This window comes from Arachis stenosperma, chromosome 6, assembly GCF_014773155.1.
Source record: "Arachis stenosperma cultivar V10309 chromosome 6, arast.V10309.gnm1.PFL2, whole genome shotgun sequence".
Lineage (NCBI taxonomy): Eukaryota > Viridiplantae > Streptophyta > Magnoliopsida > Fabales > Fabaceae > Arachis > Arachis stenosperma.
In genome coordinates, this window is record NC_080382.1 from 96,551,226 (window position 1) to 96,623,314 (window position 72,089).

General features: G+C 35.5%; 1 protein-coding gene, 2 non-coding genes and 1 pseudogene across 3 annotated transcripts; 2 read left to right on the forward strand and 2 right to left on the reverse strand.

Annotated features, from left to right (window-relative positions):
* Positions 1–13,794: 13,794 nt before the first annotated feature.
* LOC130938417 (small nucleolar RNA R71) lies at positions 13,795–13,902 on the forward strand. The gene has a single exon (XR_009069584.1). It is a non-coding gene; the product is annotated as a small nucleolar RNA R71 (small nucleolar RNA).
* Positions 13,903–22,528: 8,626 nt separating this feature from the next.
* Positions 22,529–22,724, forward strand: LOC130938704 (small nucleolar RNA U3; annotated as a pseudogene).
* A 4,461-nt stretch (positions 22,725–27,185) lies between these two features.
* Positions 27,186–30,312, reverse strand: LOC130934312 (B3 domain-containing protein At2g36080-like). Its single transcript, XM_057863896.1, has 2 exons — positions 29,774–30,312; positions 27,186–27,288 (listed from the first exon to the last, which is right to left on the reverse strand). Exons 1-2 carry the CDS (start codon positions 30,310–30,312, stop codon positions 27,186–27,188), a joined length of 642 nt encoding a protein of 213 aa, XP_057719879.1.
* A 22,336-nt stretch (positions 30,313–52,648) lies between these two features.
* Positions 52,649–52,752, reverse strand: LOC130938170 (small nucleolar RNA R71). The gene has a single exon (XR_009069345.1). It is a non-coding gene; the product is annotated as a small nucleolar RNA R71 (small nucleolar RNA).
* Positions 52,753–72,089: the final 19,337 nt, after the last annotated feature.

Sequence of the window (72,089 nt, forward strand, 5' to 3'; positions counted from 1 at the left end):
AAATTTTTAAGTTTAGTGTCTTTTTGTTGTTTTTCTCTTTCCTCATTAAAATTTAAAAATAAAAAAAATATCCTTTCCTTATTTCCTTTTAGTTTTCAAAATTTTGCTTTAATTTAGTCAAAGTTTTTCAAAATCATATCTTTTTTTTATCAAGTCAAAATTCTAATCTCAAAAATTGATCTTTTCAAATCTTTTTCAAAAATCAAATTTTTTTAATTGCAATCATATTTTCAATCATATCTTTTTAATTAACTAATTGATTTAGTTTTCAATTTTCTTTGATCTTATTTTCTTTAAGTTTTTGAAATTTTATTTATTTTCCATTTATTTTATTTTATTTTTTTTCTTTCGGTCACTTTTAATAAAAAAATAATAATAATAATAATAATATCCACATCATCTCCATTTCTCCATCATGGATCTAAGTGGAATTGAGCAGTCCAGAAGGACTCTAGGGTCATATGCTAACCCCATTACAGCTGCATATGGTAGTAGCATCTGTATACCTCCCATTAAAGCAAGCAGCTTTGAGCTAAATCCTCAACTCATTATCATGGTGCAGCAAAATTGCCAGTATTCCGGTCTTCCACAGGAAGAACCAACTGAGTTTCTGGCACAATTCTTACAAATTGCTGACACAGTACGTGATAAAGAGGTGGATCAGGATGTCTACAGACTATTACTGTTTCCATTTGCTGTAAAAGATCAAGCTAAGAGGTGGTTGAATAACCAACCTACAGCAAGCATAAAGACATGAAAACAGTTATCAGACAAATTCCTGAATCAATTTTACCCTCCAAAAAGGATGACACAGCTAAGGCTGGACATCCAAAGCTTTAAACAAGAGGATAATGAATCCCTTTATAATGCCTGGGAGAGGTATAGAGGTATGCTAAGAAAATGCCCCTCTGAAATATTTTCAGAGTGGGTACAGTTAGACATCTTCTACTATGGGCTTACAGAAAAAGCTCAGATGTCTCTAGACCACTCAGCTGGTGGATCTATACATATGAGGAAGACGATTGAAGAGGCTCAAGAGCTTATAGATACTGTTGCTATAAATCAACATTTGTACTCTAGCAATGAGTTCTCTACAAAAGAAGAAGTTATGGCAGTAGCCACTGATCCTAATCCTGAAGAACAGATGGTTGAGCTTAATTAGCAATTACTCCTTATGACAAAACAATTAGCAGAATTTAAACAGATGCTCCAAGACACTAAAAATGCTAACAAAAATATGGAAGCACAATTGAATCAGACAAGACAGCAACTATCTAAACAGATAACAGAAGAATGCCAAGCTGTTAAATTAAGGAGTGGGAAGACATTGAATGTATCAACTCAAAGCAGCAGAAAGCTAAGAAAGGAACAACTGACAGAGGATGACCAACCAACTACCCAAAATCCCTCTGAGGACAGTAAGAGCCCAGAGAGGAATGATTCTGGCGTTCAAACGCCAGAAAAGGGTAAGAAAGTGGCGTTAAACGCCCAATGGGTAGCCACTTCTGGCGTTCAAACGCCAGAAAAGGGTTGCAATCTGGCGTTAAACGCCCAAAAAGCACCCAATCCTGGCGTTCAAACGCCACAAAGGGGTCAGACACTTGCAAGTACTGATAACAACCCCCTTAAGCAGGCTTCTCCAACCACTTCTGTAGGAAATAAACCTACAGCAACTAAGGTTGAAGAATATAAAGCCAAGATGCCTTATCCTCAGAAACTCCGCCAAGCGGAACAGGATAAGCAATTTGCCCGCTTTGCAGACTATCTAAGGACTCTTGAAATAAAGATTCCGTTTGCAGAGGCACTTGAGCAAATACCTTCTTATGCTAAGTTCATGAAAGAGATCTTAAGTCATAAGAAGGATTGGAGAGAAACTGAAAAAGTTTTTCTCACTGAAGAATGCAGTGCAGTCATATTAAAGAGCTTACCAGAGAAGCTTAAAGATCCTGGAAGCTTTATGATACCATGCACATTAGAGGGTACTTGTACCAAGAAAGCTCTATGTGATCTTGGGGCAAGTATCAACCTAATACCTGCATCCACTATCAGAAAGCTTGGCTTGACTGAAGAAGTCAAACCAACCAGGATATGTCTCCAACTTGCTGATGGCTCCATTAAATATCCATCAGGCATAATTGAGGACATGATTGTCAAGGTTGGGCCATTTGCCTTTCCCACTGACTTTGTAGTGCTGGAAATGGAGGAGCACAAGAGTGCAACTCTCATTCTAGGAAGACCTTTCCTAGCAACTGGACGGACCCTCATTGACGTCCAAAAAGGGGAATTAACCCTGAGAGTCAATGAGGATGAGTTCAAATTGAATGTTGTCAAAGCTATGCAGCATCCAGACACATCAAATGACTGCATGAGCACTGATATTATTGACTCTTTGGTGGAGGAGGTCAATATAACTGAAAGTCTTGAATCAGAGCTAGATGACATCTTTAAAGATGTTCAGCCTGATCTGGAGGAACTAAAGGAAATAAAAAAAATTCTGAAAATTCCTCAGGAAGAAGATAAACCTCCTAAACCAGAGCTCAAGCCACTACCACCATCCCTGAAATATGCATTTCTGGGAGAAGGTGACACTTTTCCAGTGATCATAAGCTCTACTTTGAATCCACAGGAAGAGGAAGCACTAATTCAAGTGCTAAGGACACACAAGACAGCTCTTGGATGGTCCATAAGTGATCTTAAGGGCATTAGCCCAGCAAGATGCATGCACAAGATCCTATTGGAGGATGATGCTAAGCCAGTGGTTCAACCACAAAGGCGGCTAAATCCAGCCATGAAGGAGGTGGTGCAGAAAGAGGTCACTAAGTTACTAGAGGCTGGGATTATTTATCCTATTTCTGATAGCCCCTGGGTGAGCCCTGTCCACGTTGTCCCCAAGAAGGGAGGCATAACAGTGGTTCATAATGAAAAGAATGAACTAGTTACTACAAGAACAGTTACAGGGTGGCGCATGTGTATTGACTATAGAAGGCTCAATACAGTCACCAGAAAGGATCATTTTCCTTTACCATTCATAGACCAGATGCTAGAGAGACTAGCAGGTCATGAATACTACTGCTTTTTGGACGGCTACTTAGGTTACAACCAAATTGCAGTAGATCCTCAAGACCAAGAGAAAACAGCGTTTACATGTCCTTCTGGAGTATTTGCCTACAGAAGGATGCCTTTTGGTCTGTGCAATGCACCTGCAACCTTTCAGAGGTGCATGCTCTCTATCTTCTCAGATATGGTAGAGAAATTTCTGGAAGTCTTCATGGATGACTTTTCAGTATTTGGAGACTCATTCAGCTCCTGCCTTAACCATCTAGCACTTGTTCTGAAAAGATGCCAAGAGACCAACCTAGTTTTAAACTGGGAAAAATGTCACTTTATGGTGACTGAAGGAATTGTCCTTGGGCATAAAATTTCAAACAAGGGAATAGAGGTGGATCAAGCTAAAGTTGAAGTAATTGAAAAATTACCACCACCTATAAATGTTAAGGCAATCAGAAGCTTTCTGGGGCATGCAGGATTCTACAGAAGGTTTATAAGGGATTTTTCAAAAATTGCCAAACCTCTGAGTAATCTACTAGCTGCTGACACTCCATTTATTTTTGATAATGAGTGTTTGCAGGCGTTTGAGACTCTGAAAGCTAAGCTGGTCACAGCACCAGTCATCTCTGCACCAGACTGGACATTACCATTTGAACTAATGTGTGATGCTAGTGACCATGCCATTGGTGCAGTATTGGGACAAAGGCATGGTAAGCTTCTGCACGTCATTTATTATGGCAGCCGTATTCTAAATGATGCACAGAAGAACTACACAACCACAGAAAAGGAGTTACTTGCAGTGGTTTATGCCATTGACAAGTTCAGATCTTATTTAGTAGGATCAAAAGTGATTGTGTACACTGACCATGCTGCTCTTAAATATCTACTCACAAAGCAGGATTCAAAACCTAGGCTCATAAGATGGGTGTTGCTTCTGCAAGAGTTTGATATAGAAATAAGAGACAGAAAAGGGACAGAGAATCAAGTAGCTGATCACCTGTCCCGGATAGAACCAGTAGCAGGAGCATCCCTCCCTCCTGCTGAGATCTCTGAAACCTTTCCGGATGAGCAATTGTTTGCTATTCAAGAAGCTCCGTGGCTTGCAGACAGTGCAAACTATAAGACCCAAGGTTCTCCTTCTGTAACCATGGAGAGGAAGCATGAAGAGCTTCTCTCAAAACAGAGTCAAACAGAGCCCCCACAGTCAAACTCTAAGTTTGGTGTTGGGAGGCCACCACCAACTTCTAAGTTTGGTGTTGAACCCCCACATTCAAACTCTAAGTTTGGTGTTGGGAGGTTCCAACATTGCTCTGAGTATCTGTGAGGCTCCATGTGAGCCCACTGTCAAGCTACTGACATTAAAGAAGCGCTTGTTGGGAGGCAACCCAATGTTATATTTATTATTTTCCTTTGTTATTTTATGTTTTCTATAGGTTGATGATCATGGAAAGTCACAAAATCAATTGAAAAAGCAAAAATAGAATGAAAAACAGAAAGAAAAATAGCACACCCTGGAGGAAAACTTGCTGGCGTTTAAACGCCAGTAAAGGCAGCAAATGGGCGTTTAACGCCCAGTCTGGCACCATTCTGGGCGTTTAACGCCAGAAAGGGGCACCAGACTGGCTTTAAACGCCAGGATTGGGCACCAAGCCGGCGTTAAACACCAGAAATGGGCACCAACCCGGCGTTTAACGCCAGAATTGGCAGAAGGAGCATTTTTGCTTGCCACTTGGTGCAGGGATAAATTATCCTTGACACCTCAGGATCTGTGGACTCCACAGGATCTCCACCTACCCCACCACTCTCTCTCTTCTTTCTACTTTTACTCGAGGACGAGCAAACCTTCTAAGTTTGGTGTGGTAAAAAGCGTTGCTTTTTGTTTCTCCATAACCATTTATGGCACCTAAGGCCGAAAAAACCTCTAGAAAGAGGAAAGGGAAGGCAAGGAAGAGACATTGAGGAGCTCAAGCACTCCATAAGATCTTCAAGAGGAAGAACAAGCCGCCATCACTAAGGTGGACCCGTTCTTTAATCTCCTTGTTCTTTATTTTCTGTTTTTCGAATTTTTATGCTTATGTTTATCTATGTTTGTGTCTTATTACATGATCATTAGTATCTTAGTGTCTATGCCTTAAAGCTATGAATGTCCTATGAATCCATCACCTTTCTTAAATGAAAAATGTTTTTATTACAAAAGAACAAGAAGTACAGGATTTCAAATTTATCTCTGAAACTAGTTGAATTAGTTTGATGTGGTCACAATACTTTTTGTTTTCTGAATGAATGCTTGAACAGTGCATATGTCTTTTGAATTTGTTGTTTAAAGAATGTTAAATTTGTTGGCTCTTGAAAGAATGATGGAAAAGGAGAAATGTTATTGAGGATCTAAAAATTCATCAAATTGATTCTTGAAGCAAGAAAAAGCAAAAAAAAAAGAGAAGAAGAAAAAGCAAGCAGAAAAAGCCAATAGCCCTTTAAACCAAAAGGCAAGGGTAGAAATAAAAAGTGAAGGCAAAAAGAGTGTGCTTAAGAACCCTGGACACCTCTAATTGGGGACTCTAGCAAAGCTGAGTCACAATCTAAAAAGGTTCACCCAGTTATGTATCTGTGGCATGTATGTATCCGGTGGTAATACTGGAAGACAGAGTGCTTTGGGCCACAGCCAAGACTCATAAAGTAGCTATGTTCAAGAATCACCATACTTAACTAGGAGAATCAATAACACTATCTGAGTTCTGAGTTCCTATAGATGCCAATCATTCTAAACTTCAAAGGATAAAGTGAGATGCCAAAACTGTTCAGAAGCAAAAAGCTACTAGTCCCACTCATCTAATTGGAGCTAAGTTTCTTTGATATTTTGGAGTCTATAGTATATTCTCTTCTTTTTATTCTATTTATATTTTCAGTTGCTTGGGGACAAGCAATAATTTAAGTTTGGTGTTGTGATGAGCGGATAATTTATACGCTTTTTGGCATTGTTTTTAGTATGTTTTTAGTATATTTTAGTTAGTTTTTATTATATTTTTATTAGTTTTAGTTAAAATTCACTTTTCTGGACTTTACTATGAGTTTGTGTGTTTTTCTGTGATTTCAGGTATTTTCTGGCTGAAATTGAGGGTCCTGAGCAAAAATCTGATTCAGAGGCTGAAAAGGACTGCAGATGCTGTTGGATTCTGACCTCCCTGCACTCGAAGTGGGCTTTCCAGCAATGTATAATAGTCCATACTTTGCCCGAGATTTGATGGCCCAAACCGGCGTTGCAAATCAGCTTCAGAATTCCCAGCGTTTAACGCCAGAACTGGCATAAAAATTGGAGTTAAACGCCCAAACTGGCATAAAAGCTGGCGTTTAACTCCAGAAAGAGCCTCTATACGAAAATGCTTCAATGCTCAGCCCAAGCACACACCAAGTGGGCCCGGAAGTGGATTTTTCTGTCATTTACTCATTTCTATAAACCCTAGGTTACTAGTTCACTATTAATAGGATCTTTTGACATTGTATCTGTACCTCATGACACTTTACACGTTTCTCATTGTATCTTCTACGGCATGAGTCTCTGAACCCCATGGTTGGGGGTGAGGAGCTCTGCTGTGTCTTGATGGATTAATGCAATTACCACTATTTTTCATTTAATCATGCTTGCTTCTATTCTAAGATATCACTTGTTCCTAAACCTGATGAATGTGATGATCCGTGACACTCATCATCATTCTCAACTATGAACGTGTGCCTGACAACCACCTCCGTTCTACCTTAGATTGAGTAGATATCTCTTGGATTCTTTAATCAGAATCTTCGTGGTATAAGCTAGAATTGATGGCGGCATTCAAGAGAATCCGGAAGGTCTAAACCTTGTCTGTGGTATTCTGAGTAGGATTCAATGATTGAATGACTGTGACAAGCTTCAAACTCGCGATTGTGGGGCGTTAGTGACAGACGCAAAAGAATCACTGGATTCTATTCCGACATGATCGAGAACCGACAGCTGGATAGTCGTGCCGTGATAGGGTGCGTTGAACATTTCCACTGAGAGGATGGGAGGTAGCCATTGACAACAGTGAAACCCTACATATAGCTTGCCATGGAAGGAGCCTTGCGTGTTTGAGGAAGAAGACAGTAGGAAAGCAGAGGTTCAGAAGACAGAGCATCTCCAAAACCTCAACCTATTCTCCATTACTGCAATTCAAGTAGTTATTTCATGTTCTTTTGCTTTTCACAATCAATCATGATAATTTTTGATATCCTGACTAAGAGTTACAAGATAACCATAGTTTGCTTCAAGCCGACAATCTCCGTGGGATCGACCCTTACTCACGTAAGGTATTACTTGGACGACCCAGTGCACTTGCTGGTTAGTTGTGCGAGATTGCAAAAGTGTGTTTGCAATTTCGTGCACCAGCCATCTATGGCGTTTTATTTTGGTGAACCACTATGGTGCGCGAAATTGTGAACAATACTTTTTCACAACTCTCATAATCCCCGGTAATGGCTCCAGAAACTGGGTGGCTCAATACCATGGCATTACACAACTTCGCACAACTAACCAGCAAGTGCACTGGGTCGTCCAAGTAATACCTTACGTGAGTAAGGGTCGATCCCACGGAGATTGTTAGCATTGAAGCAAGCTATGGTCATCTTGTAAATCTTAGTCAGGCAAACTCAAATGTATATGATGATGAACGAAAATAACATAGAAGATAAAGATAGTGATACTTATGTATATCATTGGTGTAAGAGCTTCAGACAAGTGTATGAAGGTGCCTTCCCTTCCGTCTCTATGCTTTCCTACTGCCTTCATCCAATCCTTCTTACTCCTTTCCATGGCAAGCTTGTGTAGGGTTTCACTGTTGTCAGCAGCTACCTCCCATCCTCTCAGTGAAAGCGATTGCATATGTCCTGTCACGGCATAGCGGAATTCAGCTGTCGGTTCTCGGTCAGGCCGGAATAATATCCATTGATACTTTTGCGTCTGTCACTAACGCCCTAGCCTGCTAGGAGTTTGAAGCACGTCACAGTCATTCAGTCATTGAATCCTACTCAGAATACCACAGACAAGGTTAGACCTTCCGGATTCTCTTGAATGCTGCCATCAGTTCTTGCCTATACCACGAAGACTCTGATCTCACGGAATGGTTGGCTCGTTTGTCAGGCGAGCACTCGGTTGTCAGGCGATCAACCATGCATCGTGCAATCAGGAATCCAAGAGATATTCACTAAGCCTCAGATGCTTGTAGAACAAGAATGGTTGTCAGTCACCTTGTTCATGGGTGAGAATGGTGATGGGCGTCAATCATCACCTTCATCATGTTGAAGAACAAGTGATATCTTGGACAAAGAACAAGCGGAATTGAATGGAAGAACAATAGTAATTGCATTAATACTCGAGGTACAGCAGAGCTCCACACCTTAATCTATGGTGTGTAGAAACTCCACCGTTGAAAATACATAAGCATAAGGTCTAGGCATGGCCGAATGGCCAGCCTCCCAAAGAGGGTTCAATCATCAAAACATGATCAAAAGCTCTCCCTCTATATTTCTATACAATAGTAAAAGGTCCTACTTATAGAAAACTAGTACATAGATGAGTAAATGACATAAAAATCCACTTCCGGGCCCACTTGGTGTGTGCTTGGGCTGAGCAATGAAGCTTTTTCGTGTAGAGACTCTTCTTGGAGTTAAACGCCAGCTTTAGTGCCAGTTTGGGCGTTTAACTCCCAATTAGGTGCCAGTTCCGGCGTTTAACGCTGGAATTTCTTGAGGTGACTTTGAACGCCGGTTTGGGCCATCAAATCTTGGGCAAAGTATGGACTATTATATATTGCTGGAAAGCCCAGGATGTCTACTTTCCAACGCCGTTGAGAGCGCGCCAATTGGGCTTCTGTAGCTCCAGAAAATCCACTTCGAGTGCAGGGAGGTCAGAATCCAACAGCATCTGCAGTCCTTTTCAGTCTCTGGATCAGATTTTTGCTCAGGTCCCTCAATTTCAGCCAGAAAATACCTGAAATCACAGAAAAACACACAAACTCATAGTAAAGTCCAGAAAAGTGAATTTTAACTAAAAACTAATAAAAATATACTAAAAACTAACTAGATCATAACAAAAACATACTAAAAACAATGCCAAAAAGTATACAAATTATCCGCTCATCACAACACCAAACTTAAATTGTTGCTTGTCCCCTAGCAACTGAAAATCAAATAAGATAAAAAGAAGAGAATATGCAATGAACTCCAAAAACATCTATGAAGATCAGTATTAATTAGATGAGCGGGGCTTTTATCTTTTTGCCTCTGAATAGTTTTGGCATCTCACTCCATCCCTTGTAATTCAGAATGATTGGCTTCTTTAGGAACTTAGAATCCAGATAGTGTTATTGATTCTCCTAGTTAAGTATGATGATTCTTGAACACAGCTACTTATTGAGTCTTGGCTGTGGCCCAAAGCACTCTGTCTTCCAGTATTACCACCGGATACATACATGCCACAGACACATAATTGGGTGAACCTTTTCAGATTGTGACTCAGCTTTGCTAAAGTCCCCAATTAGAGGTGTCCAGGGTTCTTAAGCACACTCTTATTTGCCTTGGATCACAACTCTTATTCTTTCTTTTTTTTTTCTCTTTTTCGGTTTTTTTTTTTTCGCTTGCTTTCTTTCTCTTTTTTTTTTTTGTATTCACTGCTTTTTCTTGCTTCAAGAATCATTTTTATGATTTTTCAGATCCTCAGTAACATGTCTCCTTTTTCATCATTCTTTCAAGAGCCAACATTCATGAACCACAAGTTCAAAAGACATATGCACTGTTCAAGCATACATTCAAAGAACAAAAGTGTTGCCACCACATCAAAATAATTAAACTATTATAAAATTCAGAATTCATGCAATTCTTTCCTTTTCAATTAAGCACGTTTTTATTCAAGAAAGGTGATGGATTCATAGGACATTCATAACTTTAAGGCATAGACACTAAGATACTAATGATCACAAGACACAAACATGGACAAACATAAAGCATAAAAATCGAAAAAACAGAAGAATAAAGAACAAGGAAATCAAGGAACGGGTCCACCTTAGTGATGGCGGCTCTTTCTTGCTCTTGAAGATCCTATGGAGTGCTTGAGCTCCTCAATGTCTCTTCCTTGTCTTTGTTGCTCCTCCCTCATGATTCTTTGGTCTTCTCTAATTTCATGGAGGAGAATGGAGTGTTCTTGATGCTCCACCCTTAGTTGTCCCATGTTGGAACTCAATTCTCCTAGGGAGGTGTTTAATTGCTCCCAATAATTTTGTGGAGGAAAGTGCATCCCTTGAGGCATCTCAAGGATCTCATGGTGAGAGGGGTCTCTTGTGTACTCCATCCTTTTCTTGGTGATGGGCTTGTCCTCATCAATGGGGGTATCTCCTTCTATGTCAACTCCAACTGAATAACAGAGGTGACAAATGAGATGAGGAAAGGCTAATCTTGCTAAAGTGGAGGTCTTGTCCGCCACCTTGTAGAGTTCTTGAGCTATAACCTCATGAACTTCTACTTCTTCTCCAATCATGATGCTATGAATCATGATGGCCCGGTCTATGGTAACTTCGGACCGGTTGCTAGTGGGAATGATTGAGCGTTGTATGAACTCTAACCATCCTCTAGCCACAGGCTTGAGGTCATGCCTTCTCAATTGAACCGGCTTTCCTCTTGAATCTTGCCTCCATTGTGCGCCCTCTTCACATATAGTTGTGAGGACTTGGTCCAACCTTTGATCAAAGTTGACCCTTCTAGTGTAAGGATGCTCATCTCCTTGCATCATAGGCAAGTTGAACGCCACCCTCACACTCTCCGGACTAAAATCCAAGTATTTCCCCCGAACCATAGTGAGATAATTCTTTGGATTCGGGTTCACACTTTGGTCATGGTTCTTGGTGATCCATGCATTGGCATAGAACTCTTGAACCATCAAGATTCTGACTTGTTGAATGGGGTTGGTGAGTACTTCCCAACCTCTTCTTCGGATCTCATGGCGGATCTCCGGATATTCACCCTTTTTGAGTGAAAAGGGGACCTCGGGGATCACCTTCTTCAAGGCCACAACTTCATAGAAGTGGACTTGATGCACCCTTGAGAGGAATCTATCCATCTCCCATGACTCGGAGGTGGAAGCTTTTGCCTTCCCTTTCCTCTTTTTAGAGGTTTCTCCGGCCTTGGATGCCATAATGGTTATGAAAAAGCAACGCTTTTTCCACACCAAACTTAAAATGTTTGCTCGTCCTCGAGCAAAAGAAGAAAGAAGAGAGTAGAAGAAGAAGAAATGAGGAAGAGGGGGAAGGTGATGTGTTCGGCCAAGAAGGGTAAGAAAGGGTGTTTAGGTTGTGTGAAAATGAAGGGTTGAAGAAGGGTATATATAGGAGAGAGGGGGGTAATGGTTCGGCCATGGAGGGTGGGTTTGGGAGGGAAAGTGGTTTGAATTTGAAGGGTGAGGTTGGTGGGGATTTATGAAGGATGGATGTGAGTGGTGAAGAGAAAGATGGGATTTGATAGGTGAAGGGTTTTTGGGGAAGAGGTATTGAGGTGATTGGTGAGTGGGGGAAGAAGAGAGAGAGTGATGGTGGGGTCCTGTGGGGTCCACAGATCCTGTGGTGTCAAGGAAAAGTCATCCCTGCACCAAGTGGCATCAAAATTCACGTTTTGAGCCATTTCTGGCGTTAAACGCCGGGCTGGTGCCCATTCCTGGCGTTTAACGCCAGGTTGTTGCCCTTTACTGGCGTTTAACGCCAGTCTGGTGCCCCTTTCTGGCGTTAAACGCCCAGAATGGTGCCAGACTGGGCGTTAAACGCCCAACAGCTTACATTACTGGCGTTTGAACGCCAGCTTCTTCTCCTCCAGGGTGTGCTGCTTTTCTTCCTGTTTTTCATTCTGTTTTTGCTTTTTTCATTGTTTTTGTGACTTCTTATGATCATCAACCTACAAAAAAAAAAGATAAAATAAAAGAAAATAGTTAACTATAAAACATTGGGTTGCCTCCCAACAAGCGCTTCTTTAATGTCATTAGCTTGACAGAGGACTCTCATGGAGCCTCAGAGATACTCAGAACCGTGTTGGAACCTCCCAATCACCAAACTTAGAGTTTGAATGTGGGGGTTCAACACCAAACTTAGAGTTTGGTTGTGGCCTCCCAACACCAAACTTAGAGTTTGACTGTGGGGGTTCTGCTTGGCTCTGTTTTGAGAGAAGCTCTTCATGCTTCCTCTCCATGATGATAGAGGGATGTCCTTGGGCCTTAAACACCAAGGATTCTTCATTCACTTGAATGATCAACTCTCCTCTATCAACATCAATCACAGCCCTTGCTGTGGCTAGGAAGGGTCTGCCAAGGATGATGGATTCATCCATGCACTTCCCAGTCTCTAGGACTATGAAGTCAGTAGGGATGTAATGGTCTTCAATCTTCACCAAAACATTCTCTACAAGTCCATGAGCTTGTTTTCTTGAATTGTCTGCCATCTCTAATGAGATTCTTGCAGCTTGCACCTCAAAGATCCCTAATTTCTCCATTACAGGGAGGGGCATGAGGTTTACACTTGACCCTAAGTCACATAAGGCCTTTTTGAAGGTCATGGTGCCTATGGTACAAGGTATAGAAAACTTCCCAGGATCTTGCCTCTTTTGAGGCAGTTTCTGCCTAGACAAGTCATCCAGTTCTTTGGTGAGCAAGGGAGGTTCATCCTCCCAAGTCTCATTTCCAAATAACTTGTCATTTAGCTTCATGATTGCTCCAAGGTATTTAGCAACTTGCTCTTCAGTGATATACTCATCCTCTTCAGAGGAAGAATACTCATCAGAGCTCATGAATGGCAGAAGTAAGTCCAATGGAATCTCTATGGTCTCATTTTGAGCCTCAGATTCCCCTTGTTCCTCATTGAGGAACTCAGAGGAGATTGGTACACGCCCACTGAGGTCTTCCCCAGTGGCGTCCTCCTCCTCTCTTTCCTCTCCATATTCGGCCATGTCTATGGCTTTGCACTCTCCTTTTGGATTTTTTTCTGTATTACTTGGGAGAGTGCTAGGAGGGAGTTCAGTAACTTTCTTGCTCAGCTGACCCACTTGCCCTTCCAAATTTCTGATGGAGGACCTTGTTTCATTCATGAAACTTTGAGTGGTCTTTATTAGATCAGAGACCATTGTTGCTAAGTCAGAAGTATTCTGCTTAGAACTCTCTGTCTGTTGCTGAGAAGATGATGGAAAAGGCTTGTTATTGCCAAGCCGGTTTCTTCCACCATTATTGTTATTGAAACCTTGTTGAGGTCTCTCTTGATTCTTCCATGAGAAATTTGGGTGATTTCTCCATGAAGAATTGTAGGTGTTTCCATAGGGTTCTCCTAGGTAATTCACCTCTTCCATTGAAGGGTTCTCAGGATCATAGGCTTCTTCCTCAGATGAAGCCTCCTTAGTACTGCTTGGTGCATTATGCATTCCAGACAGACTTTGAGAAATCAAATTGACTTGTTGAGTCAATATCTTGTTCTGAGCCAAAATGGCATTCAGAGTATCAATCTCAAGAACTCCTTTCTTCTGACTAGTCCCATTGTTCACAGGATTCCTTTCAGAAGTGTACATGAATTGGTTATTTGCAACCATTTCAATCAATTCTTGAGCTTCTGCAGGCGTCTTCTTCAGATGAAGAGATCCTCCAGCAGAGCTATCCAGAGACATCTTGGATAGTTCAGAGAGACCATCATAGAAAATACCTATGATGCTCCATTCAGAAAGCATGTCTGAGGGACATCTTCTGATTAATTGTTTGTATCTTTCCCAAGCTTCATAGAGGGATTCTCCATCCTTCTGTCTGAAGGTTTGGACTTCCACTCTAAGCTTACTCCATCTTTGTGGTGGGAAGAACTTTGCCAAGAAGGCATTGACTAGCTTTTCCCAAGAGTCCAGGCTTTCCTTAGGTTGAGAATCCAACCATATTCTAGCTCTGTCTCTTACAGCAAAAGGGAATAGCATCAGTCTATAGACCTCAGGGTTAACCCCATTAGTCTTGACTGTGTCACAGATTTGCAAGAATTCAGCTAAAAACTGATGAGGATCTTCCATTGGAAGTCCATGGAACTTGCAATTCTGTTGCATTAGAGAAACTAATTGAGGCTTAAGCTCAAAGTTGTTTGCTCCAATGGCAGGGATAGAGATGCTTCTCCCATAGAAATCAGGAGTAGGTGCAGTAAAGTCACCCAGCACCTTCCTTGCATTGTTGGCATTATTGTTGTTTTCGGCTGCCATGTGTTCTTCTTCTTTGAAGAATTCGGTCAGGTCCTCTAAAGAGAGTTGTGCTTTGGCTTCTCTTAGCTTTCTCTTCAGGGTCCTCTCAGGTTCAGGATCAGCTTCAACAAGAATGCCTTTGTCTCTGCTCCTGCTCATATGAAAGAGAAGAGAACAAGAAAATATGGAATCCTCTATGTTACAGTATAGAGATTCCTTGAAGTGTCAGAGGAAAAGAGAAATAGAAAGAAGAAGGAGAAGAAGAATTCGAACTTTAATAGTTAGAGTTCGAATTTGTGCATTTAGAAGGAGTAGTACTCCATAAATAGAAGGATGTGGGAAGGAGGGAAGAGAATTTTCGAAAATTCAATCAAAGGATTTTGAAAACATTTTGAAAATTTGATTGGTAATTTTCGAAAATTCAAAGTGAAAAGAAATCAATTGATTTTTGAAAAAGATTTTGAAATTAGAAATCAAAAAGATTTGATTGAAAAATATTTTGAAAAAGATGAGGTTAAAAAGATTTGATTGAAAAGTTATGGTTTTAAAAAGATGTGATTGAGAAGATATGATTTGAAAACAATTTTAGAAGATATGATTTGAAAACAATTTGAAAAGATATGATTTAGAGAATTAATGACTTGCCTAACAAGAAAAGATATGATTCAAACATAAAACCTTTCTTAATAGAAAAGGCAAAAAATGTTCAGTCAAATCATTAATTGTTAGTAAGTATCTTTTAAAAAGGAAAGAAATTGATTTTGAAAACATTTGATTGAAAAGATATGATTTGAAAAAGATTTAATTTTGAAAAACTTTGAAAACTTGAAAAAAAAAATTGATTTGAAAACAAAATCTTCCCCCTAGCACCATCCTGGCGTTAAACGCCCAGAATGGTATCCATTCTGGCGTTTAACGCCCAAAATGCACCCTTTTTGGGCGTTAAACGCCCAACCAGGTACCCTGGCTGGCGTTTAAACGCCAGTCTGTCTTCTTCACTGGGCATTTTTGAATGCTCAGCTTTTTCTGTATAATTCCTCTGCAGTATGTTCTGAATCTTCAATTCTTTGTATCATTGACTTGAAAAGACACAAATTAAAAATATTTTTGGATTTTTAATAATCAAAATGCAACAAGAATCAAATAACAATGCATGCAAGACACCAAACTTAGCAGTTTGTGTACTACTGACACTATATGAGACACATGAACACTCAAGTCAATAGAAGTTAAAGATCAAAACAAGAAATATATGCATGGATTCGAAAAATATAACAAAAACATGCATTTGACACCAAACTTAAGATGAGACTCTAGACTCAAGCAAGAAATATTTTTGGATTTTATGGTTTTGCAAATTTTTTTTTTGTATTTTTCGAAAATTAAGCAGGAAAAAGTATCAAAATCCTTAATGAGAATTCCAGGAATCAGTGCAATGCTAGTCTAAGACTCCGGTCCAGGAATTAGACATGGCTTCACAGCCAGCCAAGCTTTCAAAGAAAGCTTCGGTCCAAAACACTAGACATGACCAAAGGTCAGCCAAATCTTAGCAGATCACTGCTCCAAAAGCAAAATTGATGAAAATCAACAAGCTCTTGTGGTGATAAGTTGAAACCTCGGTCCAATCAGATTAGACATGGCTTTTCAGCCAGCCAGATTTCAACAAATCATCATGAAACTCTAGAATTCATCTTCAAGAATTTCGAAAAAAAATACCTAATCTAAGCAACAAGATGAACCGTCAGTTGTCCAAACTAGAACAATCCCAGGCATTGTTACCAAAAGCTTGCTCAAAACTTGAACAATCCCCGGCAACGGCGCCAAAAACTTGGTGCGCGAAATTGTGAACAATACTTTTTCACAACTCTCATAATCCCCGGTAATGGCTCCAGAAACTGGGTGGCTCAATACCATGGCATTACACAACTTCGCACAACTAACCAGCAAGTGCACTGGGTCGTCCAAGTAATACCTTACGTGAGTAAGGGTCGATCCCACGGAGATTGTTAGCATTGAAGCAAGCTATGGTCATCTTGTAAATCTTAGTCAGGCAAACTCAAATGTATATGATGATGAACGAAAATAACATAGAAGATAAAGATAGTGATACTTATGTATATCATTGGTGTAAGAGCTTCAGACAAGTGTATGAAGGTGCCTTCCCTTCCGTCTCTATGCTTTCCTACTGCCTTCATCCAATCCTTCTTACTCCTTTCCATGGCAAGCTTGTGTAGGGTTTCACTGTTGTCAGCAGCTACCTCCCATCCTCTCAGTGAAAGCGATTGCATATGTCCTGTCACGGCATAGCGGAATTCAGCTGTCGGTTCTCGGTCAGGCCGGAATAATATCCATTGATACTTTTGCGTCTGTCACTAACGCCCTAGCCTGCTAGGAGTTTGAAGCACGTCACAGTCATTCAGTCATTGAATCCTACTCAGAATACCACAGACAAGGTTAGACCTTCCGGATTCTCTTGAATGCTGCCATCAGTTCTTGCCTATACCACGAAGACTCTGATCTCACGGAATGGTTGGCTCGTTTGTCAGGCGAGCACTCGGTTGTCAGGCGATCAACCATGCATCGTGCAATCAGGAATCCAAGAGATATTCACTAAGCCTCAAATGCTTGTAGAACAAGAATGGTTGTCAGTCACCTTGTTCATGGGTGAGAATGGTGATGGGCGTCAATCATCACCTTCATCATGTTGAAGAACAAGTGATATCTTGGACAAAGAACAAGCGGAATTGAATGGAAGAACAATAGTAATTGCATTAATACTCGAGGTACAGCAGAGCTCCACACCTTAATCTATGGTGTGTAGAAACTCCACCGTTGAAAATACATAAGCATAAGGTCTAGGCATGGCCGAATGGCCAGCCTCCCAAAGAGGGTTCAATCATCAAAACATGATCAAAAGCTCTCCCTCTATATTTCTATACAATAGTAAAAGGTCCTACTTATAGAAAACTAGTACATAGATGAGTAAATGACATAAAAATCCACTTCCGGGCCCACTTGGTGTGTGCTTGGGCTGAGCAATGAAGCTTTTTCGTGTAGAGACTATTCTTGGAGTTAAACGCCAGATTTAGTGCCAGTTTGGGCGTTTAACTCCCAATTAGGTGCCAGTTCCGGCGTTTAACGCTGGAATTTCTTGAGGTGACTTTGAACGCCGGTTTGGGCCATCAAATCTTGGGCAAAGTATGGACTATTATATATTGCTAGAAAGCCCAGGATGTCTACTTTCCAACGCCGTTGAGAGCGCGCCAATTGGACTTCTGTAGCTCCAGAAAATCCACTTCGAGTGCAGGGAGGTCAGAATCCAACAGCATCTGCAGTCCTTTTCAGTCTCTGGATCAGATTTTTGCTCAGGTCCCTCAATTTCAGCCAGAAAATACCTGAAATCACAGAAAAACACACAAACTCATAGTAAAGTCCAGAAAAGTGAATTTTAACTAAAAACTAATAAAAATATACTAAAAACTAACTAGATCATAACAAAAACATACTAAAAACAATGCCAAAAAGTATACAAATTATCCGCTCATCACACTACATCTCTTTTTCTTTTATTCTGGATATTTTTCTGTATTTTTCTTTTTATTGTTATTTTTTGAGTACTTATACATTGCTACTTTTATGTATTTCTACTCTATTTTCGCATTTTGCATTTTTAGTTCATATTTTAGCTATTTAGTTTATTTTAGCTATTTAGTTTAGTTTGCAATTCTGACTTATTAGTGGATTAATTAGTATAGTTTACCCTTTTTAGCATAAGATAGCATAGTTTTAATTGAAAAATATAAAAAGGAAGTAAGCTAGGAAATTGAACATAACAGATTTAAATCCATAAACCTTGTATATATAGCATTACATCATATAGTTAAGTTAACAACATTTCATCAAGGAGAAACATTAAAACTTTAAAGGCTACCCTACATAATTTTTTTATGAGAATAATGGAAATTTTTAACTAAACCTGCATAACACATATGAATGATATATGATGCTTGAGTTAGAGAACACACAGCTTGTGAGTCTTGAGCTTAAATGTATGGTGACGTTCAAACCATAATTTCATTCCTGTGTGTTTCGCTTCTTTTTTTTATTCTGATGTTCTTTACTTTGTTTTAATCTATATGTCCAATTATAGAATATAGAATATAGAATATAGGTACATACCAAAAGAATGATTGAGGCCATTATTTGATTTTAACCCACTGGCCCCAAAAATAGCCTACCTTTTACATCACCTTTATTAGCCTCCTTGAGCCTTTAAAATCCCTTTTATTCTATTTAGCCACACCACTAGCCTTAAGTAGGAAAACAAAATAAAATCCCAAGTTGAATCCTTGGTTAGCTTAAGATAGAAAATTATGAATAAATTAAAGTGTGGGAAACCTATTGGGAACATGGATGATAGAAACAAAAGGTAGAAAAAGTTGAAAGAAATAAAATGACTCAGAAACTTTGGGAAGCATGCTCATAAAAAATCAAAGTTAAATTACCATGTGCATTAAAAAAAAAGAGAGTTATTTTTCAGTATTTAATAAAGGGAATCAAAAGAATTCCCCAATGCAAAATAAAAGCAATGCACATGGGATAAAAATAAAAATTGAAGTATGAGCATGTAACAACAAGTGGGAAAATATGGGAAAATAGATAAACAAGTTTTGTTTTACTAAATATGTATGTTAGGTGAGATCTTAGTCTAATTAAGGATTCACTTATTAGCTCACTTAGCCTTATACATATATCCTTACCTTTACCTTAGCCCCATTACAACCTTAATTAAAGACCTCATGATTTTTGGTGTGACTATATTCTATAATTGTTGATTGGTTAGATGAAGAACAAAGTTATAGAAAGTAAGAATAAAAAGAAAAGTAGAGTGAATAAACCCAATAAACACTGAGTGACTAGAGAGTAAATACAAATCCAGTGAGGGTTCAATAACTCATCAACATATATCTGTGCTTAAATTACTAATTGTTTTGCAAGTTTGTACAATATTTTTCTTTCCCATCTCATTTGCTAAAATGCTTTATTATTTGAGGGTTGGCTATATATATATATATATATGACTCCTTGAGAATGTGAATTAATTTGGTTACATGTAAGCTTTATATATGAGTGGATAAATTGGAATTGCATGACTCATTTAGGTAGATGCATTTAGAATAGGTTGCATTGCATAACATTCCACCACTTTAACTTAACCTTAATCTTCATCTTGGATTTAGCATAAGGACATGCTATTGTTTAAGTGTGGGGAGGTTGATAAATCCATATTTCATGAGTTCTTTTGTGCTTAGTTTGAGTGATTTATTCAATCCTTCACCCACTTATTCATATTAATTGCATGGTTTTACTTTTCCTTCCTTATTATGTGATGTATGTGAAAAACATGTTTTCTAAGTTTTAAAATTAATTATTTTAATTACCTTTATTTCTATTCGATGCAGTGATTAGTGTGTTGAGTAGTTTCAGATTTTCTAAGGCAGAATGACTTAAAGGATGGAAAAGGAAACATACAAAAATGGAAGGAAAGTGCGAAACGGAGTTTTGAAGAAACTGGCACCCACGCGATCGCATGGATGACGCAATCGCGTGCCAGAAGCAAAGAAGCAGCGACGCGGCTGCATGACTGACGCGACCGCGCGCCTTAAGCAGAACGCATACGACGTGAACGCGTGACTGACGCGACCGCGTGGCAAGGAAAAGCTCCTAATGATGCGACCGCGTGACCTACGCGGATGCGTGATAGAGGCCATGAATCAGAATTTACAAAATACGCCCCCAGCGATTTCTGAAGCCCTTTTTGGCCCAGATTCAAGTACAAACAGCATAGACTAGACGTTATAAAGTGTGGGAATGCATCCATTCAGAGGGGGCTCGCATTTTTGTTACTTCCGATGATTTAGATTTAGTTTTGAGAGAGGTTCTCTCCTCTCTCTCTTAGGATTAGGATTTAGGACTTCTCTTAGCTTGTAAGAGTGACTCTCGATCCAGGTTTTTATGTTCCTTTGTTTTTAAGCTTCCCTTTCACTTTATTTATTTATTCCAGCATTTGAGTTAATTATTTACTTTTATAATTTAATTTATGAATTATTCCATGTCACAGATTATTGTTTGAATTAATGATAATTGAGGTATTTTCAGTTTATGATTGCTTGCTTTTATTTACGTTACTATTGCTTCCGATCTGAAGATATTTTATTCCAGCAATTTACTTTTTCCCCCTTTTGGTCTTGGTTAAGAAATCAGTAACTCAACAGTTATCAAACTCAGCGTAAGTGATAATCGTTATCTTGCTAATTGAACTGAACTTCAATAATCCCAACTTTCTCTTAGGAAATAAATAGGATTCGAAGGTCAAACTAATTAGTCCCTTTACTTACCTTTGCTTCAAAGGTTAACTAAGTGGAATTAAGATACAACTTTCATTATTGTTGAGAGAGATAACTAAGTTGGACTTCTAATTTCTCTCACATTGCCAAAAGTTTTTTTACAGTATTTATTTATTTTAATTGCCATTTATTTTACTTGCCATTTATATTACTTATTCCTCATTCTTGAAACCCCGAATTCACAATCTCCATAGCCAATAATAAGAACATACCTCCTTGCAGTTCCTTGAGAAGACGACCCGAGGTTTGAATACTCGGTTAACAATTTTTAAAGGGTTTGTTACTTGTGACACCCAAAATGTTTGTACGAAGGAATTTCTGTTAGTTTAGAAGCTATATCTACAACGTGAATATTTTTATAAATTCTTTACTAGCAAAAATCCTAACGTCAATATTTTAAAAAATAAAAAATAAAAATAAAAAATGAATATTGATCGAGATTATATATTTCATGTTTCATTTTTTGTTCGTCAAACTTTCTAATCGTATTGGTTTGTATCAATTAGTTACCGTACCAAAATTAATACCGTTTAAATAGTAGTCTCTTTTTTGTTGTTATTCTTGTTTTAAATGGTTTTCGTTATCAATAGGTTGAGAGATATGCGATAAAAGAGTTCTGAAATAGTACTAACTAGTGAGGGGATTCAAGTGGGTACGGGTGTTCATAGATCTGATAATATTTGCAGATCTACGGTATTTATCTGCATCCAATTCTCAATTTATGGATATTATCCGATCTACAAGATGATTGGATCGAATGTACTATAGTAAAATTAAATCGTGAATATTGCACCTGTATTCGTAGATGTAATTCGCAGATCTTCATATCTGCACCTAATATATATATATATATATATATATATATATATATATATATTACTTTAATCTCACAAACTCTGGTTTCTCTACTTCTTCTATGTAAAAACAACGACACCTCTCACTGACTCAGTCTCACCCAAAACATGAAATCCAGTCACCCCACTCCTATCCACTTTTCATATCTGACCTTACCCATGCCAAAGACTGCTCGTTGCTGTCGCCTTTAGCTCACCGTGGTTCTTTTTTGTCAACATCCTTCCTGTCTTCGACGACACTTCTTCATCCCTTTCTCACGTTCCTCACCTTTTCCACTGTCTCATCCATCGTTGTGGTTCAAAGTTCATTGGGGTTCCTCTCTCTTACACTGCAGTGCCTTTCCTTGTTAAATCGTGCCTGTGATTTCGTCATATTGCGCATCTGGAATCGCCACATTGCTGTTGCTACTACTGTTGGATCTCCAGAGCTGCTTGGTGTCTTTCGTTCTTCTCCTCTGACTCTACATGATGACTCTATTCTGGTCCTGTACTCTTGCCTTCAGTATTTTATATATATATATATATATATATATATATATATATATATATATATATATATATATATATATGGTAAATTCTAGCCTACCCTTTCTATAATAACATGTAATTTACCCTCTGTGATATATCATCTTTTAATTGGTTGTTATGTTAACTATGGTTAAATTATTGGTAATTAAATTATAGCCCAAAGTGGGTGATTATGTAATTAAATACCTCCAAATTTAATTTCAATGCCATCCAGAAATCACATTATCATCATCACCATCACCACCATCATCATCATCATCATCATTATTTTCATTTTCTTTTTTGTCTTCCCCTTCTACACTATCATCATAAAAAGCTATCATAATCGATTTCACGTTCTTAAATTTTAAGATTTTCTGAATTTCGCAAACGTAAACTTAATCTCACCTGGGCTAGGTTCACAAAACAAAAGCAGTTTTTATAACTAAACACAAAGAACACAAAACACAGAACACGACCTTACTTGAACAGGATCTATTCTATAGGCTCGTACATCTGTATCCTTGAGTTCTAAGAAGACTTTGGTTGAACTATGACCGTGAGGTCAGAGCGTGATTAATTGTTCCAAAGCGCATGCCATCTGAACGGTGGAGGATCGTTCGCGCTACAACCTTGTGGTCGAGATGGTCTCACGGTGTTCTGACAGACTCAATTTTTTTCCCTGGCCATTTAATTAGTTATTTTCTCTAAATATTTAGTGTGTGTTTGGATTACAGTTTGCAAACGGGAGTTTGAATAAAATTAATTTTGCAAACTTGATTTTGATGAAAAGTAAGTTTGTATTAAGTGATTTATGTTTGGCAATATTTATATCAAAATGAATTATAGTAAAATAAATGTTGTTTGGATTACACTATTCAAAATCACTTTTAGATACAAAATTACTAAAATAGACATCAACTTAAATAATTTTTGTATATTATTTTAATTTAGATATTTGAATAGATGTTATTAATTAATTCTACAATAAAATTAATATTTATACACTAAGATAAAAATAATATATAAAAATTGGCAAAATATACTTTTAATTAAAACTAACAAAATATAAATTTTAGAGAGTACTAAAAATAATAAAAAAATTAAATATTTATTTTGGTAGTAATTGAAATAAATCAAAAAAAATTTATGATATTTTTTTATACAGTATATTTTTAGTACTCTTAGTACTCTTTTTTAGTATGTTATAATTTTTTATTATTATTATTTACAATTAATTTTTTGTTTAATTTACTTTTTTAATAGGATCAATATATTATATTAAAAAAAATAAAAATAATACAAAAAAATTATAATTATAAAAGTGTATAATATCAAATAAATAATTAATAAAAAAATAGTAAATAATAGAAAAAGACAGTTCATATAAACAAAAATAATATAAATAATACAATAGTATGCATAAAGGATAAAATTGGTAAAAAATAAATAAAGATTGAGTATTGATGGCTAAAAACCCGTTGGTGAAACGCAGAAGCTTAAAATTGTTGCTTCTTGAAAACGTGGTTTTGAATGCAAAATCACTTCTGCGTTCATGAATAAAAAATTTGCCAAACCAAAAATTACAGCTTTCAAGATATCTAAACGACTAAACGTACTTCTTCTCTTTGAACGTAGTTGCCAAACACACCCTTATTTCCTGGTTCATCAAAATATAGAACACCCAATGAATTGATTTTTTCTTTCAATTTCAGAGAGAAATGGAATCGGGGTAAATTGAATTTCTACACGATGATAAAAATATAACTTTATTTTTTAATGTTTATAGAAATTATATATTTATCCCTCTTATAAAAATATTTAATTACAAAATTACCCAACTTTAGTTAATATATTAACTCTTATTGAGTTAAATTAACTCAAACTAAAACTAAGCATCCAATTAAAGCATGTCACGTCACGAGGGATAATTTACATGTTGAAATAGAGGGGGGTTGGATAGAACTCACCTATATATATATATATATATATATATTCTTTAAATTTAGATATAAAAATTGTTATAATAGAAAAATTAATTATTGGTTCATTTTGCTTAGATATACAAAATGTTAATTCTAAATATTATTTGTTCTTCGATTCTTGCTTGCAGGGATTTAATTTTTTTAAATTAAATTTTTAATTATTTTACATGTTCCGTTTCTGAGGTGCTGTTGCATGAGAAATGAATAGTTGTTAAATAGGTTATAAAAAGAAAAAGATGTTTTAATGAAATTTTTTATAAAAATAAGATTTTTAATATATTTTTAAATTTTATGGATATATCTAATATCCGATCCGATTTTATATGCAAATGTGCAGATTGGTTTAGATCCAAGTTTTAAAAATTTAGATATCGTATTTAATCTAATTCAAAGATTTTTGTGATCGAATTGAGATTTTGGCCATATTCAATTTGATACGTGTACAAGTCTATGGGTAAGTGGGGATATGGGTTAGATTGAGATTAAGGTGATTTTGGTGGATAAATTTATTTAAAAATTAATATTTTTAATAGAAAGACGACTTTAAATTTTTTTAATGTTAAAGTCAATTTTTAAAATAAAAAATACCAAAAACTATTATATTTTCTATAAAAACTTTAAACACAAAGATAATAATTTATGGACTAAATTGTCAAAGCAATTCTTGAAATTCACATTGTATACCGATTTGGTCCCTAAAATTTTATTTTACTATTGTTGTTTTTAAGATTAAACTACTCCTGATACTATAATAATCTTTCGATCTTTTTTTAGCAGTAACTTAAGAATAAGATTAATGAGTTGGCACTCTTTTGCCACATTGCATAATGATAAAATGATGTCATTTACTTTTAGCATTCAATCAGCGTAAAATGACATCGTTTGATAAAATAATTTATATATATATTTTGATTGGGTGTTTCTACTTTAATTGGGATATCAATAAAAATAAATGACATTATTTCGCTAATGAAATATCTAGTGTAGTAAAAAAATGCTAGTTCATCACTCCATTTATTAAGTCATTACTACTAAAAAGAGTTGAGAAACTATTAGAACAACTCCAATGGCCAAAATATGAGGTTCTATTTCTGACAAAAGTATAGGTCAACCATTGAAAAAGAAGAAAAGAGAATTCCTGCGTGCTTTCCAAAAAAAAGTGTCTCTAAGTAGAGACTTTTATTGTCCAATAATAATTTGCCACATAACAAGTTATTATAAAAACAAATAATTATATTAAATAATTATATATCTATTTAATTAATAATTTATATTAATGACCTCAGTTAGGAGAAAAAGATTTTGCACTGTATCATCAATTTTCTAAAAAAATGTCCAACTTCAGAATATGCAGCAGTATTGACAGTTGAAAGAAGACTTAATTCAACACATATGATAATTTTATAATACTTGTTGTTAATTATAGAGTTCCACTATACCTTTTTTTAATATTGTGTATTTTACAAATTAGTTTAATCTCGAATTATATATTGTGCACTATTATTATATATGAAGTTATTAATTTTTTTTTAATATTAATATTTTTAATAGTAAATTATTTTTGAATTTATAAACTTTAATAATATTATTAAAAAAATAATAACTATATTAATTTTAATTATTTTAATTAATTAATTAATTAAGTAGAGTCACAATAGAGACTAAAGTTAGTTCCTCTATTAGGAAAAAAAGAGACGCTTTAAGTTTCTATTTATTATTTATGACGCGAAAATTAATGTGGAGTTATTTTTTATAACAAATGGATCATAAATAGAGAATAAAATAAGTTCCCTGCTGGAGATGATTTTATTATATCCGAAATTCAATTTTAAAAACAACAATAATTTAATTAAAATCTTAAAAACTAAATCGATGGACGTTCTGAATTTTAGAGACTCCTATAGATATTTAGTCCTATGCCTTAAGTTTAACACCAAGAAATTAATTTCATATGACAATTCTCATAGTCTTATAAGTTTCCGTACAATTTTGCTGTGCTTCTTAGTTCTTAGATCTCAGATATATGAAGAATCGGACTTCGTTGGGAACATGTCCCCATCGCCTGGCATATTGACACCTTAATTAGTTTACTATATATGATAGTTGATAGGAATTGTCTAAGGTGGGGGAACTTGAAACTGGTTCTTAAAAGACTAGAGAAGAATATTTTAATTTAATGACCTATATTAGTACAGTATAAAAAATGTGTAAATTTACAAAATTCTATTTTAAAATTGTTATGATATTAATGTAGTACATTAATTGATATTATTATAATTATTATTATTACTGTTATTATTGTTACTTTTTATGACTAACACATTTTTAACAAAAATATTTTAGATCTTTATTTTAATGAAATTATTTTTAGAAATGAGTAAGTAATTTAAATTTGCAGTGTTTCTCTTATTAGTGATGTTTACATGTGTAGAGAGTGGTATGGACTCTTCAAGAATATAAATTTTGAATTCTCTTTGAGCACTCGTGATGGTCATATGAGTATGATAATCATGTAAAGATTAATTACTTATTTATCATATTTCAAAGTGACCCCTATATTTTTTACATATTTTTAATTTATCCTGGATCTTAAAATACTTTCTTCACGCTAGAAGCTTCCTAGTTGATATGCATAACTAAGAGGGAACAAGAATCCAATTGAAAAAGGATAATTAAGCATTTCCATTTGCATTCATATTCCAAAGTTAACACAAGAAAGATCCTTTACAATCTACAACTAGGTCTAGCTAGCCTCCAAACTAGATACGCTTATAAAATAATTAACAATTCCTTTGATCGGTTGATGTTAATACTGACATCACCATACCCATACTATTTATATTATATTGTAATATAATTGACCGAAGGAATACCGTAGCTTACCCCCCAATGGGGGAAAACAAAAGGAAAAGAAGAGAAGAGAATCTAAACAAGACAGTGACATATATATATATATATATATATAGCAAGAAGCCACCACTTGCATGTTTAGCATGTGACGATGATGAACGAGGATTCGAATTAATTAATTAGGAGAGATTATATTTATTTATTATATCACTAATATTAATTAATTGGGGAGGTGGGTCCTTGTTGATGAGATGTTTTAGGGTGCGAAGGTTTCATTATTATTATTATTATTATTATTATTCAATTCCATGTTCACCCCGAACAGCCTCAGCATCCTCGAACCTGAACTCAAAGGGTTTCCCACCATTGTCGTTTCGTTCGCACCTTGGCACTCTCCACCTGTTACATTACCAGACGTGCATAAGCCTGTGCCTCAGTTAAGATCTATGCTATTTAAATTTAAATATAAAAAGTTATTCTAACTATTCAAAAGGAATATTAAAATAGAAGATTAGTAAAATTATAAATATAAAAATTTCATTATTATTGAATTTATAATTTTTATCCTATATAAGTTATATTATCTTGATTACAAAAATATTAAGCTTTCACTTTTTATTTTACTAATTTTTTATTTTAGAAAAACTTGATACTAATACATTATTTGAGACGGTGAATGTGACATCAAATTGCATTCAAATCTCTACCAAGAAAGCAATCCCTACCAAAAAAAATTGCATTCAAATTGTGTTGTTCGGAAAAAAGCATAAAGAAAGAAGGAACGTATTAGAATTACAACAGGATTATAAATCAGTATAATTTATTATTTTTAGTTAGTAATTAATTAATAATATTTAAAAATATTGAATAAAAATATAAAACAAAATTATTAAATAAAATTAGACTATTAACTAACATAATAACTAATATAAATTAAAATTCCTTATCTTATTTTTTTTTTAAAATTATATATGCCAACAATAGTGTATGTTTTAGAATGGGAATGACGTTGATAACATATTTTTCTTCAGTAATAAATGATGTTTGTTGATTTCTCATTCAAAAATCTTCAACCGGATAAAATTTAAAATTCCTGCTGACGAAATAGAAGGCAGCAACCAGCAAGCTAAACAAGTTGCAGAGTGCTTTAGTTTGTTTGTAATAGAAACAAAAAGTGACCTTTAATTTGTCTTTATCTGTTTTTTCCTACTTCGTTAAATTTCGGTCACATGGTTCACGCACCTAGCGCACGAGACCTGCAGATTTTAAGGTACAATCTGAATTCTGATATCTGAGCAGATAAGGACCCAAATTACACATGACCCAAATTTCTCCCAATTACTTCCTTGAAACTACAATAGTAATTCTCAACCAAAAAGAACCGTCATAATTACCATTATTGCATTTTAAGCTATGTTCTTTGAATCCAATTTTTTATTTTTATTTTTTAATCTGGCAAGGCAGCAAACACACTTTACTCGCAAAAGTCATGTATATGTGGATTTTGTAATTATCATTCTTTCTGTTTTTCACACTCCATATTACGTTTTTTTTCTCAGTTAGTGTCTACTGTGCCACCGAAAGTGGATAAGAAAATTTTCTACTACACTTTTTTTTTCAGACAAACGTAGCATTACAAAGTGCACTACAACCGAAGAAAAGCAACACGATAAATTTTAAAAAAAAAATTTGAAGGGGTTGAGTTATAAATTATGATAGAATCATTAATCGAAATGTCAAAATAATTTAGATAAGATACTCTTTATTTTTGTCTTTCTGAACTTGTTAAAATAAAAAAATAATTTTTATGCTATTTTTTATTTATTTTTTATACATTTCTTTTTTTTTATGGTATAACTTTTAATAAAAAGGATAAAATATATACAAAAGAAGTATATACAAAATGGTGCATATAACATTACTTTAGAAAAAAATTAATACTTGCATAAAGTAATGGACCATTATTTAATTATACTTTCTCGAAAAGAAAGTATGAAGAACAAATATTGTATAGTCAATATTGTAGTCAATATTAAAAATAAAAATATTTAAGATTCAATAAAAAAATTTAGAATATTATTTATATACTAAAATTAATTATTAAAATTAATTATTATTTATTTATATATAAATATATATTGTTAAATTTATTTTTAATATATATTTTATAATAATAACAAATTTTAATAATTAATTTAATATAATTAAAAATATATAAATTTAAACTCTGCAAAAATTTATTTTTAATTAATTTTATAATTGTTTCCTAAAAAAAATGTTACTTAGATTATTTTTTTCATGAATAATAAATTTATTATTGTAATTTTTTTAGTGAGAGTACATAAAATGTACATAGTATATAAAGTGTAATAACTTTTTATATACTATGTACTCTTTATATATTTTTACTACAAAAATTATAATGATAAATCTATTATTCATAACAAAATAATTTAGGTAAAAATAATGAATTTATTTAATAATTTACTATAGTATTGGCAGAAACTAGTTAATATGCTTAGATTTGTTGTCTAAATATATTAAAATTTTAAGGTAAAAACTCTCCTGCAGTGAATTTCATATGAAGTTGATAGTTGAGAGTCGTTAAATAATTTGATTGGTTTGATTAAATTTTTATTTAACGACTCTCAATTATCAATTTTATGTGAAGACGACTGCAGCTGAATTTTCACCTAAGTTTAAAGGTAATATTTTCTTATTCCTACCGTTTTTAAAAGCAGAATATCTAATGAATGGGTAGTTAAGAAATGATGATGAAGAGTAGAGGAAGAAACCTGCATGAAGAAAATATTCATCAGAATGATAGGATGAGGAGAATGGATGTTGCTGGTGGGGTGTAGGATAAGAAGGCGCAGGATAGCACCCCACAGAAACAGAAACAGCGGCATCACTCACCACCACATCACCACCACTGGCACCCTCATCCCTCCTCCTCCTCCTCCTCCCCCTCTTTCTAGCCGCCGGGGGCATGGTCCCAGCATCGCGGCCCCTCCAACTAACAAAGAAATTATTTGGATGGAGGCGGTGCCTCTTGAACAAAACGACGTCGCCAGCAGAAAGGTGGTTTTCCCTAACGTAGCGGCCCCATCCTTTGGTGAGAACATAGCTCTGGCTGCTGCTCCAATAGCAGTAACGGAACTTCCATTGTTTTCCCGATTGGTCCTCGAAATTCAGAAGCAGGCCCTTCCCTTCGGCCGAGTATCCGTCGGCGCCGGTCGGAAAATGCGCCTCCGCGTGGGACTTTGGGACGACGAGGCGGTTGAGCATCCCAACGTCGCTTGGAGTAAGAACCTTCTCGAACATCAGCTCCTTATTATTATTCATTTCATCTTCATTGATATTATCTTTTGCTTCTTCTTGTTGTTGCTGAGTCCACCGTTGGGGTGTTTCTGATGATGACATTCTTTTATGAATTGTTATGTTTGTGAGGTGCAGATCAGAATTGAATAGATAGAGAAAAGATCGAGTGGATTTAGAGAGAGGGGGCAGGGGAGAATGAGGCTTACTATTTAATTTCATGGAACTTCAATTCAGCCACATAACGCTTATATATACACATTTGCGGCTGCCTCTATGTACAACTGTGTACACACGCAGATCTATGTTACTACCCGCAGTCCCGCACTAGTCTCTCTGCCTTCTTTTTTTTTAACGCAAGATAACTGATGTCTTTCTTAAATTTTGGAGATAAAAAGTTTAAGAAAATTTTGTTGTCAGATCATTATCTCTTCTAATTTAACAAATTTTGTTTTATGATGACAACATTTCGTCTTTTCTTATACTTTTTTATCCAAATAAATTTTTCAAAAAAATTATGTCAATCAAAATTGTATTTAACATAATTTTTTATTATATATTAAATTGACAATATTAAAAAAAATTAGCATGTACAAAAATAAATTTTTAAATATATTCTTAACTATTTTTATTATTATTAAAATAAAATAAAATAAATAATTGCTAAAAAGAATTTTTTAATAATATTTATTCTTATTTTGATTATATCATGTGTAAAATTTAATTAAAAATTTGAAAAATATTTGATTATATTTCTTATAAAATTTGATTCTAAATAGAATATATAGTTTAATTAAATTTAAATATAAATATAAACATAAAATTAATTTGCATTACTATTCGAGTGGTTAATAAATAATTAATTTCTTTTATTCTTATGTCATGGTTGTATATATTGACTAATAGCTAGTACTCTGGTAATAAATTTATATCGTAAAAGAATTTATACTTATATATATATAGAGGTAATGTCTAATTTAGTTTTTGAATTTTTTATCATCAATTAACTCAGTTCTTCAATTTTGTAAATAATTAAATAGGTTTTTAAAATTTTAATTTGTAAATTTTTGTTTGTTCCTAATCTCAACTGCACAACATTAATATAGACAGTTAAGTGTTAACACAACATTCGATATAATTAAATTGATGTCCTAAATTATTTAGTTGCATGTATTTTAGTCTCTTCTGCTATAAAATCTTAACCTCAAAATTATGCTACAATTATTCTTTGATAAAATTTTTACCAAACCAAGCACATAAGACATAATCTATCAAAAGTACTCCTCCAATTTTTCATAAACTATAAATACAAGCACATAATCTTTTTTTATTTATTAAATATAAAATAAGATATCTTTAAAAAATTTTACCAAACCAAACTTTCATCTTCATTTTTTTTTGTAATTTGACGACAAATTCGAAGGCTACTTTAATTCAACCCTTTGAAGTTTTGTTAAGACACATAAATTGAAACAAGTTTGACGAATTTTTGTGGAGCTGAACTAGTTCAAACTTTTAAATTTTCTTCTTTTTTATTTCTCTCATTATGAACTTGTAAATTGGACGACTTTGTCTAGTTTTAGTTCAATATCGAATGGAAGTGCTGCAATAGCAATACTTGGAATTTAAATCATTGTCACATCGGAATGCAAACTTATTTGCGTCCTCTGCTATTAACCATTCAATGAAGAGTTTGTTAAAGATGCTGTAAAAAATACTCGTTAAAAAATCACAAGGGAAAGTTGTACGATGGAAAAAAATCAATTTATTAATTAAAATAAAAAGTTCAAAAAATTTTCAGAAGTATGCATATCCAAAAGAGAAGAGGAGAAGATGAAGATTGTGGTGTGATTTTGCAGGTTAAAATTTTATATATATAGTGGTGGAGTAGTGACTAAAATGAATCGATTGAATTAAGTAATTTTAGAACACTAATTTGATTATATTAAATGTTAAGTTGACACTCAGAGCCCACGTAAACATGAAAACACTAGGTTAATGACCGTTGAATTAGAAACAGAGAAAAATTTACGCATTAAAATTTCAAACGCTTACTTTATCATTTCTAAAAGTGATGGACTCTTTTGATTCGCACTGAAAATGTCAAAAACTAATTTTAAACATTATCTGCTTATATATATATATATATATATATATATATATATATATATATATATATATATATTCTAATTAAGCTAGACATAAACATTGAAATTATTGCCAAATAGAGCTTAACATGTGTGTCTAAATGAATGTTACATTTTACTAGGTAAATAACATATATCGTGTAATTTGGGGTCCCATGTTACTAATTTGGCTAACAAATCAAGTGTTTGGGCCCCTTAATTCTCCATCGCCCTTCCTCAGTCCTTAATCCTACTCCTACGGCTAAATAGAGTCATAATCATGATATCAATATCATAATAAACAGATAATCGCTCTTTCATAATATATATTCGTTTCCGTGCCCTTTCTCATCCAATCGCCGGCCTATCTATGATATCACTTTAATTTATTTGTACACCGAATTCCAGTTTTTGTTTCTGTTTCACCCTTAATTTTTCATTACCCATCACCCATCGGTTACTTTTGTATTATTATTATTATTATTATTATTAGTTTTTTAAGTACTATTATTTTTGTTCTTGCTTTGATCAAATCAATCTCATATGGTCGGTTAGTGTGCAAAAAGGTCATCGGACCAAATTTTAACTCATGCTTTGCTGGACTGTTATTAGTTTGGTTTGTAAGTGACATGTTTTATATTATATTGAAAGGGTTAAAGTAGTTTTGAGCATGCAATTCTACATATATATACATATATATATATATAGAGGATGTTAATATATTTTAAATATAGTGGATTATTATAGTAATTATTACTAAAAAATTGTATAGAAAATAAAAAATAATGTTTTACCTGTTTTTGCCAAATTATACTTGCAAGATATAGCTCGGCAGTCTTCATACCGGCGAGATAATCTTCTTATGATGATTATAGCTTGGTCGACAAAAGCAGGAGATGTGAGTATTTATAAATGCATTTCGACGTTCAAGTAAGTATAGTGTATATTTTGATTAAATGACTTAATCTTGGAATATTAAAATCATACCTTCACCTCTTTACCTAGGGATTTGTATAGGTGGTTTGGTATTGTAACAGTTTTTGATATTATGTTCGTTAATCGGTTATGATTGTAAAAGTAAACAAAGGAAAGAAAATCGACATTATCATATTAAAAAATGAATATTCGTTTTATGACTATTACAACCGAGTTATATCGGGTAGATCATTATCTAAAAAATATTTCTCTTTGCAAAAAAATTGTTCTTGTATAGATTGGCTTGACCTTCTCAAGTACAGCTCGTCCTTTTGGCAACCTCTTCAAGATTTTCAAGCAGGATGATTTACCTGCACAAAACATTTTGATGCTCAAATCAGTGTATAGAATACTTTGCTTAAGTCAATAGGAATGAATTCTTAAAACATACATCTGTCCTTCATGTTGATGTTATTTTATAGACTTGAGTATACCTCATAGCCATTTATCGGTTATAATTTTATAAATCATGAAACCTCTTACACGGTTCATAGCATTCATGTAGTGATGGTAAGACTCCAGATTTTTAGAAATTAATTTATGCAATTAATTAAGATTTATGATATTTATTTATGATTTATATTTTTAGAAAATTATCTTATGAACAGGTAATTAAAGCTAAGTATGAGATTGTGAGTTTTAAATCAATTAGTACTTATATAATTTTCATAGTAATCAGATATTTTTTTAATTATGATTTGAAGTTTTAGTAATTGAAAGATAATAAAAATTTTGTATGTTATATTTTGAATGTTTAGACTTTGTACTTTATTTTATGAACAAAGGGAAAATCTATTGATTACCTCTAATTTTGAATTAGAGTATTTATTTGAAAAATAATTTTGTAAGTGAAAATAAATAGTATTCTCAAGAGTAATTATCTAGAACTATATTTGGTTTTCAATTATTACTCTATACCTTAATTTTATTATTTTTTCCTAAAAGAAACCCTAATATACACTCAGTGTAACCCTAACATAGCGCATACTCACACTCCCTCCCAAAACCCTATTCGTCATCCCTTCTTTCCCCAAAACACACACACACACACACACACACACACACACACACGAACAACAACACATACACATGCTAAGATGGAGAAGGAGAGATGAGAGGGGGAGAGGAAGAGGACAGCGCCAGCAGGGCTGGGAGCCGCCGTTGCCGTCACCGTTGAAGAAGAGAGAGAGAGAGAGAGAGAGAGAGAGAGAGAGAGAGAGAGAGCCGCTGCTGCCACCATTTGCCGTCGTTGGGAAGTGTCGCCAAGGAGTCCACGCGAGAGAGAAGGAGGCACAGAGGGAGGAGCTGCCGCTGTCATTCATGGAGCTATCTTCACGCGTCGCCATCACCATTCTTGCAAGTTGCCGCTGTTGTCGCTGCTCAGTTGCCACCGTGCCTTCTTTCCCGTCATCGAGCCATTTCTCAGTCATTACCGGAGTTATATTGCCGCTGTTGGTAGCAGACGAGGCCGACGCCATCAAGCCTACCTTTCAGTTTGCCGTTCTGGCCGCCGAAATTGCTGGGAACTTGTCGCCGCTTCTTCTGGCTCTATTCAGACCTCATTGTCATGTCTATGGTCGACGAAAGAACTGCCGGAGGTGCTGCTGTCCTATAGTGATTATATATATATATATATAACAATTCTTAAATTCCTCTAGTGAGACCGTGTGGTTAGGTTCTCACTCCTTACAGCCTTATGCTTTTTCAAAAAATAGATGAGAAAACCGATGAAGAATCTTCTAAGCTTTTGATGGTGCTTTTCTTTGAAGTATTATCTTAGTTATTGTTTTTCCTTGTCATTATTATTATATTTTTGAAAAAAGGGTCGTAAGGTGAGCATTGATCACTACTGTTAAATGGATTTTGATTATATACTTATATCCTTCTATAACAATTCTTAAACTCCTCTGGTGAGACCGTGTGGTTAGATTCTCACCCCTACAGCCTTACCCTTTTTCAGGAACCAGACAAGGAAGCCAATGAAGATTTTACTAAGCTTTTGATCGCGCTTTTCTTTAATGTATTATGTTAGTTATTGATTTTTCCTCGCTGTTATTATTATATTTTTATCAAGAGGGATATAAATATTTGATTTGATGGATTTTTATATACATATATGCTTGTAGTTGTTATTCTTGTGAATGTAAAGTGTGATGAGATGTATTTGTGTGTATATATCTATTTTATATGTATGTATGTAAGTATAAAAGAAAAAGTATCTCCGGTTTTTCAAATAAATGTCGATGCAATTTTCAGTCCAAAGCTCCTACTATGTAAATGTATGATTTAAAGTGGTCGTAATGTCCTCGCTATTAGAGTGGCGCAGCCAAAAGCATGACATTATGATAGTAAGGATGTTATATTATGATATCAGAGTAGTCTTTTCTATAGAGCCTGAGGAATGAACTGATTATACTTCAATTGCATACTCTGAGCATCTATCATGTTGTAGCTCCTGTCCAGATGACAAGAGTTAGAACTTTATGTATATAAATGTCTATTGGTTTAACTCTGTTAGTCTACCGTGCACATTTTGTGGTATTCGGTTTGGCTAACCTAATGCTATTGGTTTGTGTATTTGGGAATGCTAATGGATTGTCATAGAAGAAATAGAAGTAATAAGTTATGTGAATCATGGGATTTTAAAATGTTAAGTATTCTTCTTCGATCGGTTGGAGTTGACGAATGCACATTGATCGTGTCGCGTGATCTTACGAATCGTTTGTCCTTCTATTCTTTGTTTGCGAATTTCTTGTTTCACTGCCTTTTCTTGAAAAGCCATTAATTCTTTTGCTTTGTGTCTTGCATTTGCTTTCCTCCTTGGACCTTAGTTGGCATCGTTTATGAACCATGTACTTCTCTTATTCAGCTTGAATCTGTTTTGACCTAAAATCCTATTTTTTCTTTTGTTTCTGTCAAAGTTCCTTGATTTGGATGTCTTAAGATGCAATTTAACCCCCTTTTTTAGTGCATCTAACTACGTTTGTACATCCTTGTTGATTTACACCCTATTATGTATCTTCTTCATATTTTAATAAAGTGTTGAAACCATATGACTCTTTTGAATATGATATTAATTTTTTAGGACGAATATTTTTGTAAGTGGGGTAGGATGTAAGATCCTGAATTTTCCCTTTTTGAAAATAAAAATGAGTTATTTGAGATTTTGGAAAATATTTTATGAATGACAAGGAAAATATTTAGAACATAAACCCAAACACTTATTTTAAAAGTTTTGGCCTAAGATAGGGCCAACAGACCAAAAATCAAAAACGGTCCCATGTTGAACCTAAGTCCAAGGCTTATATGCCTCACACTTAACACAAATCAGCACTCACTCCCCCATTTGAGAGAGAGGGGTGGATAGAAGAGAGGAAGAGAAGAGAGAGTGAGCCCTAAAACTATTCACCCTCATCATTTACATCCACATAACTTCTAATCCATAGCTTTGATTGACGAGCCATTTACGACCACGCATTGCTCTTGTCACGCTCTTCAATTTTATCTAAGTATTGTGATAAGAAACTTTGAAATCCTTGCCCTACTTTTTGTTTCTCTTCCAATTTGTATCTTTAGGATGAAGTATTGAGAAGATTTTGATTTTGATGTTTAGTAGAGGTTCAAACTTGAGTTCTAATGGGATTTTGATCCAAGGCCACATGTTATAAGGTAAGAGAACCTTTCCTCTTTGTTTTTCCCAAATTTGAGTAAAAAACCCAATGTTAACATTGTGCAATTTGATGTAATTAGTGTTGATTGAGTGTTAGGGATGTTTTGTGTAGAATTGGATGCTTGGTTTGGTGTGTGGAGATTTGGTTGAGGCTCGGGTTGGATTGTGAAGAAAATTCAAAGGTTGGAAACTTCCATCACAAGGTAGGAGTTTTTTCTTAAAATCGTTTTATTACTAAGAATTGTTATAAATCGATATCGATATGGAAATTATATTTTTGGTGATTATCTAAGTCTCATGAATTGGTATGTATGATTGTTGATGTTCTTGAATGATGAATTAGTATGAATGTTATGTTTGATGATGGTTGAGGATGTCTGTTTGATTAGTAAATGAATGTTGTGATTTCGATTACCTTGTCATGAGCTACAAAATTTAGTTGAATGGTGTTTAATGTGAGAGTTGGGCCTAAGGTCGTGATTGGGTGAGATATCTTCTATTTGGTAAGTTATAGTAAGTGGTGTATTTGTCATGAATGATTTGTTGTTGGAATGATGAGAATTTGTTGTATGAATTGATTGTTATTTTGGTTATTGGTGGGATAATGTTGGAAAAAGAATCATTAAGGTTTTGATGGATTAGATTTGGTTGTTGGGTTTCAAATGGATAGAGAATGAATTGAAATTTGTAATTGAGTAAAGGTGATGCCTAGAATTGGTTTTCGGGTGGTATTGGAATGAAATGAATTAAGAAAATGGTAAATGTGCATTATGTAGAAAATTGTGTAAATTATGATTTTTGACTAATTTTGGCGGTTTATAGCTTGGTGGTTGGAGTTTGGATTTACGTGAAATTTATATTGAATTGAAATCGGGGAAGAGATCTTTAAAACAGTTCAAGAACGGGCAAAAAATGAATTTTGTACCAAAATTTATGAGTTTTGGAAAATTAGGAGTTAAAACTGAATTTGCAGAGTTGTAGAATTTTTTGGCAAAGCTGAATCTTGCGCATATGCATGGGTCATGAGTATGCATGAATGTGAAACAGAATTGAAATTGCGCGTATGCACGAGGCATGCGTACGCATGATGTGCAACCTGAATTGAAGTCGTGCGTACGCACGAGGTATGCGTGCGCACGACTGTACTGATTTTCCAAAAATGTAATTTTTAAACTATTTAGTCTTTCTAACATGTTCATAACCCCCTGTGAAGTTGAATCACTAATTTATAAGCTTTGAATACACTGGGGAGGATTATAATGGGTTAAATTGAATTATTCCTAGATAAATGCATGGTTAAACGGGATGATATGGTTGTGGAGATGGTGATTCGTCCCATTCGCAGTGAGGACGGTGGTATTATCCCCTTCATGAGTAAACAGAATTGGTAAATTGATAATGAATTAGGGTTAATGAGTATAATAACTTACGATATTACTGAATGACATTAATATTGATTGATTGTAGCATAAATGACTGGATTGGCAAGGCTTAGATGGTATCCCGCTTGCGTGTTTATGATTAATAAGGATTTGATTATGGTTTCGATTATATTAATGATGAAAATGATTAATGATTGAAACACATGGGTAAGATGCAAGGGTTGTGGTTTGTTCCACTTGCTCCGGATTGAGACTTGAAATACTTGGGTAAGATGCAAGGGTTGTGGTTTGTTCCACTTGCTTCGAGTTGAGATGGTAAACACCGTCTGGGTAAGACGCAAGAGTTGAGGTTTTCCTACTTGCTCTTGGTTAAGCGGATAACATGCAAATGTTGCGATTTGGTCCCACTTGCTCCGTGTTGTGGTTTTCTATATCCAGGTTAGCTATCGGATGTGTTAGGTTCTAGCAGTTTAACCAACTCACACTACAAGAAAAACACCCATTTAGCTATAAAAATGAAAAAAAATGGTACCTTAGGCAAAGGCTAAACTTTTTTGGCTTTGAAGACGCTTTAGTAAGGGATGCCTATTCGGCCGTTGCCTATTTTCAAAGGCTATGTTTTTTTGGTATCAAAAGCTACACTTTTGGCGTTTGGGAATAAGGTGTGCTTTCAAGTGATGTTGTTCAGGACCAAAGGCTACGCTTTTCAGCTTTCATACTTACCAGAATAGGCTACACTTATCTTTACTACTGCATCACCTTTAAAACATAGCACATTGTATACCATAGCTACTCTATATAAGTGTAGCCTTATGTCCCTTAATTTTTTTTTATTTTCTATATATATATATATATATATATATATAATATTCTAATAATTTTTTATACAACATAATATTTAGTAATATGATTTCATATATAATTATGCATTTTTAATTAAATTAGTTAAATATTATAAAATAAAAATAAATACATAATAATACTAAACAATTTCTTTAAATAATAAAAATGATCTTTAAACAAAATATATTTATCATGAACCAAAAGTATTAGAATGAACATAATTTTGAATATTCATAAATCTCACACTGAATTAAGCATATCTATATCAAAATATGTATGAGACCACTTAGAGTTTACCACTAATAAACTACGAAAAACTAAAATATTATATCTTACATATGTATCTTCCAATAAAAGTCATTAATCAACCATACATCTTTCAGTTCTCAACACTACTCCATCTTTGCCAATGAACCATCATGATAAACAGCTTAATCTTTATCAATATCCTCAAAATTATGCTGCATAATTATATTGAAAAATAGTTAGAAAAATATTTATAATGATATAGTGTCAAAATTAAACAAAAGATGCGAAAATGACTAAACTGATTCGCAATTATAAAAATAAAAAGTTACAATATATATTGTATGAATCATTATCCCTTATTGATGCACTCGTGTTCATATCCTCCATTCAAATATATAAATAGTTTATGGACCCAAAAGTCCTAATTCACTTTTTCCATTTGTTGACAAAAAGATAACATCATAGAGAAAATTATCAATTAAAATAACATCCATATGGTGACACACCACCACATAAAATAATCTATTTGAGCACCAACCAGCATAAAGATAATTTGATTAAATAACCAAATTTGATAAGGGAATAATGGTTGAATCAAATGTGAGAGATAACAATTAATTGTCAATATAGTCAGCAACAAATAATTTTCAGCCATAGCAATATAAGATTAATATTAAATTGTCAATATAGCCAGTAACAAATGAATTTCAACCATAACAATACAAGACAACAATAAATATGAAACAATGTCAATTGATATAACACAACAGATACTCATACCATGCAATTCAAAACAACAAAAATAAATGCAATGAAAAAACTATGAACAAGGAAAAAATGGTCATACCCTAAATTAAATAAAAAAGACATCACACTAATCCCTATATCTTTTTTTTTTATAAAAAAATATATTAAAACTATGTAAATGGCTATCATACCCTAAATTCTTCAAATAAATTAAGGTATGTAAGTGTCAACTAAAACATTGCTGGGGATAAAATGTGAGATCATCACACCTCAAAAAAGGTAAATGTACTTTGCACTTACGTAAAGCATATCCCACTGATAATAAAAACCAAATGTTAATATGTTGTTTTATGGATGTTTTCAAGTAATCAGAAAGAACTTGCTATAAACATCTTAGGCCTTTCTTTCTTCCATAATAAATACTTGAAGAAGTGTAAGCTTTTGCTCCACTTGTAATAGTAAGATTATGCAAATTAGTATGAATTGGTTGCGAAAAAATAGGCATATTAAACCTCTTAATTATTACATATATGCATCATCTACCTGTTTCCGTCTATCCACATATGCCTGCAGAAGCTCTCCAATGTGATCTGTGAATTTTTGAAAGCAAACCAATAAGAAATGTTTATAAATAAAAAAATAAAATAAAAAATAAATTAAACGAAAACAAAGAGAAAATTGGTGCAAAGTCAAGAGTCAACACAAATAATTTGCCATACCATTGCGTTGGATGAAAGGAGATCATTTTCTATTTCTTGTATTGGCAAGAAAAATGGAATTATGTGTTCAAAGACAGTCATTTTTTTCAAGAAATGACTTGCTCTCTAATAAATCTTGCTATTCCTAACATTGTCATCTCATGAGTTAAATGACATACTCGTGTTAAGTTTGTCAAGAGCAATTTTTATTTCAAATTAGCAAAAAAAGATGAATCTTACTGTATGCCAATTCTCGCCCCTTTCAAACAACAAATTACCTGCTTGCAAATAACAACCAATATGGAAAATGAGCATCTAGTTATGAAGTTAACAGAGAAGCGACAACTAAGTATAGCAATGACAATGCTCTCAAAGCAAACTCCCGGGCAAATCACCAACTTTCCACAGAAGAAGGAATAGGATAAATAGACAATATTATTAGCAAAAAAAAAGAGAAAATGCACCAAGTGGGACAATTAGCGGGAAAGACGACATCTGAGAAGTATGAAGAAAACTAGAAAAGTATACAGTATACTCCCATGAAACAACAACAAGCATATTATCAAAGACATAGCAACTACCATGAAACAATCATATTATCAGAGATTGCAACTCCCATGAAACAACCATAAGCATAGTTTTAAAGAGAACTAATAAACATTGCACTAATCAACCATACAACTCCATACAGTGTACTTGAAAAATATGAACGATACCGAAATTACTGATGAAGACATACAAACACTTTTCCAGGTAATATAACAAGAGAATACTCAATAGTTTCTAGGGAATTATTGATACCTTTATCAAAATCAAATCTAGAAACCAATAACCCAACCCAATAATAGAATCACCCCATTAATTTCCAATGAAATTAGTAACTTAGCATATATATACCCTAGAATGCTTGAGCAAGCATGAGTAATTTTAGTATCATGAAGAATCAATTATATTATGGATCAAAATCCACATTAAGTAATGCAACCCATGTTTACAAACTTATTTATTCATGCTAATGAATGAGTATATCTATGACTCCAACTTCTAACCTCTAAGCTCATATCATCGGCCTACCATTGCTCTAAAGCTTCTGTGTCTATAAGCTTACAAACATTCAACTTTTAGGTGTAGTTACTGAAAATTAACTAGTCTCATGAGTGAAATGTGATTCAGGATGCAACATTCATATATGACGTGGCAAAAATTGGCCGATTAAGAATTTATAGAGAAAACAGCGTTGCAAGTACAGTTCTCAACCGACTAAAATCCGCTTATCAATTTAGAAGGGGTTGTCACAAAATTTAGAAATAAAATACTGGGAGTATGAATCCCAGGTCATCTTCCAACGAGTTGCAGAGAGAGTGCTATTTAATGATCAGAGGTTTTCCAAGAAATTTTTGAGTTTGAGAAACAGAAAAATAAATGATTGAGAATTTATGTAATTCAAATAAAAGCCTTGACCGGGAGAAGATTAAATGGAAGTTCTATCCTTGTTTAATTTTCCCAAGGGTAATAATAAAAGGGTTGTTATCCTACTTAGTTATCCTTTATATAATACGGGAAAGTCAAGTAGCTCTCAAACTAAACCTATCGCTTGCATCCTAATCCTTTCCTAAGAAAGGATTAGAGTCAAAGACAGGAGAATTAGCCAACAACTTCCAATTTATATTGACACTTGAGCATTCCAACTCAAGGTTTTTCTTTTAATCAGCTCCCAATCAAGTTAGAAAACTACTCCATTATCATGAATATAACTTTCACAGAATTAAGAGAGGAATAAAAGGAAGACATGATAATTAATAACTAAAAATCAATTAAAAGTAAAAATGATTATTTGCATTAATAAATTCCAAAATCATAAATATACTTATCTAAACAGAGTCAATGGGCAATTAAAGAGTAAAGGAATAGAGAAACAAACTAGAATGATGAAGCTCCAACAGAGGTAATGAATCTTCTCAATATCCAAAGCAAAGCACTAAAACTCTAAAACTATCAATATGAAGAAAACCTAGAGGAAGGAGTAGAATTTTCTCTAGATTCTAAAACTAAAACTACAACTATGTAGAATGAGAATGTCTTCTGAGTCTCTACTGTTCTCTGGCTCTAGTCTGTGTTTCTGGGCCGAAAACTGGGTCTAAAACTGGCCCGAAATCGCCCTCAGTGATTTCTGCAATTTCTGCAGGTCGCGCATGTCACGCGTGCGCGCTAGGTGCGCGCGCGCGTTGATTGTGCTTTTCTGCTTGTTGTGCGTCCGCGCCAGGTGCACGTGCACGTCGATGTGTGGATGCGCTGATGTGCGTGTGCGCGCCCGTGCCGCTCCTCGCTGGTCAACTTCTTTATTTCCTTGCGTTCCTTCCATTTTCGCAAGCTTCCTTTTCATCCTCTAAACCATTCCTGCCCTATAAAGCCTGAGAACACTTAACAGCACAGATCACGGCATCGAATGGTATAAAGGGGATTAAAAATATATAATTTAAATGTCTAGGAAGCAAGTTTTTCAACCATAGAATAAAATTAGAAAGGAATTGTAAAATCATGCAAATCATATGAATAGGTGAGTAAAGAGTTGAAAAAAATCGCTCAAATTAGCACAAGATAAACCATGAAATAGTGGTTTATCAATATATTACTTACCTTGTTTCCAATTTTATAAGTAATTTTTTTCCTAAGGAGAAGGCAAAAGGTTGGCATCCTCGGACATTGCTTTTCTGTTTGCCTCCATATGCACCTAATAGGGAAAACAGTTTACTGTTTCATATTATTACTAATGTCAACAATGAAACTGAAAACACAATTGATAATGTAAGTCATCAAAGTCAAATATCAGAATACAAATGAGAAGAAAAAGGCAAATATTACAAATCCATACCCGTCTCTTATTGTAGCTAGTAGACCATCATTCCATTGTTCCTTCTCAAACATATCTTTGCCAAAAGAAAAATAAGGTGTGGAAGGGAAACAAGGAGTAAAGACATAATTTTTCTAAATATATAATTCTCAATAAATAAGATAGCAATTGAAGAAATAAATGAAGAGAATAAGTATTTGAAGAAATATAATAAAAGTGAATCTGATCAAGTGAACCCGAATTTAAATATTAAGACTTTCCCAGTTTCCCTTATTAAGCTTTTAAAAAAATTCTTTAAACTATTATATATCTCATCCTCTGTTCAATTCCCTTAGGTTATCTGGTGCGGTATTTTACAACCCACAAACTAACCGGCAAGTGCACCGGGTCGTACCAAGTAATACCTTACGTGAGTAAGGGTCGATCCCACGAGGATTGATGGATCAAGCAACAATAGTGTTTGATAGGATTAGTTAGGCAAGCAGAAAATGGTTTCGAGATATTCTAAGAGCATTAAACAGTACTTTAAAAATTTCAGAAAGTAAGCAGCAATGAGTTAGGAATAAAATATTTGAGAAAGCAGTTAAGGTTTCAGAGTTATCTAATTTCCGGATTAACTTTTATTACTAATTAATTTAATCATGCAAGATTTAATTTCATGGAAAACTATATGTGACTAGACCCTAATTCCTTAGACATTCCTAGTCTCCTCTAAAATTAATTAATTGCCAATTCCTTGGTCAATTAATTCCAATTAGAGGGTGATGATAAATTTCTAGTTTATATGCCAAAAGAATCCTAATTATCCACAAATAAGGGGATTATATGTCACGTATCCCTTTAAATATAAACAATTAAAAATTCAGTATAATATGTTTTCAAGCTGTTGTTCAAGTAAAGAGCTTTTCCAAGTTTTACGAGAACTCAATTAGAACATGGGTCATACTTCCGTTCTACCCAATGTTCATAGAATAAAGAACGAAAATAATTATTGAAATATAAATCAAGACATGAATTAAATTAAAAAGATCAAATGAATCAATCCATGAAAATAGACAGAGCTCATAACCTTAACAATGGAGGATTAGTTGCTCATGGTTCAGAGAAGAAAAATAAGGGTTCTGGTAAAAAAAGGTGTATATTGTCTAAATGTACAGAGTTCCTATTTATAACTAATCCTAATAAATTTAAAATCTAATTTTCTAAAACTAAAAATAATATCCTTTCTTCAAAATAAGATTTGAATTTAAATTCGAATTAATTAACAAGTCTTCAGCTGATGGGTGGGGACCACTTGATTTGTCCATTCTGCAGCTTCTAATCTGTGTTTTCTGGGCTGGAAACTGGGTCAAAACGCGGCCCAAAATCCACGCCAGTGATTTCTGTAATTTTTGCAGATTGCACACGTCATGCGTACGCGTCAGCCACGCGTACGCGTCGCTGGTCTTCTTCGCAAGTCACGCGGACACGTCGGTCATGCGAACGCGTCACTGAACAAATCTTCAAATCACGCGTACGCGTCAGTAGCGTGTACGCGTCGCCATGGATACTTCCAGATCACGCGCACGCGTCAGGCACGCGTGCGCGTCGCTCCTCGCAGCCATCTCCTTTGATTCTTGTGCTGCAGAAACTCCATCAAATTCCGCCGAATGCTACCTGAAATAGATAAAATTGCCCAAGACTTAAAATAGCATCCATATTGGCTAAAATATAATTAATTTTTAATTAAATTCAACAATTTAAGTGCAAATTCACTAGGAAAAGATAGACAAGATGCTCACGCATCACAACACCAAACTTAAACTGTTGCTTGTCCTCAAGCAACCAAAACTAATATAAGCTTAGGATGTGAATTTGCATGAGAATGAGAATTCTTTTTAGCTCATGTCTCTTTTTATAGTGGGGTTTATAACTGTAATCCTGAATAGTTTTGACATCTCACTCTCCTTTGGATCAGAAGGATGTCATTGTCATTCTGACTTAGAATCCGGATAATATTATGAATTTTCTGATCTTTTATATTTTAGTTTAATCCTTGAACACAACAAAATTTACTTTACTTTATTTTTCTTTGGTGTTTTGCACCTTGAGCCTAGCCGTGACTTTTAAATATTTTGTCTCAAGAGCTACTTGACACAGAAACACCACAAGCACTTAACTGGGGAACTCTCTTTGAGTTCTGATTTTTCTTTCAGTTACTCTCAAACAGTGGTGCTCAAAGCCTTTGGCATACTCTGTTAAAACGCACTTGGTCTCGACTCTAAGTGTTCTGTCTCAAGGATTACTTGACACAATCACACCACAAGCATATGATTACAGAAACAACTCTTTGAGCTTTTAATCACGTCTAACCTCCCTAGTCATTGATGCTCAGAGCCTTAGACTTTGCTTTTATTATTATTATTTTATTATTTAATTTTTTTTGCTGTTTTTTTGCTTCAAGGATTAAATTTTTGTTTATTTCAGAGAAGTCATAATAATTCTCTAAATTCCTGTTCTTTATACATCAACATCCCTTGATTCAAATTCAAATATGCAATGTTCATATCATGCATTCAAAAATCACAGAAAATATCACCATATTTAAGTAAATCAGACTATTCTTAAAATTAACTCAATTTATCATACAATACATCACTTCTGTATTTTTTTATTTGAATTCAAGCTCAGTGGGTAATACATGAGACATCTTTTCAGATTAAAGCAATTAAGAGAGATATAAACTAGTCCTAGGATTCTAACTAATAAAGGATCATGCAACAAACAAAGCAAATTAGCAGAAAACCGGAACATAACATAGAAAAAGAGGGGAGGAATAAAAATGAAAGGAACTCAACCACCTTAATTATCCTAGCGGTCGCTTTATTCTTCAGGTTGTGCTCCTTTGTGAAGATGATTTGCCTCCCTTTTGTGCCAGAAAACCCATAAGCGCACCGTCCAACAACACCAAACTTAAAGGTTTGCTTGTCCTCAAGCAAAGAAGAACTGAAAACAAGAATAAATAGTGAGAGGAAAGAAGAGTATAAAGATAAAAGAATAAGAGATAATTAGGATTGGGAGAGAGAGAAAGAAAAGTGAAAACGGTGCGGTGACAGCGACGGCGACGCGTACGCGTGCAACATGCGTACGCGTGGGTCGCAAATTTTTCAGAAGGACGCATAAGCGTCAGGCACACGTCCGCATGCCCTTGTTTTTGTGCGATTCGCGCGAAGCCAGCCGAGCACCCGCACGACTCTCTGTTCGCATGGCTTGGGAGTCAAATTTTTCAAACGACGCATTCGCGTCATGCATGCGTTCGCGTGGATGGCCATATGTACAACTGATGTTGATGCGTTAGTCACATGTCCGTGTTCCGTAACTTGTGTTTTTAGCACACTTTCTGCCCCAAGCCAGCACAACTTTCTGCCCAAACACTCTTTTACGTCGAATTTGCAGGTCACGCGTTCGCGTCGGTGACGCGCCCACGTGAATGGCGAAAATCACAAACGACGCGAACGCGTGGGATTGTTTGTGCGAAAGGCTCTATTCTGGCGCCACTCCTGCACAACTCTCTATCCAATTTATTTTTCACACACATCCATCTGACGCGTACGCATCGGTGACGCTTGCGCATCGTGTGCTCTCTTTTATTTTGAAATATAGCTTGAGGTGTTCTGTTCCTGTGACAAAATAGCTGCATGATCAGAAAATTAGTAAGAACTTAATAAAAATCTAACAAGTAAGAAAACTACTACTACGAAAAATAACTAAGGATACGAATTTATCAAGTTGCCTCCCGACAACCGCTTCTTTATCGTCACTAGCTTGACGGTAAGCTCCTCTAAGGAGGAGGATCATAGGGGCTCAGCTCTTCACCCCTTACTTTGAACTTCTTTCCTGTGTCTCCATAACGTAGCTTCTAGAGAGAGGATTCTGATTACTGTATAAACCCATGCTGGATTGCTGGTCAATACCACCTTCATTCCTGGAGAGAAACCTTAAGTGGGGATCTTTTTGTTTCTCCATCCTCTGGGCACTTTCTTCTTTTCAGGAACCTCCTCCTTGGTAGATGATGCATTACCAACACCAAATTTAGATTTGATGTCAGGAGGAATTTTATTGATTGTTGCCAAGGAAGGTTTGAGCTACATATTTTGCTGTGTATCATCAGGGGGTTTTTGAAGGTTTGGATCAATAAGCTCAGCCTGCATGCACCTCTCTTCTTCACCTGTTGGATGTATATCTTTGAAGACATGAAAGACCAGTTGCTCATTATGCACTCTAAGCACTAATTCACCCACTTCTACATTAATCAGAGCTCTTCCCGTGGCTAGGAATGGTCTTCCTAGAATTATAGAGGCATTCTCATCCTCCCTTGTGTCAAGAATCACAAAGTCGGTTGAGAGGAAGAACTTACCCACTTTGACCAGGATATTCTCCACTAATTCGTATGCAGGCTTCATAGATTTATCTGCCATCTACAATGCTATCTTTGTGGGTTGTGCCTCTTGGATTTGCAACTTCTTCATCATAGATAAGGGCATTAGATTTATGCTTGCCCCTAGATCACATAGGGCTTTCTCAAAGGTTGTGCTCCCAATGGTGCATGGAATTTGAAACCTCCCTAGATCTGGCATCTTCCTTGGCAAGTTATTATGAATGACACCACTACATTCCTTAGTCAGGACTACTGTCTCATCTCCCTTTAAACGCTTTTTCTTTGACAATAGCTCCTTCATGAACTTGACGTAGATAGGCATTTGCTCCAAAATCTCAGCAAAAGGAATATTGATTTGTAACTTTTTGAAGATTTCCAAGAACTTTGAAAACTGCTTGTCCTTGGTCTCCTTTTGAAGTCTCTGAGGATGCGGCATCTTAGGCTTGTACTCAGGAGCCTTTGGCAGTGTAGGATAAGTGTCAAGAGAGTTTGGGAATGGGTTGTCTGCACGCTTTGGAGGGGCGTGCTCTACTTCTTCTTTCTTTTCCTCTGGAGCTTCTTTTTCAAATAACTCTTCATTGACCTTGGTCTCAGAGCCAGCTACTGATGAGCGGATAATTTATACGCTTTTTGGCATTATTTTTAGGTAGTTTTTAGCATGATCTAGTTACTTTTAGGGATGATTTCATTAGTTTTTATGCTAAATTCACATTTCTGGACTTTACTATGAGTTTGTGTGTTTTTCTGTGATTTCAGGTATTTTCTAGCTGAAATTGAGGGACCTGAGCAAAACTCTGATAAGAGGCTGACAAAGGACTGCTGATGCTGTTGGAATCTGACCTCCCTGCACTCAAAATGGATTTTCTAGAGCTACAGAACTTCAAATGGAGCGCTCTCAATGAAATTGGAAAGTAGACATCCAGAGATTTCCAGCAATATATAATAGTTCATACTTTATTTGAGATTTGATGACGTAAACGGGCGCTCAACGCCAGTTTCATGCTGCATTCTGGAGTCAAATGCCAAAAACACGTCACGAACCAGAGTTGAATGCCCAAAACACGTTACAAGTTGGCGTTCAACTCCAAGAGAAGCCTCAACTTATGGATAGATCAAGCTCAGCCCAAGCACACACCAAGTGGGCCCCGAAAGTGAATTTATGCATCAATTACTTACCTCTGTAAACCCTAGTACCTAGTTTAGTATAAATAGAACTTTTTACTAGTTTATTAGATATCCTGGATTGTATTTTGATCCGGTGATCACGTTTTGGGGGCTGGCCTCTCGGCCATGCCTGAACCTTCATCACTTATGTATTTTCAACGGTGGAGTTTCTACACACCATAGATTAAGGGTGTGAAGCTATGCTGTACCTCAAGTTTCAATACAATTACTACTATTTTCTATTCAATTCGACTTATTCTTATTCTAAGATATTCGTTGCACTTCATCATGATAAATGTGATGATCCGTGACACTCATCATCATTCTCACCTATGAACGCGTGACTGACAACCACTTTCGTTCTACCTTAGACCGGGCGCATATCTCTTGGATTCCTTAATCAGAATCTTTGTTGTATAAGCTAGAATTGATGGCGGCATTCATGGGAATCCCGAAAGTCTAACCTTGTCTGTGGTATTCCGAGTAGGATTTCGGGATTGAATGACTGTGACGAGCTTCAAACTCGTGATTGCTGGGCGTGATGACAAACGCAAAAGAATCAAGGGATTCTATTCCAACATGATCGATAACCGACAGATGATTAGCCGTGATGTGACAGAGCATTTGGACCATTTTCACTGAGAGGATGGGATGTAGCCATTGACAACGGTGATGCCCTACATACAGCTTGCCATAGAAAGGAGTGACAAATATTGGATGAAAGCAGTAGGAAAGCAGAGATTCAGAAGGAACACAGCATCTCCATACACCTATCTGAAATTCCCACTAATGAATTTACATAAGTATTTCTATCCTTTATTATTTAATTAAGTATCTCTTTATATTTTCCGAAAACCACTATCAAATTGAATCCGCCTGACTGAGATTTACAAGGTGACCATAGCTTGCTTCATACCAACAATCTCTATGGGATCGACCCTTACTCACGTAAGGTATTACTTGGACGACCCAGTACACTTGCTGGTTAGTTGTGCGGAGTTGTGACAAAGTGAGATTCACGTTTGAGAGCACCAAGTCTTTGGAGCCATTAGTGATGATCACAATTTCGTGCACCAAATTTTTGGCGCCGTTGCCGTGGATTGTTCGAGTATGGACAACTGACGGTTCGTCTTGTTTCTCAGATAAGGTAATTTTCTTTTTATTTTTCTTTTCAAAAAGTTTTCAAAAAAAATATTTTTCAAATTTTTCCTTTGTTTTTTTTAGAATGAATTCTAGTGTTTTAGCTTGGCTGGCTATTAAGCCATGTCTAACTCATAGGATTTTGATTGAGGACTATGAATTCATTACTTCCTTTTTCCAAAATATGTTTTCGAAAAATTTAGTAAGAAAATCCAAAAAAAAATTCAATAAAATCAAAAAAACAAAAAAATATTTTGTGTTTCTTGTTTGAGTCTTGAGTCAATTTTTAAGTTTGGTGTCAATTACATGTTTTTAAAATTTATGCATTATTTTTTTGAAAATTCCATGCATTCATAGTGTTCTTCATGATCTTCAAGTTGTTCTTGGTAAGTCTTCTTGTTTGATCTTGATGATTTCTTGTTGTGTGTCTTTTATTATTTTTCATATGCATTTTTGCATTCATAGTGTCCATGCATTAAAGATTTCTAAGTTTGGTGTCTTGCATATTTTCTTTGCATAAAATTTTTTTTCAAAAATATGTTCTTGATGTTCATCATGATCTTCAAAGTGTTCTTGGTGTTCATCTTGACATTCATAGTGTTCTTGCTTGCATTAAGTGTTTTGATCCAAAATTTTCATGTTTTGGGTCATATTTGTGTTTTTCTCTCTCCTCATTAAAAATTCAAAAATAAAAAATATCTTTTCCTTATTTCTCTCCTAATTTTCGAAAATTTGAGTTGACTTAGTCAAAAAATTTTAAAATTAGTTGTTTCTCATAAGTCAAGTCAAATTTTCAATTTTAAAAATCCTATCTTTTCAATTTTTTTTTTCAAAAATAAAATCTTTTTCATTTTTATCTTATTAATTTCGAAAATTTTAAAATTATTTTCAAAATCTCTTTCTTAATTTTATTTCAAATTTTCGAAATTACACTAACAATTAATGTGATTGATTCAAAAAATTTGAAGTTTGTTACTTTCTTGTTAAGAAAGGTTCAATCTTTAAATTCTAGAATCATATCTTTTAGTTTCTTGTTAGTCAAGTAATTAATTTTAATTTTAAAAATTAAATCTTTTCTAACCATATCTTTTTAATCATATCTTTTTATCTTATCTTTTATATCATATCTTTTTCAAAATTGTATCTTTTTTCAAAAATTTGATTTTAAAATATCTTTTCTAACTTCTTATCTTCTTATCTTTTCAAATTTGATTTTCAAATTTTTTTTCAACTAACTATTTGACTTTTTATTTGTTTCTTATCTTTTTCAAAACCACCTAACAACTTTTCTCTCTAATTTTCGAAAATACCTCCCTCTTTTTCAAAAATTCTTTATTTAATTAATTAATTGTTTTAAATTTTAATTTTAATTTTATTTCTTATCCTTATTTTTCGAAAATTATTTAACTCTTTTTTAAAATTTATTTTCGAAAATTTCTCCTTCTCTCATATTATTCTATTTATTTATTCATTCACTAACACTTATCTTCACCTCTCTTCATCTCAATTCACTACCCCTATCCTTACCCTTCTGTTTGGATTCTCCTTTCTTTATTCCCTTTCTTCTTCTACTAACAATAAGGAACCTCTTTACTATGACATAGAGGATTCCTCTTTCTTTTCTTGTTCTCTTCTTCCCTATATGAGCAGGAACAAGCAAAAAGGCATTTTTGTTGAAGCTGACCCTGAACCTGAAAGGACTCTGAAGAGGAAATTAAGAGAAGCTAAATTACAACAATCTAGAGACAACCTTACTGAAATTTTCGAATAGGAAAAAGACATGGAAGCCGAACCTAACAATAATAATGCAAGGAGGATGCTTGGTGATTATACTACACTTACTTCCAAGTTTGATGGAAGAAGCATCTCAATCCCTACCATTGGGGCAAATAATTTTGAGCTGAAACCTCAACTAGTTGCTCTAATGCAACAAAACTGCAAGTTTCATGGACTTCCATCAGAAGATCCCTATCAGTTTTTAACTGAGTTCTTGCAGATCTATGAGACTATAAAGACGAATGGAGTAGATCCTGAAGTCTATAGGCACATGCTTTTCCCTTTTGCTGTAAGAGACAGAGCTAGAACATGGTTGGATTCACAACCTAAAGATAGCCTGGACTCCTGGGATAAGCTGGTCACGGCCTTCTTGGCTAAGTTCTTTCCTCCTCAAAAGCTGAGCAAGCTTAGAGTGGATGTTCAGACCTTCAAACAAAAAGATGGTGAATCCCTCTATGAAGCTTGGGAAAGATACAAACAGATGACCAAAAGATGTCCTTCTGACATATTTTCAGAATGGACCATGATAGATATATTCTATTATGGTCTATCTGAGTTCTCTAAGATGTCATTGGACCATTCTGCAGGTGGATCCATTCAGCTAAAGAAAACGCCTACAGAAGCTCAAGAACTTATTGACATGGTTGCAAATAACCAGTTCATGTACACTTCTGAGAGGAATTCTGTGAATAATGGGACGCCTCAGAGGAAGGGAGTTCTTGAAATTGATGCTTTGAATGCCATATTGGCTTAGAACAAAGTGTTGACTCAGCAAGTCAACATGATCTCTCAAAGTCTGAATGGATGGCAAAATGCATCCAACAGTACTAAAGAGGCAGCTTCTGAAGAAGCTTATGATCCTGAGAACCCTGCAATAGCAGAGGTAAATTACATGGGTGAACCTTATGGGAACACCTATAATTCATCATGGAGAAATCATCCAAATTTCTCATGGAAGGATCAACAAAAGCCTCAACAAGGCTTTAATAATGGTGGAAAAAACAGGCTAAGCAATAACAAGCCTTTTCCATCATCTTCTCAGCAACAGACAGAGAATTCTGAACAGAGCCCCTCTAACTTATCAAACATAGTCTCTGATCTGTCTAAGGCCACTTTAACTTTCATTAGTGAAACAAGATCCTCCATTAGAAATTTGGAGGCACAAGTGGGCCAGCTGAGTAAGAAAGTCATTGAAACTCCTCCTAGTATTCTCCCAAGCAATACAGAAGAGAATCCAAAAGGAGAGTGCAAGGCCATTGATGTAATCAATATGGCCGAATGCATAAGGGAGGAGAAGAACGAAAATCCTAGTGAGGAAGACCTCCTGGGATGTCTCTCAAACAATAAGGAGTTCCCTATTGAGGACCTAAAGGAATCTGAGGCTCATATAGAGACCATAGAGATTCCATTAAATCTCCTTCTGCCATTCATGAGCTCTGAAGATTATTCTTGCTCTGAAGAGGATGAAGATGTAACTGGAGAACAAGTTGCTCAATATCTAGGAGCCATCATGAAGCTGAATGCCAAGTTATTTGGTAATGAGACTTGGGAAGGTAAACCTCCCTTGCTCATTAGTGAACTAGATACATGGGTTCAGAAAACTTTACCTCAAAAGAGACAAGATCCTGGTAAATTCTTAATACCCTATACCATAGGCACCATGACCTTTAACAAGGCTTTGTGTGACCTGGGGTCAGGCATAAATCTTATGCCATTCTCTGTAATAGAGAAACTAGGGATCATTGAGGTACAGCCTGCCTTATTCTCATTACAATTGGCAGACAAGTCAGTAAGACAAGCTTATGGATTAGTAGAGGACGTGTTAGTAAAGGTTGAAGGCCTTTACATCCCTGCTGATTTTATAATCTTAGACACTAGGAAGGAAGAGGATGAATGCATCATCCTTGGAAGACCTTTCCTAGCCACAGCAGGTGCTGTGATTGATGTTAACAGAGGAGAATTAGTCCTTCAATTGAATGGGGACTACCTTGTGTTTAAGGCACATGACCATCCTTCTGTAACACTGGAGAGAAAGCATGCAGAGCTTCTCTCAGTACAGAGTCAAACAGAGCCCCCACAATCAAACTCTAAGTTTGGTGTTAGGAGGCCACAACCAAACTCTAAGTTTGGTGTTGAACCCCCATATCCAAACTCTAAGTTTGGTGTTGGGAGTTCACAACCTTGACCTGATCACCTTTGTGGCTCCAAGAGAGCCCACTGTCAAGCTATTGACATTAAAGAAGCGCTTGTTGGGAGGCAACCCAATTTTTATTTATCTAATTTTATTTTTATTCTATTGTTATTTTGTGTTTTATTAGGTTCATGATCATGTGGAGTCACGAAAAAAATATTAAAATTAAAAATAGAATAAAAAACAGTAGAAGAAAAATACACCCTGGAGGAAGGACTTACTGGCGTTTAAACGTCAGTAAGGAGCATCTGGCTGGCGTTCAATGCCAGAACAGAGCATGGATCTGGCGCTGAACGCCAGAAACAAGCAACATCCCGGCATTCAAATGCCAGGAATGCACCCTGAGGAGAGCTGGCGCTGAACGCCAGAAACAAGCATGGAACTGGTGTTCAATGCCAGAAACATGCTGCACATGGGCGTTGAACGCCCAGAACATGCCTCACTTCGGCGTTTAAACGCCAAAATTGCATGCAAAGGCATTCTACATGCCTAATTGGTGCAGGGATGTAAATCCTTGACATCTCAGGATCTGTGGGCCCCACAGGATCATCTCAGGATCTGTGGACCCCACAGGATCTCCACCTACCATATTCTCCCCTCTTCTCAACCTTCATCCTCTCTTTCCAATAAACACTCTTCCCCAAAACCCTTCACCAATCACCTCAATCTCTCTTCCTAATTACCCCCTTCACCACTCACATCCATCCACTCTTTCCCATAAACCCCACCTACCTTCAAAATTCAAATTTCTTTCCCACCCAAACCCACCCTAAATGGCCGAACCTACTCCCTCAATCCTCACTATATAAACCCCTCCATTCTTCTTCATTTTCACACAACACATACCTCTCTTATCCTTCTTGGCCAAATACACCTCTCCCCTTCTCCTCCATATTTTTTTCTTCTTCTTCTTCTTCTCTTCTTTCATCTCTTGCTCGAGGGCGAGAAACATTTTAAGTTTGGTGTGGTAAAAGCATAGCTTTTTATTTTTCCATAACCATTGATGGCATCTAAGGTCAGAGAAACCTCTAGAAAGAGGAAAGGGAAGACAAAAGCTTCCACTTCTGAGTCATAGGAGATGGAGAGATTCATCCAAAGGGTCTATAGCTCAGTGGTAGAACATTTGACTGCAAATCAAGAGATCCCTGAGATACCTCAGGGGATAAATTGTCCTCCACACAATTATTGGGAGCAACTAAGGATAGGAGCACCAAAATTACTAGGAATCATGCAACAGAAGCAAGGAAGAGACATAGAGGAGCTCAAAGAGCACCATTGGTTCTTCAAGAAGATGCCATTAAGGTGGACTCATTCCTTGTTCTTATTTTTTTCTGTTTTTCGGTTTTTATGCTTATTATGTCATCTATATTTGTGTCTCTACTTCATGATCATTAGTGTTTAGTAACTATGTCTTAAAGTTATAAATAAATTCCATGAATCCTTCACCTCTCTTAAAAGAAAAATGTTTCTAATTCAAAAGAACAAGAAGTACATGATTTTGGAATTTATCCTTGAATATAGTTTAATTATATTGATGTGGTGACAATACTTTTTGTTTTCTAAATGGATGATTGAACAGTGCATATTTTTGAACTTGTTGTTTATGAATGTTAAAATTGTTGGCTCTTGAAAGAATGATAAACAAAGAGAAATGTTATTGATAATCTGAAAAATTATGAAATTGATTCTTGAAGCAAGAAAAAGCAGTGAAAAAGTAAAAGCTTGTGAAAAAAAAAATGGCGAAAAAAATTTAGAAAGAAAAAGAAAAAGCAAGCAGAAAAAGCCAATAGCCCTTAAAACCAAAAGGCAAGGGTAAAAAGGATCCAAGGCTTTGAGCATCAATGGATAGGAGGGCCCAAGGAAATAAAATCCAGGCCTAAGCGGCTAAATCAAGCTGTCCCTAACCATGTGCTTGTGGCATGCAGGTCCAAGTGAAAAGCTTGAGACTGAGTGGTTAAAGTTGTGATCCAAAGGAAAAAGAGTGTGCTTAAGAGCTCTAGACACCTCTAACTGGGGACTCTAGCAAAGCTGAGTCACAATCTAAAAAGGTTCACCGAATCATGTGTCTGTGGCATTTATGTATCCGGTGGTAATACTGGAAAACAAAATGCTTAGGGCCACGGCCAAGACTCATAAAAGTAGTTGTGTTCAAGAATCAACAAACTTAACTAGGAGAATCAATAACACTATCTGAAATTCTAAGTTCCTATAGAAGCCAATCATTCTAGACTTCAAAGGAAAAAGTGAGATGCCAAAACTATTCAGAAGCAAAAAGCTACAAGTCCCGCTCATCTAATTAGAATTAATATTCATTGATATTTTGAGATTTATAGTATATTCTCTTCTTTTTATCCTAATTGATTTTTAGTTGCTTGGGGACAAGCAACAATTTAAGTTTGGTGTTGTGATGAGCGGATAATTTATACGCTTTTTGGCATTGTTTTTAGGTAGTTTTTAGCATGATCTTGTTACTTTTAGGGATGATTTCATTAGTTTTTATGCTAAATTTACATTTTTGGACTTTACTATGAGTTTGTGTGTTGTTCTGTGATTTCAGGTATTTTCTGGCTGAAATTGAGGGACCTGAGCAAAACTCTGATAAGAGGCTGACAAAGGACTGCTGATGCTGTTGGAATCTGACCTCCCTGCACTCAAAATGGATTTTCTGGAGCTATTGAACTCCAAATGGAGCGCTCTTAATGGCATTGGAAAGTAGACATCCATAGCTTTCCAACAATATATAATAGTCCATACTTTATTCGAGATTTGATGACGTAAACTGGCGCTCAATCCCAGTTTCATGCTGCATTCTGGAGTCAAACGCCAGAAACACGTCACGAACCAGAGTTGAACGCCCGAAACACGTTACAACTTGGCGTTCAAGACCAAGAGAAGCCTCAGCTCGTGGATAGATCAAGCTCAGTCCAAGCACACACCAAGTGGGTCCCGGAAGTGAATTTATGCATCAATTACTTACCTCTGTAAACCCTAGTAGCTAGTTTAGTATAAATAGAACTTTTTTCTAGTTTATTAGATATCCTGGATTGTATTTTGATCCGGTGATCACGTTTTGGGGGCTGGCCTCTCGGCCATGCCTGAATCTTCATCACATATGTATTTTCAACGGTGGAGTTTCTAGACACCATAGATTAAGGGTGTGGAGCTCTGCTGTACCTCAAGTTTCAATACAATTACTACTATTTTCTATTCAATTTGACTTATTCTTATTCTAAGATATTCGTTGCACTTTAACATGATGAATGTGATGATCCGTGACACTCATAATCATTCTCATCTATGAACGCATGACTGACAACCAGTTCCGTTCTACCTTAGACCGGGCGCATATCTCTTGGATTCCTTAATCAGAATCATTGTGGTATAAGCTAGAATTGATGGCGGCATTCATGGGAATCCGGAAAGTCTAACCTTGTCTGTGGTATTCCGAGTAGGATTTCGGGATTGAATGACTGTGACGAGCTTCAAACTCGCGATTTCTGGGCATGATGACAAACGCAAAAGAATCAAGGGATTCTATTCCAACATGATCGAGAACCGACAGATGATTAGTCGTGCTGTGACAGAGCATTTGGACCATTTTCACTGAGAGGATGGGATATAGCCATTGACAACGGTGATGTCCTACATACAGCTTGCCATAGAAAGGAGTGACAAATATTGGATGAAAGCAGTAGGAAAGCAGAGATTCAGAAGGAACACAGCATCTCCATACACCTATCTGAAATTCCCACTAATGAATTTACATAAGTATTTCTATCCTTTATTATTTAATTAAGTATCTCTTTATATTTTCCGAAAACCACTATCAATTTGAATCTGCCTGACTGAGATTTACAAGGTGACCATAGCTTGCTTCATACCAACAATCTCTGTGGGATCGACCCTTACTCACGTAAGGTATTACTTGGACGACCCAGTACACTTGCTGGTTAGTTGTGCAGAGTTGTGACAAAGTAAGATTCATGTTTGAGAGCACCAAGTCTTTGGAGCCATTGGTGATGATCACAATTTCGTGCACCAGCTACTTTACCACTTCTCAATTGAATAACCTTGGAATCTTCTCCTGGGTTCACCACTGTATCACCTTGAAATGTAGTTGCAGACCTCTCAACTATTTGCTTGCTCAGTTGGCCCTGCATAACTTGTGCTTCCGTACTTGCCACTTGTCCACTTATCACGGAGATAGCCTTGCATTCCTCTCTTGGATTTGGAATTGTGTTACCAGGAAGGCTATTAGTGATCCTCTGATCAATTTCATTAACTCTGGTGGCTATTTGACCCATTTAAATCTCCAGGTTCTTGATGGATGCTCTAGTTTCCTGTCTAAAACCTGTCAATATTGCTTCCAAATCATTATTTTGTTGGAAACCACCCTGAGAATTATTGTTGAAGTTCTGAGGTCTCTGAGGTTGATCCCTCCATCCAAAATTTGGGTGATTTCTCCATCCCTGGTTGTATGTCTTAGAATATGGATCATTGTTGGGATTCCTAGGACCACTCCATATGTAATTCACCTGTTCAAAAGAAGGTTGAGCATAATCATAATTATCATTTTGCACAAAATTACCTGCCATGTCATAGGAGACTTCCTGTGGTGGATTTTGGGTGTTGATAGCTGAGACTTGCATGCCACCCATTTGTTGAGTAAGTAGATTTATTTGCTGAGACATCAGCTTGTTCTGAGCAAGAAAAGCATTAACAGCATATACTTCCAACACGCATCTCTTCTAAGGGGTTTCAGAATTCACAGGATTCTTGTTAGAGGAGTATAAATATTGGTTGCTTGCAACCAATTCAATCAGCTCAATGGTCTCCTCCGGTGTCTTCTTCTTGTGCAACGAACCTCCTACAGAATTGTCTAAGCACATCTTGGACATTTCACCCAAGCCTTCATAAAAGATATCTAGTTGAGTCCATTTGGAGAACATGTCCGGAGGGTATTGCCTAGTTAGTAGCTTGTATCTCTCCCAGCTTCATACAGAGTTTCCCCATCCTTTTGTCTGAAGGTCTGAACCTCCACCCTAAGCTTAGTCAGCTTCTTTGGTGGGAAAAATTTAGTGAGAAACTCAGTAACCACCTTGTTCCAAGTATCCAAACTCTCCTTGGGTTGGGAATCTAGCCATAGCTTTGCTCCATCCCTCAGAGCAAATGGGAAGAGCATAAATTTGTACACATAAGGGTTGACTCCATTTATCTTCACAGTATCACAAATTTGCAGAAAACTAGAGATAAATTGATTTGGGTCTTCATGAGGAAGACTGTTGGTGGACGAAATTGTGATTCATTATTTTCACTTCAACAATCCCAGGTATTGGCTCCAAAAACTTGGTGTCAATGCCATGGTTCACAACTTCGCACAACTAACCAGCAAGTGCACTGGGTCGTCCAAGTAATACCTTACGTGAGTAAGGGTCGATCCCACGGAGATTGTTGGTATGAAGCAAGCTATGGTCACCTTGTAAATCCCAGTCAGGTTAAATAACTAAATTAAGAGATTATAGGATTAAATTAAATAAACTGAAAATAAAGATAAAGTTACTCATGTAATCCAATGGTGGGAATTTCAGATAGGCGTATGGAGATGCTGTGTTCCTTCTGAATCTCTGCTTTCCTGCTGCTTTCATCCAATTCTTCTTTCTTCTTTCCATGGCAAGCTGTATGTAGGGCATCACCATTGTCAATGGCTACATCCCATCCTCTCAGTGAAAATGGTCCTATGCTCTGTCACGGCACGGCTAATCATCTGTCGGTTCTCAATCAGGTTGGAATAGAATCCCTTGATTCTTTTGCGTTTGTCATCATGCCCAGCCTTCAGGAGTTTGAAGCTCGTCACAGTCATTCAATCCCAGAATCCTACTCGAAATACCATAGACAAGGTTTAGACTTTCCGGATCCTCATGAATGCCGCCATCTATCTAGCTTATACCACGAAGATTCTGTTGGGGAATCTAAGAGATATGCACCCAGCCTAAGGTAGAATGGAAGTGGTTGTCAGTCACGCGCGTTCATAGGTGAGAATGATGATGAGTGTCACGGATCATCACATTCATCAAGTTGAAGTGCAATGTATATCTTGGATTAAGAATAAAATTGATTTGGATAGAAAATAATAGTAATTGCATTGAAACTTGAGGTACAGCAGAGCTCCACACCCTTAATCTATGGTGTGTAGAAACTCCACCGTTGAAAATACATAAGTGAGAGAGGTTCAGGCATGGCCGAATGGCCAGCCCCCAAAACGTGGTCACTGGATCAAAATACAATCCAGGGATAAAAAACCAAGATGATAATATGATAGTAAAGAGTTCTATTTATAATAAACTAGCTACTAGGGTTTACAGAAGTAAGTAATTGATGCATAAATCCACTTCCGGGGCCCACTTGGTGTATGATTGGGCTGAGCTTGGTCTATCCACGAGCTGAGGCTTTTCTTGGAGTTGAACTCCAAGTTATAACGTGTTTTGGGCATTCAACTCCGGATCATGACGTGTTTCTGGCGTTTAACTCCAGACAGCAGCATGTACTTGGCGTTCAACGCCAAGTTATGTCATCAATTTCCGAATAAAGTATGGACTATTATATATTGCTGGAAAGCTCTGGATGTCTACTTTCCAACGCCGTTGAGAACGCGCATTTGGAGTTCTGTAGCTCCAGAAAATCCATTTCGAGTGCAGGGAGGTCAGAATCCAACAGCATCAGCAGTCCTTTGTCAGCCTTGCTTTTAGAGTTTTGCTCAGGTCCCTCAATTTCAGCCAGAATTTACCTGAAATCGCAGAAAAACACACAAACTCCTAGTAAAATCCAGAAATGTGAATTTAACATAAAAACTAATGAAAACATCCCTAAAAGTAGCTTAAACTTATTAAAAACTTCCTAAAAATAATGCCAAAAAGCGTATAAATTATCCGCTCATCACAACACCAAACTTAAATTGTTGCTTGTCCCCAAGCAACTGAAAATCAAATAAGATAAAAAGAAGAGAATATACTACAAATTCAGAATATCAATGAATATAATTCTAATTAAATGAGCGGGACTTGTAGCTTTTTGCTTCTGAACAGTTTTGGCATCTCACTTTTTCCTTTGAAGTTTTGAATGATTGGCTTCTCTAGGAACTTAGAATTTCAGATAGTGTTATTGATTCTCCTAGTTAAGTATGTTGATTCTTGAACACAGCTACTTTTTGAGTCTTGGCCATGGCCCTAAGCACTTTGTTTTCCAGTATTACCACCGGATACATAAATGCCACAAACACATAACTGGGTGAACCTTTTCAGATTGTGACTCAGCTTTGCTAGAGTCCCCAGTTAGTGGTGTCCAGAGCTCTTAAGCACACTCTTTTGTTTTGGATCCTTTTTACCCTTGCCTTTTGGTTTTAAGGGCTATTGGCTTTTTCTGCTTGCTTTTTCTCTTTTTTTTCAAAATATTTTTTTTCGCCAATTATTTTATTTATTTATTTATTTTTTTTCGCCATTCACTGCTTTTTCTTGCTTCAAGAATCAAATTCATGATTTTTCAGATTGTCAATAACATTTCTCCTTGTTCATCATTCTTTTAAGAGCCAACAATTTTAACATTCATAAACAACAAGATCAAAAATATGCACTGTTTAAGCATTCATTCAGAAAGCAAGAAGTATTGTCACCACATCAATATAATTAAACTAAATTCAAGGATAAATTCAAAATTTATGTACTTCTTGTTCTCTTGAATTAAAACAAATTTTTTTTTATTTAAGAGAGGTGAAGGATTTATAGAATTTATTCATAGCTTTAAGACATAGTTACTACATACTAATGATCATGAAGTAGAGACATAAAATATAGATAAACATGAAGGATAAAAACCGAAAAAGCAGAGAAAATAAGAACAAGGAATGAGTCCACCTGAGTGAGGGTGGCGCCTTCTTGAAGATCCAATGGTGCTTTTTGAGCTCCTTTCTGTCTTTTCCTTGCTTCTGTTGCATGATCCCTAGTGATTTTGGTGTTTTTATCCTTATTTGCTCCCAATAGTTGTGTGGAGGATAATTTATCCCCTGAGGTATCTCAGGGATCTCTTGATTTGCAGTCAAATATTCTACCACTGAGCTATAAACCCTTTAGATGAGTCTTTCCATCTCCCATGACTCGGAGGTGAAAGCTTTTTGTCTTTCCTTTTTCTCTTTTTTTTCTTCTTTTTTTTTTGAGGTTTCTCTGAATTGTTGATTTTTAGTTTCTCTTGACTTCCTCTTCAGAGTCCTTTCAGGTTCATGATCTGCTTCAATAAGAATGTTCCTGTCCTTGCTCCTGCTCATATAGGGAAGAAGAGAACAAGAAAAGAAAGAGGAATCCTCTATGTCACAGTAAAGAGGTTCCTTATTGTTAGTAGAAGAAGAAAGGAATAAAAGTGGAGAATCCAATCACAATGGTGAGGATAGAGGCAGTGATTGGAGATGAAGAGAGGTGAAGAGAAGTGTTAGTAAATAAATAAAATAAATAGAAAGAGATGAGGGGGAGAGAAATTCGAAAATAATTTTAAAAAATGGGTTAGTAATTTTCGAAAATTAAAACTAAAATTTGAAACAATCAATTAATTAAAAAGAATTTTGAAAAAGAGGTGAGATATTTTCGAAAATTGAAGAGGAAAAAGTAGTTAGGTGGTTTTGAAAAAGATAAGAGACAAACAAAAAGTTAATTAGTTAGTTGAAAAAGATATTAAAATCAATTTTGAAAAGATAAGAAGATAAGAAGTTAGAAAAGATATTTTAAAATCAAAATTTTTTTTTTGAAAAAGATAAAATTTTGAAAAAGATATGATATAAAAGATATGATTAAAAAGATATGATTTAAAAAGATATAGTTTTGAAAAGATAAGATTTAAAAAGATATTTTTGAAAAGATATGAATTTTAAAATCACAATTAATGACTTGACTCACAAGAAATCACAAGATATGATTCTAGAACTTAAAATTTGAATCTTTCTTAACAAGAAAGTAACAAACTTGAAATTTTTGAATCAAAACATTAATTTTTGATGCAATTTTCGAAAATATGATGTAAAGATAAGAAAAAGATTTTGAAAATATTTTGAAAAAGATTTTTGAAATTTTCGAAAATGATGAAAAAATGGAAAAGATATGATTTTTGAAAAAGATTTTAAAAAAGATAAGATTTTTAAAATTGAAATTTTGACTTGACTTGTGAGAAACAACTAATTTTGAAAATTTTTGACCAAGTCAACCCAAAATTTCGAAAATTATGAGAAAAATAAGAAAAAGATATTTTTTGATTTTTTTGAATTTTTGATGAGAGAGAAAAACAACAAAAATGACTCACAACATGAAAATTATGAATCAAAACTCATGATGCATGCAAGAACACTATGAATGTCAAGATGAACACCAAGAACATTTTGAAGATCATGATGAACATCAAGAACATATTTTTGAAAAATTTTCAAGAAAAGAAAACATGCAAGACACCAAACTTAGAAATTTTTCATGTTTAGACTCTATGAATGCAAGAATGCATATGAAAAACACCATACAACACAAAACAAGAAAATATGAAGATCAAACAAGAAAGTTCATCAAGAACAACTTGAAGATCATGATGAACACTATGAATGCATGAGTTTTTCGAAAATTTTATGCCAAGAAAAAGATGAACATGCAATTGACACCAAACTTATGACTTGACACAAGACTCAAGCAAGAAACACAAAATATTTTTGATTTTTATGATTTTCTAAAATTTTTTTTGTATTTTATTTGATTTTTTTCGTAAAATATATAGGAAAAATAAAATAAGAAATTCAAAATTTTTCATATGAATTCCAGGAATCTTCGCAATGTTAGTTTAAAGCTCCAGTCCAGGAATTAGACATGGCTTAATAGCCAGCCAAGCTTTTGTGAAAGCCCCGGTCCAAAACACTAGACATGGCCAATGGCCAGCCAAGCTTTAGCATACAGCTAATAATCAAATTAGCTTTCCTCTATGAAGATGGTTTTGAAGCCTCAGTCCAAAAGAATTTAGACATGGCTTTACAGCCACCCAAGCTTCAACATGCTTCATGAAACTCTAGAATGCATATTAAAAAAATTTATTTTGAATAATTTTCGAAAATAGGGAGAAGATTTTGAAAAGATTTTTGAAATTTTTTTGTTTTTTTTTGTTTTTTTTAATAAAATAAAAATTACCTAATCTGAGCAACAAGATGAACCGTCAGTTGTCCATACTCGAACAATCCCCAGCAACGGCGCCAAAAACTTGGTGGACGAAATTGTGATTCATTCTTTTCACTTCAACAATCCCAGGTAATGGCTCCAAAAACTTGGTGTCAATGCCATGGTTCACAACTTCGCACAACTAACCAGCAAGTGCACTGGGTCGTCCAAGTAATACCTTACGTGAGTAAGGGTCGATCCCACGGAGATTGTTGGTATGAAGCAAGCTATGGTCACCTTGTAAATCCCAGTCAGGTTAAATAACTAAATTACGAGATTATAGGATTAAATTAAATAAACTGAAAATAAAGATAAAGTTACTCATGTAATCCAATGGTGGGAATTTCAGATAGGCGTATGGAGATGCTGTGTTCCTTCTGAATCTCTGCTTTCCTACTACTTTCATCCAATTCTTCTTTCTTCTTTCCATGGCAAGCTGTATGTAGGGCATCACCGTTGTCAATGGCTACATCCCATCCTCCCAGTGAAAATGGTCTTATGCTCTGTCACGGCACGGCTAATCATCTGTCGGTTCTCAATCAGGTTGGAATAGAATCCCTTGATTCTTTTGCGTTTGTCATCACGCCCAGCCTTCAGGAGTTTGAAGCTCGTCACAGTCATTCAATCCCAGAATCCTACTCGGAATACCATAGACAAGGTTTAGACTTTCCGGATCCTCATGAATGCCGCCATCTATCTAGCTTATACCACGAAGATTCTGTTGGGGAATCTAAGAGATATGCGCCCGGCCTAAGGTAGAACGGAAGTGGTTGTCAGTCACGCGCGTTCATAGGTGAGAATGATGATGAGTGTCACGGATCATCACATTTATCAAGTTGAAGTGCAACGTATATCTTGGATTAAGAATAAAATTGATTTGGATAGAAAATAATAGTAATTGCATTGAAACTTGAGGTACAGCAGAGCTCCACACCCTTAATCTATGGTGTGTAGAAACTCCACCGTTGAAAATACATAAGTGAGAGAGGTTCAGGCATGGCCGAATGGCCAGCCCCCAAAACGTGGTCACTGGATCAAAATACAATCCAGGGATCAAAAACCAAGATGATAATATGATAGTAAAGAGTTCTATTTATAATAAACTAGCTACTAGGGTTTACAGAAGTAAGTAATTGATGCATAAATCCACTTCCGGGGTCCACTTGGTATATGTTTGGGCTGAGCTTGGTCTATCCACGAGCTGAGGCTTTTCTTGGAGTTGAACTCCAAGTTATAACGTGTTTTGGGCGTTCAACTCCGGATCATGACGTGTTTCTAGCGTTTAACTCCAGACAGCAGCATGTACTTGGCGTTCAACGCCAAGTTACGTCGTCAATTTCCAAATAAAGTATGAACTATTATATATTTCTGGAAAGCTCTGGATGTCTACTTTCCAACGCCGTTGAGAACGCGCCATTTGGTGTTCTGTAGCTCCAGAAAATCCATTTCGAGTGCAGGGAGGTCAGAATCCAACAGCATCAGCAGTCCTTTGTCAGCCTTGCTTTCAGAGTTTTGCTCAGGTCCCTCAATTTCAGCCAGAATTTACCTGAAATCACAGAAAAACACACAAACTCCTAGTAAAATCCAGAAATGTGAATTTAACATAAAAACTAATGAAAACATCCCTAAAAGTAGCTTAAACATATTAAAAACTTCCTAAAAATAATGCCAAAAAGCGTATAAATTATCCGCTCATCAACTGTGATACTGGCAGTTTTATTGCACTAGAGTGACCAGTTGAGGCTTCAACTCAAAGTTGTTTGCAGTAATAGGAGGCACCACAATGCTCTTTCCATACAGATCTGCAGTAGGAGCAGAGAAAGAGCCAAGTACTCTCCTTTGTTCATTCCCATTCGGGTTCGCCGCATTGGTATTCTCAGTATTAGTCGGATCCATAGTGGATTCTGCAGCCTTATAAAGTCTTGCTTGTTGTAAACGCCGCCTAAAAGTCCTTTCAGGTTCAGGATCAAAGCCTAAGAGATGTTCTTTGTCTCTGTTCCTGCGCATAAACAAACAGAAAACAAGAAAGAATGGGAATTTCTACGTCAGAGTGTAGAGAATTCCCAGTGAGGTAGCCTGTGTAAAGAGATAAAACTATTGAATAAAATAAATAGAAGAAAAATAATAAATAGTCAACACCAAACATAATTTCAGAAATTAAGAAAAATATTGGTGCTATTTATTTAAAATTTTTTTTCGAAAATATTTTTAAAAATAGATTTTAATAAAATAAAAAATAAAACGCCTAATCTAAGCAATCAAACAACCAATAGTTGTTAATCACAGTCAATCCCCGGCAACGGCGCCAAAAACTTGGTGCGGTATTTCACAACCCACAAACTAACCGGCAAGTACACTGGGTCGTACCAAGTAATACCTTACGTGAGTAAGGGTCGATGCCACGAGGATTGATGGATCAAGCAACAATAGCGTTTGATAGGATTAGTTAGGCAAGCAGAAAATGGTTTTGAGATATTCTAAGAGCATTAAACAGTACTTTAAAAATTTCAGAAAGTAAGCAACAATGAGTTGGGAATAAAATATTTGAGAAAGCAGTTAAGGTTTCAGAGTTATCTAATTTCCGGATTAACTTTTATTACTAATTAATTTAATCATGCAAGATTTAATTTCTTGGCAAACTATATGTGACTAGACTCTAATTCCTTAGACCTTCCTAGTCTCCTCTAAAATTCATTAATTGCCAATTCCTTGGTCAATTAATTCCAATTAGAGGGTGATGATCAATTTCTAGTTTATATGCCAAAAGAATCCTAATTATCCACAAATAAGGGGATTATATGTCACGTATCCCTTTAAATACAAACAATTAAAAATTCAGTATAATATGTTTTCAAGCTGTTGTTCAAGTAAAGAGCTTTTCCAAGTTTTACAAGAACTCAATTAGAATGGGTCATACTTCCGTTCCACCCAATGTTCATAGAATAAAGAATGAAAACAATTATTGAAATATAAATCAAGACACAAATTAAATTAAAAAGATCAAACGAATCAATCCATGAAAATAGACAGAGCTCCTAACCTTAACAATGGAGGATTAGTTGCTCATGGTTCAGAGAAGAAAAATAAGGGTTCTGGTAAAAAAAGGTGTATATTGTCTAAATGTACAGAGTTCCTATTTATAACTAATCCTAATAAATTTAAAATCTAATTATCAAAAACTAAAAATAATATCCATTCCTCAAAATAAGATTTGAATTTAAATTCGAATTAATTAACAAGTCTTCAACTGATGGGTGGGGACCACTTGATTTGTCCATTCTACAGCTTCTAATCTGTCTTTTCTGGCCTAGAAACTAGGTCAAAACGCGGCCCAAAATCCACGCCAGCGATTTCTGTAATTTCTGCAGATCGTGCACGTCTCGCGTACGCGTCGCTGGTCTTCTTCGCAAGTCACACGAACGCGTCGGTCATGCGAACGCGTCGCTGAGCAAATCTTCAAATCACGCGTACACGTCAGTCACGCGTACGCTGACGTTAGGATTTTTGCTAGTAAAGAATTTTATAAAGTTGCATTGTAAGTATAGATTCTGAACCAACAGAAATCCCTTCGTACAAACGTTTTGGTTGTCACAAGTAACAAACCTCTAAATAAATTGATAACCGAGTATTTAAACCTCGGGTCGTCTTCTCAAGGAATTGCAGAGAGGTATGTTCTTATTATTGGTTATGAAAAAGGTAAAATTGGGGGTTTTGGAATTAAGGAAGAAGTATGACAAGTAATTTAAATGACAATTAAAATAAATAAATACTGTAAAGCAAACTTTTGGCAAGGTATGAGAAATTGGAAGTCCAGACTTAGTTATTCTTATCAATAATAATGAAAGTTGAATCTTAATTCCACTTAGTTAACCTTTGCTAAAGCAAAGTAAAGTCAAGGGACTAATTAGTTGACCTTCGAATCCTATTTATTTCCTAAGAAAAGGTTGGGATTATTGAAGTTCAGTTCAATTAGCAAAGATAACAGTTATCAATTATGTTGAGCTAAGATAACTCCTGAGTTACTGATTTCTTAACCAAGACCAAAAGGAAAAGAAATTAAATCTGCTGGAATAAAAATGTCTTCAGATTGGGAATAATCAATGGCATAAATAAAAGAAGGCAATATTAAACTGAAATACCTCAAATAACATTAAATAAAAAAATCATCATGAATGTGGCATAAGCCAAATAGGCAACATAACTAATACAAGCAAGCATTAAAGTATCTGAGTGTAAGAGATAAATATAAGGTAAAGAACATTGAACCTGGGATCGAGAGTCACTCCTAAAACTAAGAGAAGTCTTAAATCCTAATTTCTAAAAATCCTACCTAAATCCTAAGAGAGAGGAGAGAACCTCTCTCTCTAAAAACTACATCTAAAACATGAAAAGTGAATTATGAAAAGCATCCTTATGAATGGATGCATTCCCCCACTTTATAGCTTCTAATCTGTGTTTTCCAAGCCAAAAATTGGGTCGAAAACAGCACAAAAGTCACTTCCAGCGCTTTCTGGTCCGTACAGGTCGCAGGCAAGTGACGCGGAGGCGTCACCCACGCGGCCGCGCGGATTGAAGTTCGCAGTTGCGACGCGTCCGCGTGGATCACGCGTTCGCGTCACCTAGCGTCAAGGCAACTATGGCATATTATATATCAAATCAAAACCCCGGACGTTAGCTTTCTAACGCAACTGGAACCGCGTCGTTTGGACCTCTGTAGATAAAGTTATAGCCGTTTAAGTGCGAAGAGGTCAGGCTGGACAGCTTAACAACTTCTTCAACTTCTTGTATTCCTTCCACTTTTGCATGCTTCCTTTCAATCCTCCAAGCCATTCCTGCCCTATAATATCTGAAAACACTTAACACACATATCAAGGCATCTAATGGTAATAGAGAGGATTAATAATAAGCAAATATAAGATCAAAGAAACATGTTTTCAATCATAGCACAAAATCAGGAAGGAAAATATAAAACATGCGAATTGTATGAATAAGTGAGTAAAGAATTGATAGAAACCACTCAATTGAGCATAAGATAAACCGTAAAATAGTGGTTTATCAATCTCCCCACACTTAAACAATAGCATGTCCTCATGCTAAGCTCAAGAGAAACTATAAAGAGATAAAGGGGAATGATAGAATGTATGAGATGCAACCTATGAATGCAACTAAATGCAAAATGTTTCTACCTACTTGGTTAAAAATAAATGAGTTCTCCAAGACAAATATGAATCAAATTCCACTAATTCAAATCACAGAATAAAAATCAAGTAAACTTGTAAAAAGATAGCTAATGAAAGCAGGGAGCATAGAATCAAGCATTGAACCCTCACTAGAAGTGTATATCACTCTAATCTCTCAAGTGTATAGGGTTATTCACTCTACTCTTCTCTAGTCATGCTTTCTAAACCTTGTTCTTCATTTAACTAATCAACAAATATTTAATGTACTAATGCAAACATCATGAGGTCTTTTCAAGGTTGTAATGGGACTGAGGTAAAGGTAAGGATATATGTATGGCCAAGTGAGCTTTATAAATTGAATCTTTAATTATCCTAAGCTTTCACCTAACATACATATACTCTATATAACTCTAGTTCATGCCTAGTTACCCAAAATTCCCACTTTTACATCACATACTCATGTATCAACTTTTTCTTTTTAATTTATCACATGTGTATTAATTTTTCATTAACTTAGCATTGGGGTAATTTTGTCCCCTTATTTATATTATATATATATATATTTCTTTTTTTTTTTGAATCATAAAAGCAAACATAACTTATCAATGCACATGGATTCTCCATTATTTTTCTATTTTGGTTTTTCATGAGTAGGTTCCTAAATTCTCAATATTCAAATAGATTAGAGACATGATACATTCCCTTATTAACCCATGTTCTCACAGTTTTCCCCACACTTAGTTGATAAACAATCTCTATCTTAAGCTAACCAAAGATTCAATTGGGATATTACTTTTGTTTTTCTGCTTAAGGCTAGTGATGTGGTAAAATACAGAACAAATGGGGATTAAAAGGCTCAAAGTGGCTGACAAGGGTGATTTAAAGGGTAGGCTTATTTGGGATAAGTGAGCTAAAATCAAACAATGGCCTCAATCATATGCAAGCATGTAAATACACTAAATAATGGACATATATATTGGAACAAAATATAGATTACAATCATAGAGGAGTGATGAGCGGATAATTTGTACCCTTTTTGGCACTGTTTTTAGTATGTTTTTAGTAGTTTTAGTTGAGTTTTTAGTATATTTTTATTAGTTTTTAGTTAAAATTCACTTTTCTGGACTTTACTATGAGTTTTTGTGTTTCTCTGTGATTTCAGGTATTTTCTGGCTGAAATTGAGGGTTCTGAGCAAAAATCTGATTCAGAGACTGAAAAGGACTGCAGATGCTGTTGGATTCTGACCTCCCTGCACTCGAAGTGGATTTTCTGGAGCTACAGAAGCCCAATTGGCGCGCTCTCAACGGCGTTGGAAAGTAGACATCCTGGGCTTTCCAGCAATATATGATAGTCCATACTTTGCCCAAGATTTGATGGCCCAAACCGGCGTGGCAAATCAGCCTCAGAAATTCCAGCGTTTAACGCTGGAACTGGCATAAAACTTGGAGTTAAACGCCCAAACTGGCATAAAAGCTGGCGTTTAACTCCAGAAAAGGTCTCTACACGAAAATGCTTCATTGCTCAGCCCAAGCACACACCAATTGGGCCCGGAAGTGGATTTTTCTGTCATTTACTCATTTCTGTAAACCTTAGGTTACTAGTTTACTATTAATAGGATCTTTTGACATTGTATCAGTACCTCATGACACTTTACACGTTTCTTTGTGTACCTTCCACAGTATGAGTCTCTAAACCCCATGGTTGGGGGTGAGGAGCTCTGCTGTGTCTTGATGGATTAATGCAATTACTACTGTTTCTTATTCAATCATGCTTGCTTCCATTCTAAGATATCACTTGTTCTCAACCCGGATGAATGTGATGATCCGTGACACTCATCATACTCTCAACTATGAACGTGTGCCTGACAACCACCTCCGTTCTACCTTAGATTAAGTAGATATCTCTTGGATTCCTTAACCAGAATCTTCGTGGTATAAGCTAGAACTGATGGCGGCATTCAAGAGAATCCGGAAGGTCTAAACCTTGTCTGTGGTATTCTGAGTAGGATTCAATGATTGAATGACTGTGACGTGCTTCAAACTCCTAGCAGGCGGGGCGTTAGTGACAGACGCAAAAGAATCACTGGATTCTATTCCGGCCTGACCGAGAACCGACAGCTGATTAGCCATATGCTGTGACAGAGCATAGGAACATTTTCACTGAGAGGATGGGAGGTAGCCACTGACAACGGTGAAACCCTACATACAGCTTGCCATGGAAGGAGCCTTGCGTGTTTGATGAAGAAG

Coding starts and splice junctions, on each gene's coding strand:
- LOC130934312 (XM_057863896.1), bottom strand. CDS start 30,312: ATGTCATCATCAGAAACACCCCAACGGTGGACTCAGCAACAACAAGAA. Junction 27,289..29,773: donor GCTGTTTCTGTTTCTGTGGG/GTGCTATCCTGC, acceptor GTAATGTAACAG/GTGGAGAGTGCCAAGGTGCG.